This window comes from Leopardus geoffroyi, chromosome B1 (genome assembly GCF_018350155.1).
Source record: "Leopardus geoffroyi isolate Oge1 chromosome B1, O.geoffroyi_Oge1_pat1.0, whole genome shotgun sequence".
NCBI lineage: Eukaryota > Metazoa > Chordata > Mammalia > Carnivora > Felidae > Leopardus > Leopardus geoffroyi.
In genome coordinates this window covers 122,713,551-122,785,639 of record NC_059327.1, presented here as the reverse complement: position 1 = coordinate 122,785,639, position 72,089 = coordinate 122,713,551, and the positions used below count along the sequence as shown (strand labels likewise).

Below are 72,089 nucleotides of genomic sequence, written 5' to 3'. Positions count from 1 at the left end.
AGTAAAAGGCAGGGGGTATTTATTTGCACACTGAATGCAGAAATTACTGAACAGAAATAGAATAGGGAAATATATGCGCTTCAGCAACAGCTGGAACTAGCAACCCAAAACCACCAGTTCTCACACCACCCTTATTTATTCTAGGGTATGAACACAAGTGCGCGCGCGCGCGCACACACACACACACACACACACACACACACACACACCATCTTGAGAAAGGAGTATAAACTTGGCCAATGTGGAGAGGTTTTTCAAGAACAGAGCAGCAATTTTCAATCTTGGCTACACATCTGATTACCTGGTGACTACCTGAGGAGCTGTTAAAAACACCAGAATAATTATGAGTAAAAGGCAAAAACAATTTTTAAACACATACACACTCAGCCTTCAAAATATATTCAACATCACCCAAAACAAGAGAATATTAAAACTCTACCAAAATACAATTTCTCCACGTTCCACTGGCAAACGTAAAACTATGAACAACATACTGTTGGTTCAAGTCACGGGAAAACAGGCAGTCTCATACTGCAGGTGGCAATGCACACTGATGCAACTTCAAGAGACTAACAGAAACTACATAAATATTTATCTTTTAACTAAACAATCCTGTTTCAAGGAGTTTAACCTGGAGATACATGAAAATTTAACTGCACAAGATTATCCACTGCAGCATGGTTTGTAACTGCATACTTTGGAACACATAGTCATACATAGGAGCGTGGTTAAATAAACTATGAGACAGACAATGTAGCTTAAATAAGATCTCTATGAATAGATGTGAAATAATTTCCAGGATACACTGTCAGGTGAAATAAGCAAAGTACAAAAGATATCTGTAGTATCTTACCCTTTGCGTAAGAAATAAGAGGAAGTAAAATATACATGGATCTACTCCTTTGTGCAAAGAGAAATAAAGGACAGATAACCCAGAGATTCATGAATTCGGATACCTACAGGAGGCGAGTTGGACTGGGGTAGAAAGAACAAAATAAATTAGGGGGGAGAGGAAGAGGTCATTTTTCTGAGTATAGCTTCATAAATCATCCTGCCTTTTGGAATCACGTTTATGTTTTACACATTCAGGAAAGACAAAAGGGAAGAAGGTAAAGGGGAGAGGGGAGGAAGAAAATAAGGAGGGAAAAAAAAAAGGAAGGGAAGAAAAGGAGGGAAGGGAAAGAGAAAAAAAAGGAAAGGAAAAAGAAAGGGTAAGAAAGGAGAGAAACCAGAAATGATGGGGCAGGGGAACCTAAAATGGAATACAACAGAAACCAAAGAACAAAGTGACATTTCAAATAATAACATGGCCACAACGAAGGAAAGGTGGGTAGGAGGGAGAACTGAAGTTTGAACACAGTATTTGAACTAAATGTCCTACATCTAAAGATCAAATGAACTCTAAACATATCTTGAATTATTAGAGTTCTTTCTTGTAAAGACAAAGGCTAGCAATTATGCAACTATTTTCTATTCCAGGATTGAACAAGTAAGTAAATATTTTGGGGATGATAAACTGCTTTCTCACTGTACACAGACAAAGCTACATGTATGAAAAGAGAGGACACAAAAACTCCTGTGTTATATTGGGTTGGAATTAGAGGTATTGGATAAACTCAGGGATTTTACAAAAGATTATAGAAAGATATGTGTATACATCCCCAAAGGCAAGGGAATTAAAAGCAAAAATGAACTATTGGGACCTCATCAAGATAAAAAGCTTCTGCACAACAAAGGAAACAATCAACAAAACTAAAAGGCAACTAATGGAATGGGAAAAGATATTTGCAAGTGACATATCAGACAAAGGGCTAGTATCCAAAATCTATAAAGAGCTCACCAAACTCCACACCCAAAAAACAAATAACCCAGTGAAGAAATGGGCAGAAAACATGAATAGACACTTCTCTAAAGAAGACATCCAGATGGCCAACAGGCACATGAAAAGATGTTCAACGTCGCTCCTCATCAGGGAAATACAAATCAAAACCACACTCAGATATCACCTCGTGCCAGTCAGAGTGGCCAAAGTGAACAAGTCAGGAGACTATAGATGCTGGAGAGGATGTGGAGAAATGGGAACCCTCTTGCACTGTTGGTGGGAATGCAAACTGGTGCAGCCACTCTGGAAAACAGTGTGGACGTTCCTCAGAAAATTAAAAATAAACCTACCCTATGACCCAGCAGTAGCACTGCTAGGAATTTACCCAAGGGATACAGGAGTGCTGATGCATAGGGGCACTTGTACCCCAATGTTTATAGCAGCACTCTTAACAATAGCCAAATTGTGGAAAAAGCCTAAATGTCCATCAACTGATGAATGGATAAAGAAATTGTGGTTTATATACACAATGGAGTACTACGTGGCAATGAGAAAGAATGAAATATGGCCCTTTGTAGCAACGTGGATGGAACTGGAGAGTGTGATGCTAAGTGAAATAAGCCATACAGAGAAAGACAGATACCATATGGTTTCACTCTTATGTGGATCCTGAGAAACTTGACAGAAACCCATGGGGGAGGGGAAGGAAAAAAAAATGAGGTTAGAGTGGGAGAGAGCCAAAGCATAAGAGACTCTTGAAAACTGAGAACTGAGGGTTGATGGGGGGGTGGGAGGGAGGGAAGGGTAGGTGATGGGCATTGAGGAGGGCATCTTTTGGTATGAGCACTGGGGGTTGTATGGAAACCAATTTGACAATAAATTTCACATACTAAAAAAATAAAATAAAATAAAAAAATAAAATGCAAAAAAAAGAGAAAGATATGTGTATAAACACATACATACTTCTATTTCCTAGCTCTGTCAACCGTGAGAACTTTTAAGCAATGACACCTTGGTAGCAATGAGTATACCAACTGCTAGATCTTGGCTATAAATGACATTCTCCATTAAAGGGATCAGGGCTCCATGGAGAAATCACCAATTTCAGAACTGAAGCAGAGAAGGTACAAGATGAATCAAGATAAACCTGGGACATTCTTTGTACCCAAAAGTAAATTCCACTCAAAGAATAATATGAATGTGTCAAAATGACAAGGAGCCGGCTTGGAGGAGCACCCACTGGCCAAATCTGGGACAATATGAACACCAAACTAATGATGGTAAAAGATTATTATCAATTGAATAGAAACCATGAGTCTGCACTTAAATAATAAGGGAAAGCTCTAACAATGGGAAGCCAAGTAATAAATACAGAAGACTGATGGAAGTAGAAAAATCACCATTTGTCAGTCCTAACTGAAGGCAACAACATCACTGAGTACTAAAATTTTGTGGGCAAAATTTGTGGAGAAACAGGAAGTTCCCCTACAAGATACTATTGTTAACTACAAAGAGAAAATCAGTAAGTTTACAGTGGACAAAACCATAGATATCATCTTAATCAAGTGATCAAAATTAACATCAGTAATGGAACAAATTGTCATCATGTGTTCCTCGCAGGATGCCCTGAGAAAACCACATAACTTAGGTTATATATTTGCCAAAAGTTCATAGCCTGATTCTAATCATGAGGAAACATATTCAAACCAAAACTGAGAAATATACTACAAAGTAGCCGCCATGTTCTCTTCAAAAAGGTTAATGTCATTAAACCAAAGGGCTGAGGACCTGTTGCAGATTAAAGGAGACTAAAGGGATAGCACTACTGAATGCAACACAGAAACGGAACTTTTGATTTGTCATCAAGGAAATTATTGGGACAGATGATAATCGAATAAAATCTATAAATGTTACCACTGTATTAATGCTAATTTCCTGATTTTGATCACTGTATTATGCTTATGTAAGAGAATGTCTTGGCTTCTAGAAAATATGCAGCATATATTTTAAGAAACATACTGAAGTATCTAGGGAAAAAGAGGTTATCAGCTTATTCTCAAATGGTCCAGAAAAAAATTTAGAATAAAGTAAATGTTATAAAATGCTAACATTTGACAAATCTGGGTGAAGGGTATATAGAAATTCTTTGTATTGTTCCAATTTTTCTGTAACTTTGAAACTATACCAAAATTAAAAGTTAAAAAAATATTTTCTGGAGTTCACACATAGATAACTAATTATTGCCCAGGAATAAAACTACCTATTTAAGATTCTAACCTACAGTAAAACCACATGGACTTCAGGGAGTTAGAGGAGGGGTTCAGGGTTCAGTGCTATCTACTGCAATGGAGAAATATTAGCCATTTGTTTGTATGATAAAGCATACAATTAACAACAAAATGTTATCTGTTAACATCAAATAACTGCACTGAACTGTGTAAGGCAAAAACTGTTACAAACACAAAGGGAAAATGAACACATCTACAAATCTAAAACAAGATTTATTAGCTGAGAGATTTTTGTTCTGCTTTGTTGTTAGTATAAACTACCTTGGCATACAGTAACCATTGAATAAATGTATTTTCATTTACATTATATAAACTTACAGACTATATTCATCAAGGGTTACTATGTCTCACTTATTCTCCACTGTCTATTCAACACTTAGCAATGGCTAGTATATAATAGGTACTCAATATTTGTTGAATGGCTAAATACTAAGCCTGCTCATTAATACTTGTGGGAAACTGAGTAGTAAGAAACATCTTTAATAGATCAGAATTCCAATGGGAGAAACAATTAATGTGTATATTTCCTATACTTTTTTTTTAACTTCGCATATTAATACCATACTTGGATAAGATGAATATAGGCTCTTTTGCTATACAAAGGTAAGTATTCATGTTAATGCAGATCACATGGGTTTACTGTCACTGTGACCTTAAATAGGCAAGTAGTTTGCAATGTAATTATTGCTTTCCCCACCTCCTCCCCTCCCCCCCAAAAATCTACAGAATACCTATCTAAAACCAGCACTATCACTTCTTACAATGTGGTAACTATTTAACTGATTATGACTTTTGAGTGCCCATTTAGTTACCTAGGAATATATTTTGTATTTATGTTAAAGTCTAATTAAAAGAGCTCGAACTGGGGCGCCTGGGTGCCTTCAGTTGGTTAAGTGTCCAACTTCGGCTCAGGTCATGATCTCACGGTTCATGAGTTCAGGCCCCAAGTTGGGATCTGTGCTGACAGCTGAGAGCCTGGAGCCTGCTTCAGATTCTGTGTCTCCCTCTCTCTCTCTGCCCCTATCCCGCTCATGCTCTTTCTCTCTCAAAAATAAACATTAAAATAAAATTTTTAAAAATCAAACAACTCAATAGGAAAAAAAAAAAATCCCAGTAAGAAATGGGCAGAGAACCTAAACAGACATTTTTCCAAGGAAGACATATAGATAGCCAACAGACACACGAAAAGATGTTCAACATCATTATCAGGGAAATGTAAATCAAAACCAGAATGAGATGTCACCTCACATCAGCCAGAATGGCTAGTATCAACAGGACAAGAAATAACAAGTATTGGTGAGGATGTAGAGAAAGGATCTCTCATGTGCTGTGGGTGGGAATATAAATTGGCACAGCCACTATGGGAAACAGTATGCAGGTTCCTCAATAAATTAAAAACAGAAGTACCATATGATCCACCTATTCCATTTCTGGGTATATTTATCCAAAGAAATAAAAAACATTAATTCAAAAAGACACATGTACCCCATTATGTTCATTGCAGCATTATTTACAATAGTCAAGATATTTCAAGATATGAAAACAACCTAAGTGTCCATCAATGCATGAATGAATCAAGATGTGGTGTATATATACACAATGGAATACTACTCAGGCATAAAAAAAAAGTCATCTTGCCACCTGTGGCATGGATGAGCCTTAAACATATTATGCTAAGTGAAATAAGCCAGACAGAGAAAAACAAATAATGTATGATTTTGTTCATATGTAGAATGTGAAACAAATGAACAAACAAAACTCATAGGTATAGAGAACAGATTGATAGTTATCAGAAATGAAGAGGATTGGGGGGTGGGCAAAATAAGTGAAGGGAGCCAACTGTATGGTGACGGATGGTAACTAGACTGAATTCTGCTGACTGATCACTTTGTAGTGTATACAAATATCAAATTATGTCATACACTTCAAATTGTTATATACCCACTTTACTTCAATTAAAAAAAAAAAATGTTAAACTGGTGGCGCCTGGCTGGCTCAGTCGAAAAGAGTCTTGATCTCAGGGTTGTTAAGTCAAGCCCCACACACGGTGTAGAGATTACTTACACGAAATTTAAAAAAAAAAAAAGTTAAACTAACCAAGTGTAAACAATGAAGGCTTTACAGATACTTTTTCATGGCTGATATGGCCAAATGGTGTAAACTGCTTTATGATTTTATTTATTTTTTTTTAATTTTTTTTTCAACGTTTATTTATTTTTGGGACAGAGAGAGACAGAGCATGAACGGGGGAGGGGCAGAGAGAGAGGGAGACACAGAATCAGAAACAGGCTCCAGGCTCTGAGCCATCAGCCCAGAGCCCGACGCGGGGCTCGAACTCACGGACCGCGAGATCATGACCTGGCTGAAGTCGGACGCTTAACCGACTGCGCCACCCAGGCGCCCCTGCTTTATGATTTTAATAGGCTCACATTACCAGGGATATTTCCTATGGTATTTTTTCAAACTGCAGATTTTGCCTAACTAGATGAAGATCGAGACCAGCATAAAAAAACAAACAGACTAGCACAGAAAAATCTCAGAATGGATCCCTATGGTAAAGTTGAGTACAGCTTAGTGAAACTTTTGTTTTGGGATATACAAATACACACAAACTGAGTCACAATATAAAATGTATTTCTGATTGTGGGTTGTAGTAAGAAACATTTTGAAAAATGCTGTTTCATGCTTTCTGTAGAATCTAGATCCATCTCTGCAGATTTGGGACATTCCATTGTGGTACATGTCTTTACCAAGTTCAACTTTCACAAAAAGAATGACAATCTTATTCCAAACACGGCTCCTAAAGCATATGATCACACACATTAACTAGTTCTTCAGATAAATGTCCAGAAGTAAAACTCACTGGTATTTAAAACCTATTAAAAGATGACTTGAGAAACAGTATTCACCACAACTCCCTAACAGAACTTTCTGCAATAATAGAAATGTCCAAGCTACCCTTTTGGACAATACAGATATACAGCATTATGCCTTAAAGTGTGGCCCATGGATCGCAATAGTCTGAATCACGTGGGGATTTCTTAGAAATGCAGAATCATAGGTCTGACTCCAGGTATAATGAATCAGAATGACCTGCCAATTCATGTGTACAATGCAAACAATCTAAAGGACTAGCTATCAATGGGCACATTACCACTGAGCACTAGCATCCTAGTGGAAGTTTATGGGATACTTTGGTTATAGCAATTACAGGTAGAGTAATGCTGGCTTTACAGATAAGCAATACACAGAGCAGATCTACAAACCTAAGAGCTAGTATCTCAAACAACATTCAAATATCCTGCCAGACATTGACATTTAACCAATTTTTGCACAATTTTAATATACTCTGAATTTTCCAAAACTACATGTAAATTGAAAAAAGATAGTTTTAGTCCAGAACTGTCCTAAGCATTGTTCATTTCAGAGTAACTTAATAGCTTACATTTAGAATTGTTACATTCCCACTGATACTAGGTAGAAGTTCAATTATCAAACTTCATTATGTAGTTCCATTTGGGCTAAAATAATTTTTCTAAAAATTACTTCCCTCTAATTTCCCTAATTATTCTATTATTACTTCTTTTATTCTCTGGTTAGGGTATTTATTATTTTTTCTTTAAAAGGGGATAAGCAAGTTATATTACCCAGCAATTTCACTTCAGGATAAGAACGTACAAGGATACATTTTCTTTTACACATGGAGTGCTAGGTCTGACAGATTTACGAACCACTGACTTGGGGTGCCTGGGTGGCTCAGTCAGTTAAGTGTCAGACTCTTAATTTCAACTCAGATTATGATCTCACAGTTTCATGGGTTGGAGCCCTACATCGGGTCTACACTGGCAGTGAGGAGCCTGCTTCAGATGCTCTCCCCATCTGCCCCTTTCCTGCTTGCGCTCTCAAATAAAACTTAAAAAAAAAAAAAAAAATTAAGAACCACTGACTTAATGATTTACGCACCCAATACCATCTTCCTAAATCAAGAGCCCTTAATTTGGAGATACAAGGACACTCAGGCTAATTAATCCATGGAGTGGCTTCAGGTCAACAGGACTCCCAAATACTACATACGATTTGATATGTACGTATAGCTACTCTGGGATGGTAACACATAACTTTGCTCCATCAAAAACCGTTACATTAAGAACCATTACTTTCCACCCTGAGACTCTTATGTCTTGGGCTGGGTTATATAAACTTGGCTCTCAAATGTGGTTGAGGCCCCTACCCAATTACATTTATGGAACTACAATTTGCATCACTTCATCAGCTTACATTGACAAACAAATCCCATAAAAGAAGTACTATGGTATGTCAGTCGCTACATGATGTACACTACAGGTATTCTTTTATGAAGACCCACGGAAGAAGGTTACTATTTCCTTCCACATTCACAATGAACCAGGCACTGCACTAGACACTGATCACACAGTCTTACAACCGCCCTCTGATACAGGGATCACTTGTATCGCAGATGAGAAAATGGACTTCGAGAGCTCAACAAACTTGACTAGTTTTAGGTATCTAATAGATGGCAGAACTAGAATCTGAACTCAAGCTGTCAGACTCCAAAGCATGTGTGTGCTTTTCTGGAGCAGGTAGCTGTTTTTTTCCTTTAATCATTTTATGGAGTATGTACTGGCTCCTGTCTTCCTTTGGCATAGCCTGTTAAATTACTTACAGCACAAATTGTGGCCACAAATGGGAGTTGCCCAAGCATATTAGCATCTCCGAGTTACTTGCTTGTCCCTTCTATTTGGTCACTAGATTGACTTTATGGGATGAATGCATTTTACATTGCTAACTTTACTTTTGGCTTAATTTTTTCTTCCATTTCCCTCCTTTCTTCATTCTTCTACTTCCTGTAATAAAACAAGGAACAAACAAATGCACACACGTGCTGCTTTAGATAATACAGTAAGTATATTAGTAAGATAGTCCCACAGAGTGAGTACAAACTTTCTTAGATAATTCAAAACCACTTTGCAATCATTTTTACAATTAAAAACACCAACTATCACTTTGATAGTGAGTACATAAGCTCCAGCATTTTCCAGTTGGAGAAAACTCTGGTTACTTTGCTTTCAAAAGAGCAGTAAGTCTTAATATGCAGATAAAACATTAAGTGTTTGAAGCCATGGACAAAAAGTAGGGAGGTCAGTTGTGATGTCTTTTAGTATAAAAACCCAAAGGGACAATTAGGAGAAAACAGCAGTAGACTCAGAAATTGTGTGAGTGGAAGGTGAAAGAAAGTAAGTAACAACGCAAATCACATTTAATTGTGTTGATAATAAAGCTTTGATCAAGTGGGGATGGAGCTAGAGGTTTGCTAGAGGTGAAAAGGAAGTTGAAAGAGGGTAAGATATTTGGTTTCTGCCAGTAACATCATCACCACAAAACATTTAGGGTAAGCGTAAGGATCAAACTTAAAAAAAAAAAATCTTTTTCAATTAAGATTAGAAATCTCTAATTCAATTCAGTAAATACCTTAGGCTTCGCAGGCTACACAGTCTGCCACAACTAGCCAACTCCGCCATTGTAGCACAAAAACAGCCACAGACATACATCAACAAATGGATGAGGCTATGTTTTAATAAAACTTTATTTACAAAACAGAATGCAGACCAAATATAGCCTATGAGTTGTAGTTTGCTGACCCCAACATAAGAGGCCCAGTAGGCAGGGAGACACAGATCTGAAGCACAAGAGGAAGGTTATGCCTAGGGACAAATACTTGAAGTCACTGTCACAAATAAAGTGACAGAATGGATAACCTAAGAAGAAATGGAACGCATTAATATTTATAGACAGAAACTTTATAAAGAGCAGCACTTTAAAAAAAGCATGAGGAGGAGGTCAATAATTAGTGGTTTCCTGAAAGAAGAAAAAGCATGTGAAATGAAAACTCGTGATTCCCTTAAAGGTCATTCTGGCTCAATTACAAATTCCTTATGCTTGAAAAAGCGCAGGACACTGCAGTATTTAACCATAGTCATTATCTGAAAGGCAGTGCCAGAACACAGAAAAAGCCCCAAATGTGTATGTAATACACTTAATGCCTTGACATGAGACAACGCAGAGCAGGGTCAAGTTGGAACAATATCTTATGCCTCATGTATTTTATAGTGTATCCTGTACCAAAACAAAACACACAGGCATTTCACGGAAACCATTTACTTAAAACAGAGTCAAAGATTGAAAACAAATATAAAGGGGGGAAAAAAAGCCCTTAAAAACAAAACCAAATGCCAAGGGGAAAAGGTTATAAAAATATATAGATGTGTTTGGGAAATGCTCTCATTTTAAAAATTATGGAGTTAAATTCATTACACTGCTTAAAAATAAAACAGGGTCCAATATCAATGTATTTGATTCGAGCTCTTTCAACATTTACAGGTCTAAAATAGAATTACTAGCTTATTGCTTGTCTTTGGGAAAAACTACTTGTAATTATAACAATGTTGGCTCATTAGAAGAAAGTAATGCCATTAAAAACGAATCAGAAAGAGATCATGAGGACCAAAACTGAAAACTTGCAAAGAAGCACTACAGGACACAATTACAAAGCTGATGATAATTCATGTATGTAGTTTCAAACAGTCTGGTGTGGAAGAGGGAAAGAAGAGTAAGTGCCACTTAGCTAAAGAACAGAAAACGGTTTTCTTTACACACAGCAAAAAAACACAGTATACAAAGATAAGACAATTTACAGTGGGGACTATAAAGGCAAAAATTACAAGGAAGGAAAGCAGGCAGGCAGTCCTCCAATAAGGCATACATTCACACAATGGATCACTAGACAAAGAATAAAAACAATGTTCTATATGTGCAATTCAAGGTAAAAATGTCCAAAATTATTAAATGAGAAAATGCTACCAAAATGATCTGTGTCCAAAGAAAAGTTACACACATGTGCACACACATGTATCTGGTGTGCACACAGAAATTTAGACATTTACTAGAAATTTGAGAGGTACCTTGAAAAAAGAGTGGGTTTGAACAAGAAAGGAAATTTTCACCTTCTACCTTTCTGTAGTCAAAATACAATAAGCATGCGTTATGTTTGGTCAAATATGAAAGGAAAAAACACTTTAGGTATTTTGGGGAGGTGGCTAGAGGATCTATACAACCATGCCAATGTAGACACAATCACATTTAAAATGTTTCACAATACTCAGTATGTTAAATGAAAGCTGTAATTATTAAAAAGTAAAATCACATAACCAAAAAAGAACCAAATTTTTCTTGGACATTCATACAGATTTCAGTAATATAAAAATTAAGTCTTGCAAAAGCTGTTCTTTGCCTGCGAGGGTTTAGTCCTACTACCTAGTGTGATGTTCACTCATGGTTAAACCACCTCACCTTCTATGTACCTCCAGACTACTAATCCCTAGTAACAGAGACCCTAGGAGTTCTATTTCAATAACAAAAACTGTAGAACCTTATGGAGAGATCTGTTTATTTTTAAGACATGTCTGCTTTTAAGAGTTTGAAGCAGAGTCTAGTTCATTCTGTTTTCTGCTGTTAGGCCCCTCATCTAGAACACAACAAACGTATCGACTCAATACATATCTTGGGGGGGGGGGGTGGATAGGAAACGTAGGAACAGAACCTCTGTGCAAAACTATTAGGAATTACAAGTTCTGAATTAAAAGAAACAGGACAAGATTAAAATGGGAAAATTGGTTCCTCGTTCCTCTCAATTAAAAAGAAAAACCTAGTACCACATGTGATCACATGCCTGCAATTTCATTTCTTGCTTCTAGCAATGGAATAGCAACAGGAACACTGAAGTATAAACTACCCAAGGTAATTAGGAAGGCTGCCTAATGTCTACTTTGGAATTCATAGTAAGCAGGATACCACACAGTATTATTTAAAGATGCTACAGTTTAGAAATGAAATTTTGACACCAAGTCCAATAGTTGTGAGGAGATGAATAACAAACCTAGTTGTTTTAGGGAAGGATGGGCAAATGAGCTGGCCTTGGCTCCTGAGGAAAACCACCTAAGAGTAGTGTTTCTCAAATTATATGTGAAGGACCAGTTTTAACGCCTAAATTGCTGTCAAAAACATTTTTGTAAAACACATTTTCAAAAATTACTAGAAAAATGATAAACTTTAATGCAACAGCAATATCTGTATTGCTGTAGAAATTTCTATACATTCTCAATTTCTAACTGGTCCACAGAGACACTGGATTGCAATGACCCAGTGTTTTGTTTTTTAATGTCAATCTGATCTAAAATCTTGCATTTGTCTAGAATCTGACTCTTGAGTGAGAAAACTCAGTTGTTTTTTCCCCCTCCTAAATAATGAAGACACTCCGTAACAATTAGAGATAAAAAGTAGCACAGAGACTTGTCATTAACTTGTTTTAATTTTAAAATGTAAAACATCGCATTATCACACTGCCTTAGAAAATTATCCTTTTAAATGCAAACTATGGTATTTAAGAACCTTTACTCCTATCAACTTGAAAATTTTGCTTTATTTTACCATTTATTTTAGAAGATAACAGGATATAGACACTTAAAAGTTGTATATGAAAATATCCACTTAACTGATACAACTGAACAGTATCTGTGAACTCCTGTATCTTTTTCTCCACATTCTCAAAACTCCTCCAGATGATTAATTTAGTTGATTGCTAACAGAGTGAGCCTAGGGGGACTGTCTATTTTACGTTTTCATTACCAAAGGAAATAAAATGTAAGTAAAATGCCTGGCCTATAAAATGACTACAATCTGATGTGATTTACCATAGACTTTAAGATAGGCTCTACACTATTAAGAGTATGATGTGATTTACAGGGTCTCTGGAATGAAATCCACACTTTGCAATTTACAAGCGGTACAGTGACTTACATCCTCACTGCTTCTGTTTCATCTATAAAATAGGGATAACAGCACCTACATCAAATAATTACTGTGCAGGTTAAAGTGCATGTAAAGTGCTTAGAACACTGTCTGGCACAAAGTAAGTATTACATAAGTATTGTAATTACTTAATTCTTATACAGTATGTCTCAAATCCTTCTGTAGAATTGGATTAACAATTAAATTGGTTAAATATGTCACACCCTACAATTAATTACAATTCTTCTGTTAAAAGATTTTAATTCTCTATTATGAAAATATATTTATTTATAATATCCTGTTGGACAGGGAGAAAAAAGTTAGAAAAATCATATAGTCTAATCTTATATTTAGAAAAGACGCTAATGAAATTATGAAAAGTTGCAAGTCACTGTAATACTTATGTGGCATCTGCCAAAAGTGACTCAGTAATTTATCATCCTCCCCACCCACCGGGAAAAGACTTAAAATAAAACTGATTATGATTCTAAAATGGTAATGATAAGGATAATCAAATGCTTGTTATAAACCAGGTTTTTTAAAATTCAGAAATGTGTACATTTAATGCATTATTCCTCCTCCACTCCTGAAAGCTGATGCTTCTTCAAATGGACTGCATCTTAGAATTAAGGAACTAGAGCATTAATTTCTAATAGATATACTACTCCAATCCCACCCATTGCCAACACACCACCATCACTTATAAGCAAGCTCTTGAAGTGCTCACAACTACACATATCAACACAGACAATAAATCACTTAACCAAGCACCCAAGCTTAAGCAGCAGATATTAGCTAGAGTCTAGTGAGATTATAAACACAAGAGATTCAGTGTTTCTAGAATACTGAACAAGAGGTGTCTGTGGTATTGAGAGTACTCAGATGGTAGCCTGTGGCACCCTTTAAACTGAAGTTTTAAAATTCTTCAATGAAGTCAATACTATTAATTTCATGTATACTTTAAGGAATTTGTCAAACTTTTCAGTTCTTAAATGATTAATTCATAATGACTATTTGAACACAAATTTTCCTCTCATCTAATCATTTTCATTCTATCTAGAAGTTTAGCTTATTCTTTTGTGTACAATAGCCATTTCATTTTACTGCATCTGAAATACACAACTATATACAAAATTTTTCAAATGTGCTTTCAAATGCCTACAAAGAGTAGATCACGTTTCAAATTTACATAAAACCATACTACACCAATTTACCAATATAAATATAAGTCTTCGTACCTGTTTATTCCATTCTATTTAGACAGCAACACTAACAAAATTCTTAATGTATATGCCCCCACCACCTGTACTCTTTCCCTATGCTATCATTTTCACACTTACAAAAGAACATCTCAATTCAGCAACCAAGTTTTACAACTACCATTCCTACCAATCAAATGGTAATGCACCAAGATAACAATTCTCTTGTGTTTTAATACATTAAGAGTACATTATTTACCTATGACTGAAGGACTATGCCTTCCTTTATAAAAAAACAAAGATAGTCACATCAATTTAATTCCATATATATGATGCTACCTATTCAATTTATTAAAAATTATAATAAACATAATAAACTAGTGCTCCAAACTTATGCTGTTCACGTGGAAGACACTATAAGACACAATAGAGACTGCCTGGCAATAAGAAATACAAATTCCTTCTACAGAGATGGAGAAATAAAAGGACAAATCTAGTTGTCTAAAAGACAATTCACTGTACACATTTTATTTACAGTTTTGTACACTGTCTTAATATGAATGGGACCGCTTTTCTACTTGAGCCATTTTTTAACCAAAGCAAAACAACCTAAGTAATACAAAGTGTTAAAATACAGCATAAAGATACAAAAACATACTAATTCTAATTAGGAATGTAATTATGATGTTACATTTTTTTTTTATAATCCACAATTATGTTTAGGAAATCACACAAACATAGATCACTGATTTGAATGAAATGCATAAATTTGTAGCAAAGCTTTGTAGTTACAAAAAAACAAAAAAATTACCAAAGAATGCACAAAATTAATGTTTATTCCACCTTTGTGTCATATTCCTGGATCCTTCACCAATGTTACATGAGGAAAAAAACAAAAGCAAAACAAATGAAAAACTGAAATCAGAATCACTAATGTTATCAAGTAGGGAAACAAATAAATTAAAATCTAGCAGCCATCAGCAAGAGTACAGCAAAGACAATGCTGTAAAAAGAAACAAAGAAAATTGCTAGAAAACTGTATGCATCATACTCTTTCAAACCAGCAAAATATGCTCCTGCATACAATGGAACATAAACAGAATTTTTTCCTTTAAGGTATAGAAATGCAAGTTCTTTTTTGAATATTGTGGATGGGTAAAATGTGTTTATAATGGTAATTCTACTAAGCTATTACAGAGTGGGCCAGGAACACATTCATGGATTCTGGGGATGATGTGTACTGTAATTCTTTGATTGGGATAATGGACACTCTAGCCAAAAAAAAAAAAAAAAAAAAAAAAAGTGAACACAGAAGTACAAGACAAAGGCGAATGAGACTTCTCTTATATCTTAGCAACATTTAGATGGAAATCAAATTTAAATGCAGTCCACTCTGCTTTGGAAGAGGCTTTGGTTCAGCTCCCAAATCTCGATTGCTTGACGCAGTCTCCTATGAGAATACTCAGAAGGTGTCTTCTTAAACAACAAACCTATTTTTAGTGGTGGAGCCGCTCTTAGTAGCTGTGTCTGCATGGGACTGATAACCAATCACTATCTTTGGAGGAAGTCCTAACCTTTCTTTGTATACCCTCCTAGAAGAAGCAAAAGAAAAAAGGAGCTGTTAATTTTTATTCACACACACCAAATTCAGATTATTCTTTATATATAAAAAATATCTAAAGAGTGAAACAGGACACTGCATACACTTTTCCTTTCGACAAAATATACTCTTCATTTCCACAACAATCTTGGCTAATCACTTAAACAATATTTGAGATTCTATTATGTTATCAGGATGTTATCAGGCATTGTAATTATTAATAAATCAATAATAAGCAAAGTATGGGCAGTTCCTGGGTGTTTATAGTATTTGATTATTTATAAACAAATAATCCCACATACATAGGGTAGAGCTATATCACATGCATAATTTATATAAAATTAATGCCTACATAGGTCTACTTTAATTCTCTCTAAAATGCTACAATTATATTTTTCATATAACACATAATAAATATTGTATGATACTGCAAATTACATTTATCATACTTATTACTTTATGGCATTTTGAGGGTAATTTACATACATGATTTCTGCCTTATATACTAACTCTGCAACCTACTTTCCAAATAACATGTGACTCTATTTTCAGAATAAACTATGATGAGTGCCAAAAGTGAGTAAGTATAGGGGTTGTGATACTAACAAAGATGATCTAATCTTATCTTTGAAATTAGAGAAAGTTCCCCTTTAAAAGTCACGAGGTTAAAAGTAAAATGCTGAGAAAATGAAACACATCTGAAGGCTGGGGAACAAAAATAAGGCTGTGTGGCGACAGTCCTTAAGGAAGAAAATACGAGCAAAAAGGCTGACAAGGTAAAATTGGAGACAGATCATAGAGAGCATGACAGGTAAATTTAGGAATATAGATATTTATTCTAAAGAAAAAATAGCAAAACTTCAAAAATAAGCACCAAAATAAAATAAAAGGGATATATATTTTCATGGAGCTAAATTCTCCAATAGGATACTAGGGCAGTTTTATTCATACTCCACCTTCCAGAAGATTCTACCTTCCTTCAAATAAAGGTTCTAAAAATAATTTCATGATAACTAAAATTATAACTATTATCAGATGTATATTATGAAACAATGTATTCTTTTCCATTATACATAATAATTAAAAATGCCAGAAAGCCAGAGCACTGCACTGAACCATATAACTTCGAAGAATAAAAAAATAAAAAAAAATTTAAAAAAATCTTCCCAGGGCACCTGAGTGGCTCATGAGGTTAAGTGAAGGACTGACTTGATTTCGGCTCAGGTCATCATGATCTCGCAGCTCCTGAGTTTGAGCCCCCAGTCTCACTCTGCACACTGACCACGTGGAGCCTGCTTGGGATTCTCCCTCTCTCCCTGACCCTTCCCTGCTCGTGTTCTTGGTCTCACTCAAAATAAATAAATTAATAATCTTCCCTTGAAAAACTGAAGTCAAATGTTTTACAAAGATTTCAATAATTTTTAATACTGACACAAATACAAGATTTTCACAGGAAAGAAATTCATGCTCATTTTTTTGATTTCCAACATGAAATCCCCACAACTATTAAGTTTTGATGCTGACAGAAAGATTAAGAATATGATGACAAATTGGGGCACTGGGGGGCTCAGTCAGTTAAGCATCTGACTCTTGATTTCGGCTCAGGTCATGATCTCACAGTTCGTGGGATCGAGCCATGCGTGGGGCTCTGCGCTGACAGGACAGGGCAAAGCCTGCTTGAGATTCTCTTTCTCCCTCTCTCTCCCCTCCCCTGCTCATGCTTTCTCTCAAAATAAGTACAAAAAAAAAAAAAAAAAGAACGTGATGACAAATTAATAGTCAACTTCTTTTACCGAAAACCTCTGTAGAATGAAACCTGGAAAATCCCCACACTTTTTAAAAAAGAAAGGAATTATGTTCACAGGAGAATTCATAATATTTGAAAAAAAAAGAAATCACAAAGGGTAAACCGAACATTCTGTGACCTATGACCAATACATAATTTTAATACAAAATTTAAAGTCAAATTTTACTAATTTAAATGTAGTGAAAAGAAATTCCCAGTTAACACTGACAACATTTTGGGGGGAAAACAACAGGCAATTTTTGCAAGGAATAGTATTTACCAAAAAAAGTGTCAAAACATATACATGTGGGTTTTAAATATGGACAAAATTAAGATACTATCACTTAAATTTCACTGAAAATGTTATGTACAGTGATTACAAAACATGCACAGGATACACATATACCACTTGTCAATGCTCACTGAACTATTATGGGTGTTACATATTCATGTTATGTTATGATTTTAAAATAGAAAAAAGAAAATATTCTCATTTGATAAATGAACAAAATGCCACACACCAGAATTCAGGGTTCTGGTGATTATATACTCCATTGCTAGGAAAAAGAATTTTACAAAAATTAAAAAAAAAAATATGAACAAGACACTAAAAACCACTAGAGTAGTTCAAGATTATTAAAGTGTTTATGAAAACACAAGGGGGGCGCCTAGGTGGCGCAGTCGGTTAAGCGTCCGACTTCAGCCAGGTCACGATCTCGCGGTCCGTGAGTTCGAGCCCCACGTCGGGCTCTGGGCTGATGGCTCAGAGCCTGGAGCCTGTTTCCGATTCTGTGTCTCCCTCTCTCTCTGCCCCTCCCCTGTTCATGCTCTGTCTCTCTCTGTCCCAAAAATAAGTAAATGTTGAAAAAAAAAAAAAATTAAATATTAAAAAAAAAAAAGAAAACACAAGGAAAATAATGATCTACGGATCCAAGTATTTTTAAAGCTATAAATAACAGTACCTCTGCTTTTAGTTATCTTAATATTTTAAAGGAAGTGTACAAACAGCAAAACTTACCCTATATGTGTAACAGCCTCTCTGTTTTCACATTCAGTAGTCCATATTGCTATCTTATCACCTTTAGCTCTAACATTAACAACAGCTCCACATACATCATCACTGTAGTCATCAAAAGATTCTCCAATAAGGCACAGCAGCTTAAAAAAAAAATTAATCCCAAATTAAATAGATTATATACTGCTTATTAAACTACAAATGTCCCTTATGTATGTGTATATATACAAAACTAAGAAAGTTTCTAAATCAAGTTGACTTCTTGAATGTCTAAATTATATTTATGTTTATAGTTCTTTGTCCTGACTTTTTAAGAATTCACATGTTTCTTTATTTAATAACAAGAACACTAACAGTTGTTTTAACTTTTTCAGCAAATGGGACAATTGATATCAGGGGACATATAAAAGGCAAATTATCTTAATATTCATTTGCTCTGCTGCTGCTTATACTTGCCAGCAAACAATTATTAATAGAATGACTGAGGAGTTGTCATTATATTAAAAATAACCAAATAGTTACTCATGGTTAGATTAACTGCCTCTTGTTCTTGCGGTTTTTCAGAGCCATTTTCTAATTTTTTTTATTGTGGCGAATATATATAAAATTTACCATTTAATAAAGAATTTTTAAAAATTTACCATTTTAACCATTAAAAATTTTTTTTTCAGTATAAATGACACGTGACATTAAACCGCTTTAACCATTTTTAAGGGAACGGTTCAGTGGTGTAAGTATATTCACAACTATCACAACCATCCACCTCCAGAACTTCTGTCATCTTACAAAACTTTAATGTGGAATTCTAAAATGGTATTTACTGATAATCTCCCCCAAAAGCAAAATTAAGTCTCTCCATTTACCAAAAAAAAACTCCTATTCATTCAAATATTCACTAACTGCTTAATTTAGTAAGTGTTAACTATAAGCAAGACACTGTGCCGAATGCTGAAAATACAAAAGAGACTATCATCCTTATTCCTGACAGCTTGGGGTTTAGGACTTCTCACTATACAAAATGTCAATTATTTCTTATTTAATTTACATCTTATAAGGCCAAATTTCCAGATTATATCATAACATAGAAGATGAATAATACCAAGCTACAATTTCACTGTTTGCTTCACTGATATAAAAAATTTAGTATATAAAGTAATACTCTAACAGGGTTGTAAAAACTTACATCATACAAAATGTGAGGCTCTATAATTTTGAAGTTAATGAAATGACCAGGATGAGCTTACTGTGGAAGGTGAGAGTCAACTGCCAATCACTTTCTATCTGATCTGTAATGTGGTACACGGTTTCACTGTACCAGTATGTAAAATATACAGTATTCACATGATAGAACAAAATTAATTGCCGGCTTAGATTTTATAGGGTGGGCATTCTTATCTTTTCAATTAGGTAATCAATGTAAAATGCAATGCAAAGTAAGTTTTAATATGCCAAAACTACTTTATAATTTTAAAACCTTACTGTCTCTAGCCAAAAGCGATCCAGATCACTTCGTCTCTGCTGTTTGTTCAATGTAATTAACCATCGTCCTCCTCGTTTGTTTTTCTCATCTTCCCACATAGGCTCAATACCATCCTAAAAGGTTAGTAGATAACAATATCAGACAAAATTGTTACTTTAACTGAAGAGATCACTAGAAAGAGCAAGCAACAACTCTGTCAACTTTTTACTTTATTCTCTATAAAACTTATTGATGTAGTGGGGGGAAAAGCATACAAGAATTAAAGCCAGAAGCATGGGATTGGAGAATTAGAGACTTAGATACTTCTAGCTATCAAACCTTGGATTTCATTTAATTTGGAGGTTCTTAAACACTGAGTAGCAGATAACTTTGAAAAATTACATACATTTCTATGCCTAAAAAATGTATGTAAAAATTATGCAATTTCAGAGTTAATGAATGCCCCTCCTACCCCCCTACCACTTGACAGAACCCACTTATAAATATCCCAAGGATCAATGCACCCCAAGTTAAGAATTCTTGACAAACTCTGGACTTACTTTGGTCTACTCAAATATATAAAGAGACTAGACTGGATATCAAAGCTCTCTGCAAAAATCAACGACAGTGTGTACCCAGAGTCAGACTCTCAATTTCAATTATTTATAGCAATAAGCCAAAATTGGTTAATGCTAAAGTCTACTAAAACTAATTTAATTATTCTCCAAACCTCAGAGCATTAACTATTCCTAAGTTTCTGACAAGAGTTCTTAATGAATAACTGAATGGTCCAGTCTTAAAATATATGAAATCACCGATTAAACATACCTTAAAAAGTGAGTAGTCACAGCCAGGCATTAAATTACTAGACAACTGGATGTGGTTGTACAGACTAGGTAAAACAAAAGGACAATTATAAACATAAAATATGTAATGCAGAGTTTAGGTGCTCACATATACATTTAGAGAATATGATAAAAATCAAAAGATAAAAGTTTATGTTTACTTGTTTTTCTACTGAGTCAATTTCTGAACTGGACCAAAGAGATACCTTAATAATGGTCAGTTCAAGAATCAGCATTTGATGATTTTCAAGGCAATATATTTTTTTTTTTTTCAACGTTTATTTATTTTCGGGACAGAGAGAGACAGAGCATGAACAGGGAGGGGCAGAGAGAGAGGGAGACACAGAATCGGAAACAGGCTCCAGGCTCTGAGCCATCAGCCCAGAGCCTGACACGGGGCTCGAACTCCTGGACCGCGAGATCGTGACCTGGCTGAAGTCGGACGCTTAACCGAATGCGCCACCCAGACGCCCCTCAAGGCAATATTTTTAATGATTTTATTTTGACAAAAGTATATTTTGATGTATTAGTTAACTCAATGTATACATATGTATGTATGAGAATCTGAGACTAGGTGGGATGGGGTGGCTTTAAGTACGTGAAAGAATTTATGGCGCTATTAACAAGTAGTTTTAAACACATAAGAGGATGGATGCCTGGGTGGCTCAGTCGGTGAAGCGTCCAACCTCGGCTCAGGTCATGATCTCACAGTTTATGAGTTCGAGCCCTGTGTCCGGCTCTGTGCTGACAGCTCAGATTCTCTGTCTCCTTCTCTCTCTGCCCCTCCCCCAGTTGTGTTCTGTCTCTCTCTCTCAAAAATAAATGTAAAAAAAAATTTTTTTCAGCACATAAGACAAACCAAGAGAAAGCAAGATACACTTCCCAACTGCATGACTGAAATAAAATAACACTAATATCCATGAAGGTATCCAAGAGTAGAACAGACCAATAGGTCTCAAATATCGCAATCATTACTAGTCAGTCAGCATAGCAATCATTTGGGAAGCTTTCAAAACAAAACAACAGTTCCAGTACCTACTCCTTGTGATTTTAATCCCTTAAACATAGGGTAGAGGGGCACCTGAGTGGCTCAGTCGCTTAAGCCTGACTCTTGGTTTCAACTCAGGTTATGATTTCACGGATCATGAGCTCAAGCCCCGCATCTGACTCTGCACTGACAGCACAGAGCCTGCTTGGGATTCTCTCTCTCCTTCTCTCTCTGCCCCTTCCCTATTGGCACTCTCTCTCAAAATAAATAAATAAATGTACTCTCTCTCTCTCTCTCTCAAAATATCAATGTAACAGAGTAACACTTGAGATGACTTAGATACTCACTAGCCTGAAGGTAGAAGGCTAAATCATTTGATCTTCTAAAGTTTCTTATAGCAAAATTGTTATAAAATTGGCAGCAGAGTAAGAATGCTTTGCCTGTCTCCAATATCAGATGCAGAAATATGATCTTTATTACATCTGCAGACCATGGACAATGCTGTTATCTTTAGTCAGATTCTCTTGATGCTATTTTAAACAAGTCTAGAAATACTTCAAGTAGTCTTAAGAAAGATTCTGGCATCCTTTGAATCATATTCCACAGGGTAATATATAAATTCAATTTGGTGGAAGGTAGCATAAGGCTGAATAAGGTTTGTCGAGTTACTCTACTTAACGGTCACTCTTCCCAAACTACATTATCACTGGCAGCTCCCTCTAGGCAACAACAGAGGCCTGGATACTAACAGTAACTATAAAATTAGGACCACTACTTTATAAAACTAATGGACAGGGTGGAGTAGCTGTCTTCAATGGCATTCAAGGTAGATATGACCAATGCTTCTTTATGTGCCTCCTTTCTCCTTCACGATGCTCTAAGGTCTCTTAGCAAGTTTACAGTAATGAAAATTTGTAATGACACAATCTAAACAGAATCAGAACACTATAGACAAAACTGCATAAATCCCAAAGGGCTCAACAGTTGTTTACCACTACATCTGCCAGAAAAAAATGAGAAATTAAGAAGTGCTTAGATATTCACAGAAAGCTAAAGGATTCCTTCATATGTCTAAATTACACTATAAAAGTCCACTATGCAATGACATTGCTTACACATAACTAAAGTGTGCAGCCATATTCTAAATTAGAGGCCCACTTAGAAACCTAATTATGTACAATGGTGAAAGCTAACCAAACTAAATAAACGCAGCTCTGATTCCGTGGGGGAAATGGTTCAAGACTCTTGCTCTTCCTCCTCCATAGGAGACTTGGTTTAGAAGACTCAAATACAATTAAGGGAAAAAAAATCATCTGATGTTTTGATGAAGGGCAAAATAACCCTAGTTTAACTAGACAACCAGATCTATGAATAACTGGGGATTTAAATATAGTTTCATTACTAAAAAAAAAAAGTCAATGATTGCAATATGAAGTGACCACTCTTAAAGTGCCTACTTGCCTACTTCACAATTTTACAGTTTTCTCTAATTATTCTATGCTTTTTTTCCTCAGTGATTCAAACGTATACTATATGTTTATTATGGGCAAAGCACTGGAAAGATACAGAAGAATATTGTTTCTGTCCTGGAGGAAGTATACATATATGAATCTTCTGACAATCTGTTCTTAGTGTGGGCAAAATATACTCAGGCATATGGTTATGTTAATACAGAAGAGCTGCTCATTGATTCAATACAGATACATGATCTAAAAATATACCAGATGTACAAATTAGAATTTTTAGGTAACTGCTAGTTAATTTACAGCTCTTAAAAATCTTTTTAAACAAGTTTCATCTTTGAAATGGAAATTACTTTCCAAATAAAATTACATACCAAATTAACTTTGTTTTAAAGAATCAATATTATAAAACGTCTTGAAAAGACTTTACAATTTTATACTGAGTCAAGCAAAGGTTTGACCCCCAAATCTGAACTTTTTGCTAAATCTGAAACAAAATCTCAAAGGTATTTCAACTATTCTTCTTGAAGTTGATCAACTAACATCAAAGACACTTGGACAAACCTGAATTTTGAGGACTTCAGTTTTTTAAATCTCAGAATCCTTACTACAGGAAATCCCAGATGTTATACCAAAAAGAATTTGCACAAATGGGAACCTAACAAAGCTCTGGAGTATAGGACAGATGTATCTAGGCAACCAAGAAAAGGACATGTTCCAACAAATTGTCAAAGTTCTAGAAGCAATAAAGGACTTTCAAGAGAAGAATCTTTTGGGACAAGGAATAAAGAATATACACAGGGCTAAAGGATGATGAGACTGAAGCTTTCTAAATGATGAGAAATAAACAGTTGTGAAGAGATGGAAAAACAAAAAGGTAGGTCTACAGATGAATATTAACTATTCACCGTCCCTTCATTTTATGAGTGATTTAAAATGAAAAATTACACAATTCATAAAATAAACATTCTAAAATGGTTACTTACGCCCAAAAGTCTTCAACAGTATCAAACTTAGAGATCAGCCGAAGGTTTGCTTGCCAGGTTTTGCTTTTATCATTTTTAAAAAACCAGAGTGCCCATCTACAAGTAAAAAGTCAGTGTTAAAAAAAAATGGTAGTTTTATTACACTCACATTCCTAGCAGCATTCTTCACAATAGCCAAAGGGCGGAAGCAACCCAAGTGTTCACTAACAGATGAACAGATAAACAAAATGTGGTATAAACAAACATACAGTAGAATACTTATCAGACTTAAAAAGGAAATTCTGAGAATGAACCTTGAGGACATTAAGTGAAATAAGTCAATCAAAAAAGACAAAACATGATTCTACTTGAATTAGGTACCTAAAGTAATGAAACTCACAGAGGCAGAAAGTAGAATGGCAGGGGCTAGAAGGAAAGGGAATGCACAATTGTTTAATGAGTACAGAGTTTTAGTTATGTAAGATGAAAACGGTTAAGATGGTAACTTTTATGGTATGTGTATTCTAACACAATTAAAAATTTGTTTTAAGAATAATTTTAAATGGTAGATTACACTGGCAAAAAATGAGTTTTCTTTCATTTTTAAAGTATGTATTTTATACCTACTTCATAACAGATTCTCTGCTATACTTTACAGACCCATTGAGGCTCATCCCGCAGAGTAATTCACAGAAATGTAGTAGAGAGACAATTACAGTGTGCTAAGTGCTATAACCAAGATATCAAGCAGTTACTCAAGAAAAAAGAGTGGAAGTACTTAACCAGAAAGGAAAGTAGGGACAAGAAAGCTGGATCTTTAGAGAAATGAAAAGGTATTAGCCAAGAGGGGATAATGGGACTTCTAAAAAAGAGGGGAAACTATTAATAAATTCTGTTTACTCAAACACACCAATAGGAAAATAACAAAATAAAGAGATTCATTGAGTAATGCTACCATAGATATATTCTGAAATAATGTATACTAGTTTCTCCATATCTGTATATACCTGTTAAAAGTTTTATTCTAATACCTGGAAGATAAACTCCTGTCACATCAAAGTTATAATTAAATATCCCAAGATAACATCTTTAGTACAATTATATTGTCTGAATTACTATACCTAAGGTAACTCAAAAGGAGAATTTTATTTTCTCATTGACAAAAATGTTACCAAAAGATAGGTTTCCAAACAGATACATATATATATATTTCATAACTCCATGATTAATGTTTGGATAATCTGACATAAGAATGAGATGCATTTCAACATCCACTTGATAATTTGAATTTGCCAACCCACTATATCAAGGAGGATAAAAAAGAAAAAAGGCATAAAAATTATTAAACATAAATGTAAGGTCAAGTACTATAATTTGGTCTTCCAAAATTAATTCAATCTTTCCTCAAAAAATTAAAAATTGAACTACCATATCATCTAGCAATTCTACTTCTGGGTATTTATCGGAATAAAATGAAAACACTAACTCAAAACAAATATAAGCACTCTCATGTTCATGCAGCATTACTTACAAAGTCAAGATGTGCAAACAACGTCAGCGTCGATCAAAGAATGAATGCATAAAATAAGTGTATGTACGCCATGGATATTTATTCACCCACCCCCCCCCCCCCCAAAAAAAGGAAGAAATCTTGTCATTTGCAACACTGAATGGACCTTGAGGGCATTATGCTAACTAAGTGAAACAAAGAAATAAGACAAATACCATATGATCTCATTTATATGTGGAATCTTAAAAAACAAAAAAACCAACCTCATAGACACAGAGACCAGACTGGTTGCTAGAAGTAGGGGTAGGGTGAAAAAGGGTGAACGCAGTCAAAAGGTAACAAACTTCCAGTTATAAAATAAATAACTCCTAACTATGTAACATACAACATGGTGACTACAGTTAATAACAATGTATTATGTGTATGAAAGTTGCTAAGAAACAATAAAAGTTCTCATCACAAGGAAAAAAACTTTGTAACTCTATCACGGCAGATGTTAAGTACACTTTCTATAGTGATCATTTCACAATATGCATAAATACGGAGTTATGTGCTACACCTGAAACTAATATAATAGGTCAATTATATCTCAATTAAACATGATACCAAAACTGTCTTTTTGTCTTTTTTACTGCACTCAGCCATTAAACATGCAAAAATTTATCCTAATAATTAGATGACTAGGCAAAAATGTTGTACAAGAATGTTAATAATTAGATGACTAGGCAAAAATGTTGTACAAGAATGTTAATACTGGAAAATTTGGAAACATCTTACGTGCCTTCAACAAGGGATCATTTAAATCACAGTTATCAAAATGTGGTTTGCAAGACACTTAGGGGACCCCCAGACCCTTATCAGAAGATGTGATAAGTAAAAACTATTTTCATAATAATGCTAAGGCATTCTTTTACTTTTCACTGTGTTAACATCTATACTAATGGTACAAAAGCAATGGTGCAGTGAATCTGCTGGTGTCTTACAAAGTTTCATACGGTGGGACCGAACTGTATTAGTAGTCACTATACCCTTTATTATCACCACCTCTCACAGTAACAACAACGTTTTAGCTAAGAATACAATTGATGAAGCAGTAATTATTGGTTTCATTAAATTTCAATCTGTATACAGTCTTTTTCATACTCTGCAAAGAAATCAAAAACGACAAACACTTCTGCACACCAAAGAACTATGCTTAAAAAACTGAACTGTGAAATGAATTAGCCACTTTTTTCATGGCACACCACTTTAACCATGACTGACAGATAAACCATGGTTATTTCTTGAAAATGAAGTAGTGAGCCTGATGCTTTACTGTGGGCTTTCAGGAGAAAAATCAGAATTTTGGAAATCCTGCATGTGCCCCTGTTGAGCTTGACAAACTTACTAAAGTTTAGTGAGTTTACTAGTGATATAAATATTACTGTTTTGATACTATATAATGAAAAGTATCAATATCCAGAAGATCTGTATAACTCACTCTTTTCCAAATGACCAGTGATGTTGCAAAATCATGCATGAGTAAAAGATCCATTCCAAATGCAAGACAAGCCAATAGATTTTTTTAACATAACAGAGTAGGAAAAGTTCTTGGAGGGGCACCTGGGTGGCTCAGTCAGTTAAGCGTCCAACTTTGGCTCAAGTCATGATCTTAGCGCTCAAGAGTTCAAGCCCGTGTTGGGCTCTGTGCGGACAGCTCAGACCCTAGAGCCTGCTTCAGATTGTCTCCCTCTCTCTCTGCACCTCCCTGACTCATGCTCTGTCTCTCTCTCAAAAACAAATAAAATACTGGAAAAAAAAAAAAAGAAAGAAAGAAAGAAAGAAGGAAAGAAAGAAAGAAAGAAAGAAAGAAAGAAAGAAAGAAAGAAAGAAAGAAAGGTTCTTGGATATGGTTTCAGATTTTACATTGCAGGTGACCTAAAAGAAACCTAGTATCAAAGAAGAATGGCTATCATTAGCTTAAAAGGCTATTAAAAACCCTCTTCCATTTTCCAACCATGAATTTGTGTGACTTCACATTTTCTCATACTTAATATAAAACAAGTTATCTCCTCCATAGACTGAATGCAGAAGCAGCTATAAAAATACAACTAAGTTCTATTAAGTCAGGCACTTGAAGAGATTTATAAAAATGCAAAGATGCTATACTTCCCATTATATTTTTTTAAATATTTTTTCATATAAAATATTTATGTTGGGGTGCCTGAGTAGCTCAGTCGGTTAAGCATCCGACTTCAGCTCAGATCACGATCTCACAGTTCATGAGTTTGAGCCCAGCACAGGGCTCTGCAATGACAGTGTGAAGACTGCTTGAGATTTTCTCTCTTCCTCTGTCTCTGCCCCTTTCTCCCTCCCTTTCTCCCTCCCTCCCTCCCTCCCTCCCTCCCTTCCTCTCTCTCTCTCTCTCTCTCTCAAAATAAATAAATAAAATATAAATACTTATGTTAACATACAATGGATTTTCTAAACGAGTATTTAATTTTACATATTCTCGGCTTTTTCTAACATAATAAATGGAAATAGATAAAAATCTATATAACCAAAGCCCTGTGAAGTCTTCAATAATTTAAAAAAAAAAATTTTTAATGTTTATTTTTGAAAGAGAGACAGAGCGCAAGCAGGGGAGGGGCAGAGAGAGAGAGAGGGAGAGACAAAACCAAAGCAGGCTCCAAGCTCTGAGCTGTTAGCACAGAGCCCGACAAGGAGCTCAAACCCGTGAACTGTGAGATCATGACCTGAGCCCAAGTCTGGCGCTTAACCTACTGAGCCCCCCCAGGAGCCCTTTCAATAACTTTTAAGAGTATAAAAAGGTCATGAGACCAAAAAGTTTGAGAACTGCTGACTTAAATAACATATACATACATAAAAGAGACTACCATGCAGTTATTTAATAGAATAATTATGTGGGTAGGGGTGCCTGGGTGGCTCAGTTGGTTGACTGACTCTTGGTTTCAGTGCAGGTCATGATCTTTCTCGGCTGTGGTAACAGCCCTGCGTGTTCAGCATGGAGCCTGCTTGGGATTCTCTCTCTCTCTCTCTCTCTCTCTCTCTCTCTCTCACTCTACCCCTCCCCCACTTGCGTGCACATTCTCTCTCAAAACAAATAAATAAACTTTCAAAAAAAGGGGGGGATAATTATGTGGGTAAAGTTATCCCTAAGACGTCGGACATGAAACCCAGAGCCATGGAGGAAAGGTGATACTGGACTACATAAATATCAAAAACCTGTGGGGCACCTGAGTTAAGCATCATCCAACTCTTGATTTTGGCTCATAGTCATGAAATCATGAGATCAAGTCTCCCACCTGTCAACGCTCCCCCCAGCACTGGGCATGGAGGCCTGTTTGAGATTTTCTCTCCCTCTGCCCCTCCCTCCCCCACCAAAAAAAAAAGACCTGTAAAAAACATAATTCCACAGACAATGCTCTAAGACAAATGATTTGGTAATTCATTTTCAACCTAATGCCCCACCTGGATGAGTTAGCATCCCTATTATAGTGCTTGGAATTAAACTTTAAAAGATACCACCCCTCCACCTCAACAGACAAAAGAAGTGAGCAGACTGTCCACAGATAAAAACAAAAATGATCAATAAATATGAAACTGCTTTGGAACTTCAATAAAAGAAATGCAAACAAAATGACAAAACATTGGTTTTATAAATCAGAATAGGACCAGTTCATCTGGTCCTGAAAAGACTGATGGCACCAATTGGCAAAGATATAGAAACCAGGAACTCTCAAACTGCTAAGAGCCTAAACTGATAAAAGGAGGATAATTTGGCAATTATCTACAAAAGTTAGTCTTTAACCTAAGAAATCTGAAACGTCTATAAATATATTCACACAAGTGCACAAAAACATATAGGAATGTGTGCACTACAACACTGTAAATAGAAAACAAAATCTATATACTCATTAATATAAGCTTAATATGACTATATATTCATTTACTATAAGGCAGTAGTTTAAAATAATAAGCCCAAATCTGCACAAACAAAAAAGGTCACCTGTATAAAAAAAAAAAAGATATGTACATTGAAAAGCTCTGGAGGGGCGCCTGGGTGGCTCAGTCGGTTGAGCATCTGACTTTGGGCTCAGGTCATGATCTCGCGCTCCATGAGGTCGAGCCCCGCATCAGGCTCTGTGCTGACAGCTCAGAGCCTGGAGCCTGCTTCCGATTCTGTGTCTCCCTCTCTCTCTGTCCCTGTCCCTCCCCTGCTTGTGCTCTGTCTCCCTGTCTCTCAAAAGTAAATAAACATTAAAAATTTTAAAACAAGAAAAAAGAAAAGCTCTGGAAAACTACAAACCAAATTTAGCACTGACTACTCCACAGAGTGAAGAAATGTAAAATGGAGAAGAGAATATCTGAGGAAAATCAGAGAACATTTACTTTATATACTTGTACTCTGATGATTTGCTTTCTTATAATTATTATAGATTAAGTAAATAATGAGGAAACTACCAAAATGTGAACATAAAGCATCCTGGAATATTTTTCTAAATGATGCTATTTTACACAAGAAGTGCAATCATAGAGAAACTGAAATCCTCACAGGCCATTTTAGGATTAATTAGTTTGTCTACTGATGACACTTTAAAAAAAAATTTTTTTTTAATGTTTATTTATTTTTGAGAGAGAGAGAGAGAGAGAGAGAAAGAGAGCGAGCATGAGCAGGGGAGGGGCAGAAGAAAGGGAGACACAGAATCCAAAGCAGGCTCCAGGCTCTGAGCTGTCAGCACACAGCCCGACGCAGGGCTCAAACTTGCAAACCATGATATCAGGACCTGAGCCGAAGCTGGATGCTCAACTGACTGAGCCACCCAGGCACCCCTACTGATGACACTTTAAAAGAAAAAAATTTTTTTATGTTTACTTACTTTTTGAGAGAGTGGGGGGAGGGGGGGGGGACAGAGAGAGAGGGAGGCACAGAATCTGAAGCAGGTTCCAGGCTCTGAGCCCAATGTGGGGCTGGAACCCCAAAACCAAAACCATGAGAGCATGACCTGAGCTGAAGTCAGTTGCTTAACCAACTGAGCCACCCAGGGGCCCCCGTATGACACCTTTCAGGACTCCTCAGATTTTATTCAAACTGTGAGGGATTATGTCTTGATTACTCTCCCAATGACAACACTAAAAACTGGGCTTAGCACAGACAGAAGGCATACAGAGTGGCTTTTTATAAGATAATACTAAAAAGATGAAAAAATACCTTAAGGGGTTTGGTGCTGTTAGGTTGAATTATATGAAATTGCTGCTAATCAATAGTTCAACTTTGGTATAATGCTTTCTTGAGGATAGATTATACCTCTATGGACTATCTGATCTTCGATAACTCACTCACTAGCTGACAATCTTCACTGTCCAGAGCATTAATTTCTTCCTCGCTACAGGATATGCTGAACTACAGGTCTCCTATGAAAAAACTACATAAAACACATTTGGACTTTTATTTCAGTGAGTCTACCAAGATAATGAGAAACGATAAGAGATACTGCAGATTCAGTTACAGACCACCATAATAAAGCAAATATTGCAATAATGTCAATTGAAGTTTCTGGTTTCCCACTGCGCATAAAAGTTATGTTTATACTATACTGTAGTATAGTAAGGATACAATAGGATTATGTATTTAAAAATGTGTATGTTTCAATTTAAAAATATTTTATTGCTGGGGGTGCCTGGATGGCTCAGTCAGTTAAGCATCTGACTCTTGATTTTGGCTCAGGTCATGATCTCACAGTTCATGAGTCTGAGCCCTGCTTGAGGACTTCTCTCTCAAAATAAATAAACTTAAAATGCTAACCATTATCCAAGCTTTTAGTGAGTCACCTTTTTGCTCATGGAAGGTCTTGCCTTGATGTTGCTGGCTGCTGCCTGACCAGTGGGTGGTTACTGAAGGATGGGGTGGCTGTGGTAATTTCTTAAAGTAAGACAACAATGAAAATTTGCTGTCAACACTGATTGATTCTTCCTTGGACAAACAATTTCTCCATAGCATGCAATGCTGTTTGGTATTTTACCCACAGAGCTTCTTTCAAAATTGGAGTCAATCCTCTCAAACTCTGCTGCTGCTTTATCCAACTAAGTTTATGTAATATTCTAAATCTTCTGTTGTCATTTCAACAATCTGCACAGCATCTTCACCAGGAGTAGGTACCATCTCAAGAAACTATTTTCTGTGCTTATCCATAATAAGCAACTCCTTACCCATTCAGTTTTAGATTATAGCAAGTCAGTCACACCTTCAGGCTCCAATTCTAATTCTAGTTCTCTTGCTATTTCTACCACATTTGTAGTTACTTCTTCCACCAAAGTCTTGAACCCTTCAAAGTCATCCAGGAGGACTGGAATCAACTTCTTCCAAATGCTTGTTCATGTTGACATTTTGAGCTCTACCCAAGAATCACCATGTTCTTAATGGCATCTCAGAATGGTGAATCCTTTCCAGGGGCACCTGAGTGGCCCAGTTGATTAAGCGTCTGACTTTGATTTGGGTTCAGGTCATGATCTCACAGTCTGAGTTGGAGCCCCTCATCTGGCTCTCTGCAGAGCCTGCTTTAGATCCTCTGTCCCCCTCTCTCCCTGCCTTTCCTCTACCCACGCACTCTCTCCCTCTCTCAAAAATAAACATTAAAAAAAAAAAAAAAAAAAACAAAAAAACAGTGAACCCTTTCCAGAAGGTTTTCAATGTACTTTGCCCAGATCATCCAGAGGAATGACTATCTATGGCAGCTATAGTCTTACAAAATGTATTTCTTAAATAGTAAGACTTGGAAGTCAAAATTACTCCTAAGCTGCAAAATGGATGTTGTATTAGCAGGCATGAAAATAACATGAACCTTGTACATCCCAACCAGAACTCTTGGGTGACCAGAATCATTTTCAATGAGTAGTATTTTGAAAGGAATCTTGTTGCTCTGAACAAGTTTCAACACTGGGCTTAAAATATTCAGTAAACCATGTTGTAAACAGAAGTGCTGTTATCCACTTTATTGCTCCATTTATAAAGCACAGGAGAGTAGATATAGCATTATTCTCTAGGGCCCTAGGATTTTCAGGATGGTAAATGAGCACTGGCTTCAACCTAAAGCCACCAGTTGTATTAGACTCTAACAGGAAAGTCAGCCTGTCTTTTGAAGCTTTAAAGCCAGGCACTGACTTCTCCTCTCTAGCTATGGAAGTCCATCTAGATGGACTAAATCTTCTTCCACTAAAAGGCTGTTTCATCTACACTGAAAATCTATTGTTTAGCGAAGCCAGCTTCATAATGATCTTAGCTAAATCTTCTGGATACTTGCTGCAGCATCTACATCAGCACTTGTTGCTTCATGTTGCCCTTTTATGTTATGGAGATGGCTTCTTTCCTTAAGCCTCACAAACCAAACCTGTGTTAGCTTTAACCTTTTCTTCTGCAGCTGCCTCACCTTTTTCAGCCATCACAGAATTGAAGAGAATTAGGCCCTTGCTCTGGATCAGGTTTTGGCTTAGGGGAATGTTAAGGTTGGTTTGATCTTCTATCCAGATCACTCAAACTTTCTCCATTTCAACAGTAAGTCTGTTTCACTTTCTTATCATTCATGTGCTTGCTGGAGTAGCACTAATTTCCTTCAAGAACTTTTCCTTTGCATTCACAACTTGGCTGTTGAACAACAGGTTTAGTTTTTGGCCTCTCTTGGCTTTCAACATGCCTTCCTCACTCAGCTTAATCATTTCTAGCTCTTGAATTAAAGTGAGATGTGTGGGACTCTTCCTTTCACCTGAGCACTTAGAGGCCACTATAGGGTTACTCATTGACCTAATTTCAATATTGTGCCTCGGGGAATAGGGAGAACAGAGGAGAGGGAGAGAGATGGGGGAACAACTGGTCAGGAAAGCAGTCAGAACACAGACAACATTTATTAAGTTTGCCATTTTATATGGGCACAGTTCATGGTGCCCCAACACAACTGTAATAGTAACAAATCAAAGATCACTGATTACAGATCACCATAACAAACACAGTGAAAAAGTTTGAGATATTGTGAGAATTGCCAAAATGTGAGAGACACAAAATGAGCAAATGCTGTTGGAAAAATAGCACCAACAGACTTGTTCAATGCAGAGTTGCCACAAACCTTCAATTTGAAAAAAAAATGCAGTATCTGCAAAATCCGATAAAACAAAGTATGCTGTGAAACATACATAGGCTTATAGGATCTTTAAAAGTCTTGGGGTAGGAGAATGAAAGGAACTTGAACACTTATATATCCCCAGAAATTAATTCCAATTTACTTTCCTCCAGATTCTTACAATGTTTCTGCATTGCCTTTTTCTTCTCACCATCAGCTCTCAGTACATTCATTTTAATTTTCATCATATAAACCATAAAAATACAAGCATACTGGGAAGTGGTGGGGTGGTGTTAATGAGCTATAGTCAACTGTAACTATGAAACTCAATTCATCTTTTTTTTTTTTTTTTTTTTAAGTAGGCTCTGCACCCAACATGGGGCTTAAACTCACAACCCCTGAGATCAAGAATCACATGCTCTACCAACTGAGCCACCCAGGTGCCCCAAAGCTTAACTCATCTTAACCTCTCCTCTTTTCTTCTAACTTGGCTTAAATACAAACTAACCGGAGTGCCTGGGTAGTTAAGTGTCCGACTCTTGATCTCAGCTCAGGTCTTGATCTCAGGGTTGTGAGTTCAAACTCCACATTGGGCTCCACAATGGTTGTGGAGCCTACTTTAAAAAAAAAAAAAACACCCACCAGACTCCACATCCCTTAGAGCTTTTTCTCCTTCACACCCCAACTTTTATCTTCTCTATAACACATTTGTATACTTTCTATTCACTATGCAAACTACTCCAATCTTTTTCCATCATCTACATTCTACTAAATTTCCTCCTACATTAGCAAAGAATTTGCCATTCAATCCAATGGCCATTCTGAAATGTTTATTACTCAATCCAATGGGTATGTGACCTTTTTGTGGCACATACGCTATTGACCACATACCTGTCCTTAAAACAAACCATTTTCTTTGCTTCTCTGACCACCACTCTATTCTAGTTTATACAGTTTATATGTCTAAACCCTTCATAGGCATTCTCCCTCCAAAAAATCCCTTACATGCTGGTATCCCAAGCCTCTGTCTTGAGTCAAGTTCACTTTAAAGAGAATTCATGTACTACTTAGTTTCACTCACCACCAATTACTGGTGAACTTCAAACCCAATGTCTCAACCAGTTCTTTCTGAGCTCAAGACTCACACATAAAACTGCTTACTAGAAACAGGTTATCCAAATGAAAATGGAATCCTCGGAATCCTCAACCTAATATATTTAAAACTAGTCTCACCCAGTCATTCACCATTTACCTTACTGCCTAAGTTAGAAAAACCTGTATGTCAGAAGGCTTACCTGTTCTGTAAAGGATGTTTAATATAGTGTTCTGGGTTAGCAACCTCCTGATTAGATTCTGTTTTCTCCTCTTCTGAAGGCGGGGGATTAGGAGTAGGGGTGGTTTCCTAATGGAAAATAATAAAACATTATTTTAAATGTCTTAACTATGATAACAATACTCTAAATCAACTTGAAATAATATTGACAATATCCCCTTTCTAAGGAGAAAGAATTACAGCAGAAGCATTTCATAAAATAGACCACAGACCAAGCTCTAAGAAAAGCACCAGACTCTCCCATTCTAGCCATCTCTGCACTAAGAGCAAAGGGTTTCTCAAGTTTAAAAATACAGTAACAATATTATACACAGTTATCTTTCACTTACGCATTTTAGTATCAGAAAGATTGTTAGACACCATGCAACAAAATTAAGGAAATCAGCTGTCTTTCTTAACGTACCATTAAAGTACTATGTACGATTTGGAGAATGGGGGGAATACAACTAATGTTGGAAAGTATAACAGCTTTATAAAGTGACCAAGTCAATACTATATAGGTCTTTCCTTCATGTCATACTGTTATATAGTAACCTAAAAGTTCTGCAACTTCTGTCATTTTCAACTAGCCCTAGGCAAAAAAGCTCGACACTGGCTTGAACTAAATCTTCTTCTTGGTTAGACATAATTAATATTGTCATCTAAAAATGTCAGGGAAAAAAGGAGCTTGTGGATGATCTGTGTTCACAGCTCATGTAGCTCTTCACCCTGTTATAAATTATGGTCAACAAAACACAATGCCAAGGAAAGGCACCAGAAGCTAAAAGAAAAGCTGATTTTGTTCAAAAAGGGCACCCCAACAAGAGTCTAGGGGTCAAATTTAAACCAGCAAAACCCTCGAGATATTATGTTCACATTAACAAGATTATGTAAATCAGTTATGTAGGATCTAAAAGATCTAGCAGGTAGGTGGTAAATATTCAACTGACAAAACACATTTTTCTTAATAACATGACATGTCCAGGAATTAATTTCTACTGGCCTAAGAAATTGCTCACAGCAGGAGCTAGGTCTTGATTTTGCTCATAAGTATAATGCCAATGAGCAAAGTGCTATACTCAATAGGAATTTATTGGCGTGATCACTTAAGTAATAAATTTAAATGTTTACAAAGCAATTAAGACCCTAAAATTTACATAGTCAATGCTTTAAAAATCACCATTTTTTACTGCATTTTTCCATCACAGTCAATTTACATCTTCGTATAATTACCAAAAACTATTCCTTATCCCACTAGCTTAAAATTAATGACAGTCTCCAGATAGGCAGTCTCCATGGATAAACAGGGAACAGTTAGGGACTAACAAGGCAGGTGGGCTTTGGGGGACAAAGTACTAGAGAAAAATGGGCTGCAGAGGTGTAAGCCTCAAAAAATATATGTAAAAAGCCCTCACAGGTCCTTGGCTAGTTTAAACTGTGACATTCAGAGTACAGGAACAGCTGAGCCAAGACTTCAGAGGCCAATAACATAAGACTGGGTTCAGACCAAGCCAGACTGGGTGGGTGAAATCCTCAGCTTTCTGATGAAATCCTAGAAAGGCCATGCCCTAGGAATCAGGGTGAAACACATCTAACAAAACCTAAAACCAACCTTTGACAATATCAAGGTAATCTACCTATAAATTAAGTGCCTCCAAGAACCAAACTCTACACTCTTCAGGAGAGAACATAATCCTGTGTCTCTATGAATGTTATTTACAATACCCTACCAATCAAACATTACTAGACATGTAAAGAATTTCTTAAGTCACTAATCATCAAGAGATTAACCTGTCCACAGAAAGACATCCAAGCATGATCCAAATAATGAAATTAATAACTATGATTACTATGGGAAAATAGCAAAGTCTTAATAATCAAGATTGTTACAGTAAAATAGAAGAAAAGATAGGGAGAAAGATGAAAAAAACAGAGTATTTGAAAATGAAACTGAGAGTGCCTAGGTGGCTTAGTCAGTTAAGCATCTGACTCGGTTTAGGCTCAGGTCATGATCTCATGGTTCCTGATTTTGAGTTCTACACTGGGCTCTGTGCTGTCAGTGTGGAACCTGCTTAGAATTCTCTTTCCCTCTCTCTCTGTTCCTCCTAGCCTTGTGTGTGCTCTCTCTCTCAAAATAAATAAACTTAAAAAAAGGGAACAAATCTATTTTAAAGGAACCAAATGGAGATTATGGAACTGCCAAGTACAATGTCTGAAATTAAGAGCTCTCTTAATTTGATTAACAAGAAATTCAACTCAGCAGAATGTAAGACTGGTGAAATCAAAGATAAGTCAACAGAAGATATTCAAATAGAGAGAGGGGGAAAATAGATGCTAAGAAACACTGGTATCAATGACAGCCTAACTATGAAGAGAGCCCAAATGCCCATCAACCGATGGATAAAGATGATGTGGTAAATACACACACACACACACACACACACACACACACACACACACAAATGGAATATTACTCAGCTGTTAAAAAAAAATGAAATCTTGCCATTTGCAACAACGTGGATGGAGCTAGTGTATTATACCAAGAGAAATAAGTGAAAGAAAGACAAACACCATATGATTTCATTCATATGTGAAATTTAAGAAATACAACAGGTGAACATATGTATGGGAGGAGGGAGAAAAAAAAGAGGGAAACAAACCATAAGAGACTCTTGACGATAGAGAACTGAGGAGTTGGAAGGAGGTAGATGGAGGATGGGCTAGATGGGGGATGGGTACTAAGGAGGGCATTTGTTACGATGAGCACTGGGAGTTGTATGTAAGTGATGAATCCCTGAATACTACTGCTGAAACCAATATTACACTGTACGTTAACTAAAACTTAAATAAAAATTTGAAGAAAAAAAACACTGTCGAAGAGGTTTAAAAAGTTCAAAGACAAGATGAGAAAATGGGACAGAAGCAATACACAAATAATGACCAAAATATATAGTATCTCATCCGAAACTCAAGTCACAGACTCAAAAACCTGAAGGAATTCCAAGCAGTAAAACACAAACAAAATTGTATCTGGGCACATCAGATTCAAACTACTGAAAACTAAATATAAAGAAGCCGTATTAAAAGCAGTTAGGAAATCGGTGTTGGGGGCGGATGGGTGGTTCAGTTGGTTAAGCACCTGACTTCGGCTCAGGTCATGATCTCACAGTTCGTGAGTTCGAAAGTCCTACATTAGGCTCTGTGTTGACAGCTCAGAGCCTGGAGCCTGCTTCGAATTGTGTGTGTGTGTGTGTGTGTGTGTGTGTGTGTGTGTGTCTGCCCCTCCCCTACTCATGCTCCTTCTCTCTCTCTCTCAAAAATAAATACTAAAAAAAATTTTTTTAATAAAAATAAAAGCAGTTAGGAGGGAAACACACACACACACACACACACACACACACACACCTAACTTTCCAACAGCAACTATGGAAGCCATAAGACAACAGAGTATCTCCATGTTGAAAGAAAAACTGTCAACCTAGAATTCAATGCCTAGAAAAAATATCCTTCACAACCCACCCCACCCCACCACCACCCCACATACACACAGGTCCAACGTAAGGGGAACACCAAAGGAAAAGTCTTCAGGCTAGAGGAAGAATAAGATCCCACTAGGAACATGAAAATGCAAAAAAGGAATGAAAAGCCCTGCAAAAGGTAAATCAGTGGGTAAATATGTAAGAAACTACAAATAGTTTAAAGGAACAATAATAACGATGTCTTAGGGAGCTGAAAATATTAGTGATTGGTCCTAGCAAAGGACAGAGTATATATATGGATTTGTGAGGTTGGGTATGCAGTATATTCTTCCTCCAAAAGTTCAGTAAATTCTCTTATCTAAAAGACAAGTAAAATTTACTCATAAGTTCCAAATCCTCAATACAAACCATACTTTCAGAACATTTTTTTAAACAGTTTATGTCAACAGCACACTAAAAAATAATTAATTACAGTATGAGTAATTACAAGTTTCATGAGGTCCAAAATGTCACCTAACTCAGTATTTTCCTTTCTTTTTGGTTACTCAACTCTTTTCACAATTAGGGGAATGATGAAAGACTCAGATGGTATAAAAAGTCTCTGGACACATAGGAATTGAAAGCAGTTAATAACAGGAAAAAGTATATTCAGTTCCTAGAATTTAAAAAAAGTTTCTTTTAAAATTTAAAAGTCCTACCTTAATTGATGTTTTAGTCTTTATACTAAGAATATATAATTTTAGATTTTTCTTATAACCAAAATACTCAACTTTAAAAAATGTGTCTGTGGATATATGAATAAGTATAATTTAAAATCTTTCAGTATTCACTTTTAATATAGAAATATGCTAGGTGTTAAGACAAATACTCTAAAAAAATATTAACCATAGACATTCATCTTTTCAGTAGTTAAAACCTCTTTTTCATAACGTAAGCAGTATTGATGTTTCTTTTATTTAGCCTTTTAAGTTACTATGTGCAGTTTAATAGTCTTCTGTTTAAAATTTTAACTTAAGGATTTCTCAAACTCTTCTAATAAAGCAAAAATGGTTTTAATAGCCAATTATTTTCAAGATGGAATACAAAATACTCTATGAAAATATCCATATGGCACAAACCAAATCTAATAAGATTTAGAAACCACTTCATGATAGAAATTACCTATGAAAACATTAACATTATACAGGGCACATTTTCAAAAAAAAAGAAAAAAAGGCATATTTTCTTGGCATACATTTTCTCATTTAGGTCATATTTTGTTATGACCATCTACTTTTCTTAGCAGTCCATTCTTTTTTTTTTTAATGTTTATTTTGAGAGAAAGAGAGGAACAGGCACACACAAGCAGGAGAGGGGCTGAGAGAGCAGGAAAGAGAGAATCCCAGAGGGCTCCGTGATGCCAGCGCACAGCCAGACACGGGGCTCAGTCTCAGGAACTGTGAGATCATGACCTGAACCAAATTCAAGAGTTAGAGGCTTAACTGACTGAGCCACCCAAGAGCCCCTCACCAATCCATTCTTAATCAGCAGAAATTTAAACCAAAAAGCTTACTATCAAACAGTCACCTTCTAAGTTTCTTGCAGTTATGTTGTAAATTATTGCAAAGGAAAAAAAAAAAAACAAAACTTGGGCTATTGAGGCATGCCTCATTAAAATCATTTCCTGCTAATTTCTTTCAACTTATTATTTTGTTGTTATAAAACCTCTTAAGTTTGATTCACATAATCGGAATTTTTTTTAACTGAGATAAAACATTAGAAAAATAATATCAATGTAGGCTATTTAAAACTTTCAGGCTAATTCAGTGGGGGTAGTCCATTCTATGGGGAAAGTCCAATTTCTAAACAACTTCTTGAATCTATGGCAACATATACAAGGAGAAACGATGTCCAGAATGATGGCCATACTATATTAAACTCTCTGATCAAAAAATGATTTATAATTACCACCATATGCCAAACCAGAACAAAGAAATACAATTTATTTTTCTAAGGGACTGAAACAAAAAAACCACACTTTCAGTTCCACTCTTAAGCATAAGCCTGTAACAAATTTCCAAATTATCCATTATTTGTCCTAATTTGCTAAGTACTTCTAATATAAACTGAATTTGAAAATAAAATTATCTTAAAATTTTATCTCCTCTTAAAACTATTTGTAAAGTTATTAACTACGAAGGTTTCTGAGACTTAAGATTACCATGAAATAGGTACAGGAGGGCTATGTGGTATTTGTTAACAGCAATTTCACAAAATTCTCTCTGAAAACTCCATAGCAGGGGTTTTCATGGTATGTTTAACAACTGATTCAATCAGTTATTTTTAAATGTGGAAGATCATCAAATCAGCAAGGAACCAAAATTATTGTATGATTGTAGAAGAACTAAAAAACATTATTTTATAACCTGTCATTTTTATTGTTGCTTCACATATAGAGCAAATAATAAAATAGTTTCAAATTTACATTCAATTTAAAAACAAAATTCTTCACCGCAAAGTTCCACAACATTCCTGTATCTACTCTCTCAGCTTGATAGTCTCCTCTGTAAGCAAATTTCATTAGAAATTACATCTTAAATACCCATGCTTAACCAGTATTTCTAAATTTTAAAATTATGCAAAAACACAAAAGGCTAATTTAACAGATTATAGCTACTCTCAAAGTAATCAAATACATTCTTTCCAAGCTGTTATTTAAATTCCAATTAACATACAGTGTAGCAGTAGTTTCAGGTATAGAATTTAGTGATTCAACACTTAACATACAACACTGGGTGCTCATCACAGCCCAATGCCCTCCTTAAACCCTTCCCTCCACAGACCTCCCCTCCAGTAATGATCAGTTTGTTCTCTATAGTTTAGAGCCTGTTTCTTGGTCTGCCTCTTTTTTTAAACCCCTATTTTGTTTCTTAAATTCCACATATGAGTAAATCATGTTTTTCTCTGATTTGACTTACTCAGCTTAGCATAATACTCTCTAGCTCCATCCATGCCATTGCAAACGGCAAGATTTCTTTCATTTTTTATGGCTAATTATCCAGTGTGTATACACACACCCACACACCCACACACACACACACCACATCTTCATCCACTCACCAATGGACGCTTGGTTGTTTCCATAATTTGGCTATTGTTGATACTGCTGCTATTAACATTGGGGTGCATGTATCCCTTCAAATTAGTATTTCTGTATCCTTTGGGTAAATACCTAGTACTACAATTGCTGGATTGTAGGGTAGTTCTATTTTTTTTTGTAAAGAAATTTTTTTAATGTTTTATTTATTATTGAGAGAGAGAGTATGAGCTGGGGAGGGGCAGAGAGAGAGGGAGGCACAGAATCCAAAGCAGGCTCCAGGCTCTGAGCTGTCAGCACAGCCCATTGCAGGGCTCGAACTCATCAACTGTGAGATCATGACCTGAGCTGACTGAGCCACCCAGGAGCCCCAAGGTAGTTCTATTTTTAACTTTCTGAGGAACTTCCATACAGTTTTCCAGAGCGGCTGCACCAGTTTGTATTCCCATCAACAGTGTAAGAGGGTTCCCCTTACTCCACATCCTCGCCAACACCTGTTGTTTCCTGTGTTGTTAATTTTGTTCCAAGTAATCAAATACATTTTTAACTTAAAAGACAAACTATACTTGAAAAACTACTGTATAAGACATTTCAGGTGGTGAGAATGGAGAGCCATTCTCAAAGCCATGAGAGCCACAAAGTCATGAGATAGTGCAGTGCGTAACTAGAAGATGGTAAAGAACCAGAGACTTAAAGAGTTCATGAAACCAAAGACACACTAGAACAGTGGGCTGAAGGGAGATTGTGAAAGGCCTCAAAGGTCAGGCTAAAAGTGTACCTTTCATCTTGTGAGCAATGGAAGCCATTCACTGACAGATCAAAATGATTAAATACTGATGACAAGTAAGGGAATAGAAAAGACAACGAGTTTAAGTGCAAAATATTAAAACTGGTTTTGGATTTGCTGAGTTAATGAGATTCAAATTAAACAAGCTGTCTTATAATTCAGTGGTCCCAGGCTCAATAGGTGTCATAGCAAGAGAAGAAAGTCGGGGGGGGGGGGGGGGAGTAGAGCAAGGGTGGGACAAGTCTAACAATTAGCCGCAAAGAAATCTCCAGCAACTTTTGAATGTTGCTACATCATGGTAGAATGTAGTAACATTCTGTAAAAACCAGCACATGTATCAAACACAATATTAACTTTGTGGGTCAATCCTAATATTATAAAGCTAGATACTCCGTAGATATAGTATTATCTCTCTAATCTGACTAAAGTTTAGATTCTTCCTTCTAGCCATGTTCAATTCTACACTGCTTTAATTCCAAAACCATGGTGTGCTTTTTCATGGTTATGAACATTCAAGATTTTTCATTAACTCAACCCAAACACACAAACTATCTCTCCTTAGAAATAACAATGAGCCTTACCCTCAGGACACCCAATTAGTGTCTTCCATTACTTCAATGAACTAATATTACTACTAAGAACTTCCAGAGTCTCCCAACCCCCCACACCTTTGGGGCATCCCCTAAACCTTAATTTGAAGTAAGCAAAAATCAGTAGTTCCATTGGCACTAATAAGTTAGGTTTTAAAACAAAGTGTGGTCCACAGACTTCTGCTGGTTATAGTCTACAATGAGGTTAGGTATAGAAATAGAACGTAGGGGCGCCTGGGTGGCTCAGTCGGTTAAGTATCAGACTCTTGGTTTTGGCTCAGGTATGATCTCACACTTTGTGAGATCCAGGCCCACATGGGGCTCTGTGCTGACAGTGTGGAGCCTGCTTGGAATTTTCTTTCTGCCCCTCCTACCGCCTCCAGCACGTGCATGTGTGCGCTCTCTCAAAATAAATAAATAATATGGAACATAAACACTTAGAATACTTCATAGAAATCTGACAGTATTTTTGTACCTGGTCACACTAAAAATAGCAAATTCAGGCTTACATTTTTGTGCATTTTTTTTCACTTTTATCCTATTTCCATGATTTACAAAAACATTACATTAAAACTGTTTAAAAACAAAATCAAAAACAAACTCATGTTCTGCTAGAGTATGAGAAGCACTGGTTTAGGTCACATACTCTTGAGCCATGTTACCTAGATTAGAATCCCAGCTCTGCCATTCACAGTTGTATAATTGCAGGCAAATCCAACAGAACAACAAATAATGGATAATGATATTATTGGTAACCTATTTTCAGTAGCACTTTCTCATATTCTCCCTTCCTTGCTTCACTACTTTTCTTAGCAGAATTAGAAAAGACCAGTTGCAGAATTAACAGAAATATAAATGCTATTCTGGCAAAGATAACTGCAATTATCTCTACAAATTACTCCACATTTCAGTAAACTGAAGGTACTACATACATTAAAGATATGAAATAATGAGAAGAGTAAGCAAATAAGAACAGAAAAGGATGGTGTTTTATGACTTTTAAAGTGGTAACGGGGCGCCTGGGTGGCCCAGTCGGTTGGGCAGCCGACTTTAGCTCAAGTCACGATCTCGCAGTCCGTGAGTTCGAGCCCCGCGTCAGGCTCTGGGCTGATGGCTCAGAGCCTGGAGCCTGCTTCCGATTCTGTGTCTCCCTCTCTCTCCGCCCCTCCCCCGTTCATGCTCTGTCTCTCTCTGTCTCAAAAATAAATAAACGTTAAAGTGGTAACACCCATCCTCACACTTCATCATAGGTAGCACTTACAAAGCAGTTACTATCAAATAATGTGCTACATATTTTTATATACGTTATTTCAACATTTACATAAACTCAGTCAATATATTTAATCTTCACAATACTGTGAAACTACTGTTCTCTCTGCTTTTCAAATTTAAGTGCTGAGAAGTTACTATGGCCTAGTTGTACTCTACATTGAATTTAAGACTGTCAGGGTTCATGGATAGGAATACTGTATGTCCTGGTTTTACCTGTTTGTTGTTTCAGCTATTAGAACCTTCGTTCACTCTCAAAAGTGCCCCAGAGTTGGAGAATAAATTACATATGGTACTAAGGTACTCCTTCCAGGCAGCATACCCCTGTGCTGTATATACTATACTATATATAGTATATACTATATATATACTATACACTATATACTACACACACACACACACACACACACACTATACTTTGTGCCACAGCCTCAGGCTCAACACCTTCACTATCTTGCAAGCACATGCCACTGCCAATAAGCTAGAAAAAAAAAAGGCATAAATGGTGCACCTCACACTCCCAACACACACAAAATCCCACTAGGCTAAAAAGCAAGAAAATGCCAATGATTAATCACAGTGGTTTATATTGTTATACAAGACAGCATACGAATTGCCTATGTGGTCAAATACCTCAGAAATACAGGCAAGTATAAATAAAATCCTCTTTATGGATATAAATAACTGGAAGGAGAAAATCATTTCCTACAAGTATGATATGTAAACAGACTTCAAGATACTCTACTCTTCCTTCTCGTCTCCAAACATTCAGTTCCTAGGTCTCTTGCAAACAATACAACTCCCCGAGCACTCTCCCATAAGTAAATTACTATAATTAATTAACAAATACACAAGAACAAGTGGTTTTACCGCTTGCCTTGTAAGGTATATAACTTGGTGTAAACACTGAAAAGTATCACAAATAGTTTAAATCAATTGTTTTGGTTGTTAAAGTGATACCAGCTAATCCAGCATCCCACATCACAAAAATGGAGGCTGTGGATTTTGCAGATCTTCTTCCTTGTCATAATAAAGGATCAAAATAGTGATCTTTGTGCTCTAAAATAAAAAGCTGAAGCAGAAAACCAACATATGCAGATTTAGCAAAATACAAACCTTTTAAGTTTAAAGCACTGCTCAAATGGGAGAAAATTTTTCCATGTAAAGGACTGTGAAAGCCCATATATCAATTCCAATTCAAAAGACATTACTTATTTTAATATTCTTCTCAATTGATGTAAAATGACATCTACACAACAAAAAATACTTGAAGCAGAGGTATAGACGGGAAGAGCTGTAATGATTTGTACAAATTGTGTCATATCTAAAAGTGCTGCAAAATTTAATAGGTGTTCAATCTATTTGAGTAACAATAACCTAGTTACCTCACTAAAATTAATGACTAGCACTAAACTTTTCAGTGAACAGAGTTGATTAAGTTTGCTGCTCTACAGCTTAAAAAAAAAAAAAGGCTATCTCTGAATAGACAGCAAGGTATACTTAACCACATCTTACGCATATTAAAAAAAAAAAAAAATCCCTACAAGCCACACTTGAATTTCTGATCTTCTGGAATACAATTTCAAAACTTGGATGCATTATGTCTTTTTTTTTTTTTTAAACGTTTATTTTTGAGACAGAGAGAGACAGAGCATGAATGGGGGAGGGTCAGAGAGAGAGGGAGACACAGAATCGGAAACAGGCTCCAGGCTCTGAGCTGTCAGCACAGAGCCCGACGCGGGGCTCGAACTCACGAAGCGAGATTATGACCTGAGCCGAAGTCGGACGCTTAACCGACTGAGCCACCCAGGCGCCCGGGATGCATATGTCTTTAACTCTTCACTAGAAAGAGTTGTAGGCACCTTGTTTCATTTAAGATAACCTGACACCCAAATTACTCTGCACATCTTATGTTGCTTAGGACAAGATCTCAAACTCAGAAACGAAAGCGTGATGATAGAGACATAAACAAACATGTGTGATCTAGAATGACAACAGGCTAATGATAAAATTTAAATGTCAGTGCTATTTAAACCAAAGGCTACCAGAGACTCCTACTTTACAATAACTAAGGAAATTTATAGAAGTTAAACATTACACAAAATTAAAAAGTACTTCAAATAACATTAAAATGATGTTAGGACAAGCATTTTCACTGCACAAAATTACAGTGGTTCCAGTAGCATGATAATTTCTATTTCAATTATTCTTTAAAGCTTAAAATTACAATGTGAAAGGCAAACATTTTAAAGAATTTAACTGCTGCTTCTTTTTAAGTTTATTGCTTTTAAAACTATAACAAAACGTAATGACACTGAATGTTAGTTTAAAAATCAATCTTGGGGCACCTGTGTGTCTCATCAGTTAAGTGCACAACTCTGGTTTTAGTTCAGGTCATGATCTCATGGTTCCTGGGTTCAAGCCCCATATCAGGCTCCACACTGACAGCACGAAGCCTGCTTGGGATTTCCTCTCTCTCAAAATAAATAAATAAACTTTGGGGTGCCTGGGTGGCTCAGTCAGTTGAGCACTGATTTTGGCTCAGGTCATGATCTCACGGTTCATAAGTCTGAGCCTCACCTATCAGCTCAGAGTCTGCTTGGAACCTCTATCCTGCCCCCCCCCTCAAAAATAAACATTAAAAAAATAACAATAAACTTTAAAAAATCAATCTTTACATGGCACAGTTAAACCAGCAGCTGAATTCTTTCTAAATTCTACATGTTTTTTAAAAATTCTATTAATGTTAGGGGCGCCTGGGTGGCTCAGTTGGTCAAAATGAATAAATAAACTTAAAAAAAATTCTATAATGTTAAAAGTTAAAGATTAATATTACATTACATATACATATATACGTATATACGTATATATACATATATATGTAATATAATATAATTATAGCTTTTTTTTTTAAGGTAAGCTCTACTGCCAATAGGGAGCTCGAACTCATAACCCTGAGATCAACACGCACATGCTCTACCAACTGAGCCATCCAGGCACACCAACTATAATTTTAGTAAGAAAACTAGACTTAATATTTAAATTATCTTCCAAAAGAAATCAACTTATATTTCTTTCAAAAAATTAGAAAACTATAGGGACAGTTTTCAAATGTCCCCAGGTTTATAGAGTATATCCTTCCACTTACTGAGCTTGTGAACTATCAAGCTTTCAAATACAAAAAGAGCTATATTCTTTATACGTCTAAAAGATTTCTTCAAAGTATCAGAACACTAACAGTTTTATATATTCTTATGTTAGCAAATAAAAAGTAGAGACAACATAAAACAAAAGATACAACCAAAAGGTAACAGATACATCATGGTGTTTACAACGTAGGCACTAAAAGTGATGCTGAGAAAATGATTTTAAAATGCTAACGTAAATGTGGGAAAAGGTAGATTACAGAAGCGTATAAACAAGGAGCACTTTACTTTACTGGTGGAGGGGACACACTTTTTAATTTAAGAAGTCCTAAATAAACTGTGGTACATCCAGACAATGCAATATTGGTTCTGCACACACAAAAAATGGGCTATCAAAAACTGTGAAAAGACATGGAGGAACCATAAATGTACATTACTAAGTGAAAGAAGCCAATCTGAAAAGGTATGATTCCAACTATAGGACATTCTGGAAAAGGCAAAAAAACTATGGAGGCAGTAAAAAGATTAGTGGTTGCCAGGTATTAGGAGGGAGGGTTGAAAAAGCAAAGAACAGAGTATTTTAGTCAGTGAAACTACTTCTGTGTGACACTATAATGATAAATACATGTCATTATGTATTTATCTAAACCCAACAGTTGTATAACACCAAGAGTGAACCCTAATGTAAACTAAAGACTTGAGGGGACATTGATGTGTCCACACAGGTCATCTGGTGTAACAAATGTGCTGCTCTGGTGTGGGATGTTGACAGTGGGGGAGGCTGTGCATATGGAAGCAGGAGATACACCAGAACTCTCCGTACCTTCTTCTCAATTTTGTGGTGAACCTAAAAACTGCTCTAAAAATACTTTATTTAAAAGGAAAAGAAAAGGGGCTCCTGGATGGCTCGGTTGAGTGTCCAACATCAGCTCAGGTCATGATCTCGCAGTTTGTGGGTTCAAACCCAGCATTGGGGTTGCTGCTGTACGTGCAAAGCCCCCTTGGAATCCTCAGGCTACCCCTCTCTCTGCCCCTCTCATGTGTGCACTCTCTCAAAAGTAAATCAACATTTTTTTTAAAAAAAAAGGAAGAAAGAGGTACAAAGAGATGTAGTGAGAAAAGAATCCACAAACAAGTAAACCAAAATAATACCAAAGAAACCCTAGTTGCCATTACAGATGACTTTTATTCCCCCCCCCCCCCCAGATCTAAATGTTCCAAATTTACTACAACAAAATATATACTTGAGTCTACTTCTGGACTGTTCAGTCTATTCCAGTGATCTGTCACTATTCAGTAATCCATCTATAGGATTTGAATTTTGTTCCTTCTCAAAATCTCACTAAAATGATGACATTTTTTTCTAAGTCCACAACTATAGAAAGTGCAAGGAAAAAAAGAAAAGAACTGGAACACAGAATGGACAAGTGATTACTTATCAACATACACAGCTAGATCCTTAAGTCTCAAAAGCTGGCAGCACCTTTAGAACTAGGAGTTAAGTAGGAAGATGAAGTAAATTAAAGAAAATTTGGTGAAAGCTATTTGAAAAATAACTAGATCCCTCAATTCCCTCCCTCTACCTTACTAGGACTGCTGCCATGAGTTCAAAAACAAAAAAGAAAATTAAGCAACTTGGAGGAAGCAGGCAGAGAAAAGAAAATGTCTTTAAAAATACATACCTATTATATCCTCAAAAGGTTAAAATGTTGCATCACAATTACAGGAAGCTATAAAAGTGAACATTCAGAAAACCAGAAAGAACATCTAGAAATTAAAATTATGACACAGAAAATGTTGGAAAATAAACTTCCCAGAAAATACAAAGAGAAAATGAAAGCAGGATTTAAACTGGAAAAAAAAAAAGTCAGAGAACCAGGCTAGGAGATCCAATATCTGAATGAATAACTGTTTCAAAGAGAAACTGGGAAGAGAAGAATCACAAATAAATTTGAAGTGATGGACAGGAGTTGCCACATTAAAAAAGTACAATGCGTACCTAGCACAATGGATGAAAACACTCATACTAATAAAGCATGTCATTGTGAAATGGGGACAAAAAAAAAAAGTAGGGGAAATGGTCACACACACACACACACACACGTACAAAACAAAAGAAAAAAGAAAAAAAGTAGTCATCAGAATAATTTCTGACTTAACAGTCACAACAGATGACCTGGAATGACTAAAATTCTGAAGAAAAGAATTCTACATACACCCAAACTACAGACATGATATTGCTTAGTATGCAAGGTCTCAAAAATCTTTCTCATGTATCTTTTCTCAAAAAATTAGTGGAGATTTGATCTACCAAAATGAAATAAGAATCCAAATAAGACAACAAGGAACATAGCAAATGGAGAGGCACACCAAGGAAGTCAGATGAGAGGAGTCACGAGCATAGTCAAAGACAGGTGTGCACCAGATATAGAGAGCAACATCCAGATTGGAGCAATGCAATTCAGGCTACATTCTTCATTTGATGGCTATAATGATAAAAATGCTTATTATTCTACCCTTAAAAAAAAACAACAAACAAAACACCGATTGCCATGGTTTGTCTGGCCCAGACTTTTATCTATACTTAACTCACCTTAACCATGTGTTAACAAAGCTCCTTTTCCCTCCTTTGTGCACTGCTCCTTAGAACAGCTACAAATTTCACACCAGGAGTTCACCTTTAATCTACTTTTAAAACAACATACAACCACTCTCCTAACTGAGAGTTCTCTGCCTGGCCCACTGGTTTCCCCAAGAGAGGCTTTCGTAGAGATTCCAGGAAGCTGAAGCCATCATAAAGACATGATGATGCTTTAGGTGATGAGTATATAGGTCTTCAGTTTATTACTCTAAAACTTATACGGATGTGTATCTTTTGTTTTCTACAAATAAACCGTTCACAAATAGAAACGGAGGGTAGCTCTAAAAAAATATATATATAGCCCAACTATAGTCACAAACTGTTTTATCTAACCAGTTTTGTTTTTTTTTAATGTTCATTTATTTTTGAGACAGAAAGGCAAAGCAAGAGCGGCGGGGAGGGGCAGAGAGGGAGGGAGACACAGAATCCAAAGCAGGCTCCAAGCTCTGAGCTGTCAGCACAGACACAGGGCTTGAACCCACAAACCGTTGAGATCATGACCTGAGCAGAAGTCAAACACTCTACTGATTGAGCCATCCAGGCACCCCTAACCAGTAGAGTTTTTAAAATTTCAATTTATTGCCAAAACATTTACCTTGCAACTATACTACCTCATGCATGGAAATGATACAGATAAAAGGCTATTCACCACGGACTGTTGGAAATTTCACAAATTGCTGGAAACAACCCAAATATTGATCAATAAAGAAATAACTATGTTTAAGACCAAATTGTGCAATACACACCATCAGAAAAAAAAAGTTAAAGCTTTATGTACTGATATACAACACTCTAAAACACCAGTTATTAAGTGAAAAACATAATGTGCCAGAATAGCGTATATAGTTGACTACTGTTATTTAAAAAATATATATATACATCCTGTTTACTTACACACACACACACACACACACACACACACACACACACAAATCTCTATGGAAAGTCAGGAAATGACAATGCTGGCTGCCTCTAGAGGTGATTCACCTGGATGGGATCAACTAGAGAAAACAGACTTCATCATATACTCTTTTGTACAAAATGTGAATTTTGAACATAAAGTACTGTCTACTCACACACATTTTTTTAAACAGCAAAAAAAGGCTACGGGACAATTTTAATTATCTATACAAGAGCAAATAATTGCCTTTAAAAGTTTAAATACAGACAGAAGTTTCCCTAGGATAAAATTAAATAATTTCTTTAACCAAACTAGTCATATCCAGTTGAACCTTACAAAGTTAAGCCAATTACAATATGCATACGTGTATGTATACATCAGGTGTAAATACACTAAAGCTATACTGTCCAATTTGGTAGCCACTAGCTATATATGAAATTAAATTTCAAGTAATTAAAATTACATTTAAAGTTGAATGAAGTTTAAAATTCACTTCCTTGGTTTAGGGGTGTCTGGGTGGCTCAGTAGGTCAAGCGTCTAACTCTTGCTTTTGGCTCAGGTCATGATCTCACAGTTCATGGAATCTAGCCCACATCGGGCTCTATGCTGACAGTGCATAGCCTGCTTGGGATGCTCTTCCCCACCCTCTCTCTGCACCTCCCCTGGCTCATGCTATCTCTCTCTCTCTCTCTCTCAATAAACATTTAAAAAATAACATAACATAAAATTCACTTCCTTGGTTGAATTAGTCACATTTCAAGTGCTCAATAGGCATGTGGGGCTAGTGGCTACCATACTGAACAGCTCAGAGAGAGAACATTTCCACCATCATGGAAAGTTCTCTTGGACAGCCCATATCTAGAAGAATCCTCAAAAAATAAAAACTGATTGGGGCCTGTGGGGGGCTCAGTCAGTTAAGTGTCTGACTTCAGCTCAGGTCTTGATCTCATGGTTTGTGAGTTTGAGCCCTACGTCGGGCTCTGTGCTGATAGCTCAGAGCCTGGAGCCTGCTTCGGATTCCGTGTCTGTGCGTGTCTCTCTTTCTCTGCCCCTCCCCCACTTGTGCTCAGTCTCTCTCTCTCTCTCTCTCTCTCTCAAAAATAAATAAAATGTAAAAAAAAAAAAAAAAAATTAAGTTAAAAAAATAAATAAAATAAAAACCGACCAACAGTGTGAATGCTTTGGGAAGGGAAACTAGGTGGCTGGAGAATATAGGTAGAAGATAGGTTTTCTGCAATAAAAAAGACAGGACTTGGCCTGTGCCAGGCATAATCCTTAATGTTTCATTTTAACTCACTTAATCCTTACTGTAATTCAATATAATCAGTTTCCCTTATAATTCTACATATTTTCTTTAAGGCATTTAAAAACATTATTCTGACAATGAGGTCATAGGCTTCACTGCTAAAGGGACCCATCTGAATTTTGGACCATGAGCATGTATTACTAATTCAAGAAAAAAGTTATAAAAAAATAAAACTAAATGCAATTATCTATAAACCAACATCCAAAAGAGATTTTACAATCCTAAATGTTATTTAAAAATACAATGTACCAATTCAAATGAAAAACAAAACAAAACCACATTACTCCATGCCATAACCCATGAATCATCTGGTACATCGTTTCAAAAACAGGATTTTATATTTGTGCATAAGGATGATCTATGCAGCTATTTTATGCTTAAGGTAGGAGTTTTACTGAAGGTAAAGAGTTGGGACTTTCTAGTCTTGGTTGAATTTGTTTCTTTTTTTGAACAGGAAAATAATACAGCTTGGGGCCAGGACCTGGGTTTGAGTTCAAGTTCCCTCACTTAGGAACTATGTGACCTTGTCAGAAAAACAAACAAATATTACTTGAAATATGAATTTCCCACCTATTATTTATCCCAAAATATTGAGAGCATTAGGAAAAAAACTACAAGAAAAAGATGTACATTTCATCTTTCCATTAAAATATCAAATTTTCTTCCCTTAGTTAATAGTTGGAAGTTATCGGACTTTGTGGCTGCATAAGGTGCTGCCCTAAGATGACCATGTAAAACCTCACAAAAATTCTTCATAGCAATACTAACATTAATTCACATAAATATAAAAATCTTATTGACTGTCACTATAATAAGAGCACAGAAAGATTATACTTAATTTCTGTATAGCACTTTACAGTAACCAGTTTAAAATAGCTAAAAAATGCAAATATATGTTTTAGCTCTAACAATTACTGCAGGGGCACCTGGGTGGCTCAATTGATGTAGTGTCCGTCTGTCCGACTCTGGATTTTGGCTCAGGTCCTGATCTCAAGGTTGTGAGATAAAGTCCCCAATCCACATTCAGTGTGGAGCCGTTTGAGATTCTCTCCCCTCCCCCCCCATACCTCCCCTGCTCTCTTTTTTTTTTTTTTTTTTTTTTAAATTTTTTTCAACGTTTATTTATTTTTGGGGGGACAGAGAGAGACAGAGCATGAACGGGGGAGGGGCAGAGAGAGAGGGAGACACAGAATCAGAAGCAGGCTCCAGGCTCTGAGCCATCAGCCCAGAGCCCGACGTGGGGCTCGAACTCACGGACCGCGAGATCGTGACCTGGCTGAAGTCGGACGCTTAACCGACTGCGCCACCCAGGCGCCCCGCCCCTGCTCTCTTTAAAAAAAAAAATTAAAATAGGGGCACCTGGGTGGCTCAGTAGGTTAAGCATCGGACTTGGGCTTGGGTCATGATCTCTCAGTCCGTGAGTTTGAGCCCCACATCGGGCTCTGCGCTCATAGCTCAGAGCCTGAAGCCTGCTTCGGATTCTGTCTCCCTCTCTTTGTCCCTTCCCCTATTCAAAAATGAATAAACATTTAAAAAAAGAACTTTTTTGGGGCGCCTGGGTGGCTCAGTCGGTAAGCGGCCGACTTCGGCTCAGGTCATGATCTTGCGGTCCGTGAGTTCGAGCCCCGCGTTGGGCTCTGTGCTGACAGCTCAGAGCCTGGAGCCGGTTTCAGATTCTGTGTCTCCCTCTCTCTGACCCTCCCCCGTTCATGCTCTGTCTCTCTCTGTCTCAAAAATAAATAAACGTTAAAAAAAAAAAATTAAAAAACTTTTTAATAAAATGAAGTCTTTAACAATTACTGCAAAGCCATGAGTTTCAGAGAAATCTTATGGTCTTCCTACTACCTTCCTCAAACAATTTAGCTTTTAAGACTAGCAACATACACTCAAAGTTTTTCAAAACAACTGCTTAACTCTTGGCCAGACCATTCACCAAAATTATTAACAGTACAAAAGTAATTAAGAGTAAATTCCATATTCACAAATTTTTAAAAACTTACTAATACTGTTTTTACTAGCAAAATATTTTAACTGGCAAATCATTTAAATTGACAAGGTCCAGAAATCAAATGAAAAGGGGGAGGAGGGAAATGTCCATTTGCTTTCTTCAGAAATCTATCCAAAATGTTCTGGACCAGTTACTAAAATATAACCTTATGTATAACTACTTGTTTAGTCCTTGCATTCAGAAACCACAGTGCTATTTCCTTATGATTCTGTACTTCGGTCATCAGTTACCAAACCTGCACAAAAGGGCCTAAAATATCCGCACATCTTCTTTTACAGCTGCAGCAAAATATCTAGTAAGTTTCTCAAATTAATTATCCCAGGTCAAATAAGGAAAATACATAACACGGAGAGACAGTGTCATGGTTAAGAATGCATACTCTGGAATCCGGCTGCTTTAGTTTGAACTCCACCCCACCATTTATTAGCTGTGTGATCTTCACCAAGTTAGTCACACAAAGTTACCTAATCTCTTTGTGCCTTGGTTTCCTCATCTGAATTAAGAATAATATCTACCTCATAGGGTTGCTGTAGGATTAAATGAATTAATATATGCAAAGCACATAGTGTGGTGCCTGATATATATTAGTGCTGTATGTTAGCTATTATTAAGAAATAAAAATCTGCCTACATTAAAAATCACACAAATAGATTGTGTTTATAGGTCATTTTTATGGTCAGTTGCTTAGAACTCTAAATCTGTATCCCTGGAAATTCAACGTTAGCCACATTTGTCCTAATTCCACAGAAATTTACTGAACAATGTGACTAAACTACAGCTTCCCACTGTTTCTATGGAATAATGTATCAAACATTCCAACTGGGAAAAAAAACATTTTCCAACCACATTCCCACGTACCTGAAAGTCAAAAGTGATCCTTTCTTTTTTCTCCAGACAAACAGAACTTTTGAAGGAACACTAGTGATTTTTACGATAGAGATAGGAGTAGGAAGAGTATCTGAGGGTTGTAGATCATAAGCTTTGCATTTCTTGCTATTGGCCAAGGATTGCTAATCAAAAGGGAGCTATGTGAATTTCTTAGCACAGAAAGAAAAAGGTGAGTATATACACTATGCATGGATACACTTGCATGCAACACATTCATGGAATATTAACTTTATCCAGTTCTTCATAACTGACATTATGAACTTGACATAACTTCATAACTTCTGAATACTGCATTTGAAAATCAAAATCATTGGAAGATATCTTCGTATTCCCATTCTTTCAACTAGACTTAGAAATCCCAGTCAAGGTCACACAGATATTAAAATTAGACTATAACCCATGCTCATTTCCATTTCTCCAGAAAGCCTCTATTACAAAGATGGAAAAACTCACAGGTACCAGAAGGGCTAGGAAATTTCCAATAGTAGTAGCAGAGAACGAAAAGTAGAAATTACCATTGCTAGAATAACCACTTCACAAGGTCCTTATTACATCCAGGTTCTTGTACATTCTTTACCTTAGTTAAACTACATATTTTTAAATTTTGCTAGAATTTGCTGTCCAAATTGGATTAGGCTTACCTAATTCATTTAACATTGTATTCTCTGCAACTTCAGTGTATAGACTATGTCTGCCTTCTAAATTGGATTTCTCTAAGTCAAATAATTATGCACAGTATTTATTCAAAGTATAAAATAAAGTGAAATTTGAAATATAAACAGAACCAAATTTATTTGGTTCATGAATGAACTTTGATACATGTAGTGGGTTTTTTGATTAAGGCAAAAATATGTATGGGGGGGTACCTGGGCAGCTCAGTTGGTTAAGTGACCAACTTTGGCTCAGGTCATAATTCATGAGCCCAAGCCCCACATGGGGCTCTGTCTGCACTGAGGGCCTGGAACCTGCTTCTGTCTCTTCTCTTGGCCCCTCCCTCACAATCAAGCACTCTCAAAAATGACCATTTTTAAAAAGCATATTAATTTGCAAGGTCTGCTTGTCAATCAGTCTCTGATTAACCAAAAACACTGAATTATATACAACATATTTGTCGATACATGTGTAAGCCTTATTTACTTTTAATAAACTCTTCGCAGTACAATACATGTTTCTGAAGGATAAAAATGGAAACATTGGATTAGCTGTTCAAGTTAATTCCACTAATGAAATTAATGTAGTTTTAAAAATCTAAAAAATGTAAAAACCATGTAAAACTATATACCCTTTTAACTAAAACAAAAACAAAACAAAATAACCTCTTACCTTAAAAAGAACTACAAGTCAAAAAACAGCCCAATAATTAAGAATGCAGAATGAAGATAAAGCTACAAAGAAACATGACCCACTGGAAGCAAAATGGCCCGGGGAAATTGCTTGCCATGTTCATGACTAATATTGAGTCTAATTTTGACCTAGTCACAATTCAAGTGCCAACAGAATAACAGGAATGCACTATTGATCCCAATGTTCAAAATTTTGCCATATTACCTGTAAAGAGGTAAAATGCTTCCATTAATTTGCCCTATCAAGCTTCTCAACAAATTTAATATTTGTAAGCTACATCTTAATGTAAAAGATCTCTTACACACACTTGATTAAAATCAAGTAATAGCAAACTGAAAATGACTGATATTTTGTGTTAATTTCCACAGATAAAAACTCCCCAAATGCCTATGAAAGGTGGGACAACCAAGAAAAGCCCATAGCTCTTTAAGTGCTTATGATTATGCCCAAATGAAAAGCAATAAGGAAACTCACAAGCTAGTTAAAGTAGCAGTGAACAAATACGGTTTCTGGAGGCTTCAGCAGGAATACCTCAATCGTAATCGATACTAATAGGCTGCTTTAAAAAAAAAAACAAAAACCACCCACTATTCAAAATTGTCAAAGAATTCTAAGAGACTAACCTGTGAAAAGGGTGCATTAGAAGTACTAAAAATTTGGGGTGCCTGGGTAGCTCAGTCGGTTAAGCAACAGACTTCAACTCAGGTCATGATCTCGCGGTTTGTGGGTTCAAGCTCTGCGTTGGTCTCTGTTCTGACAGCTCAGAGCCTGGAGCCTACTTCAGATTCTGTGTCTCCCTCTCTCTGCCCCTCCCCCCCCCATGGTCTCTTTCTCAAAAATAAACATTAAAAATTTTTTTTAACAAAAAATAAAGTACTAAAAATTTGCCATTCTCACTAAAAATGAATATATCGGTCTACTTTACAAACATCCTCAAACTACTACTGGCTTTCCTCACTTTTCACACACTTTAGGTTTTTAGGTTCCCTACTCCCCAAATTTAAATGCAGTATCTAAATTTCCCTGGGTCAGCACCAGAATGAATACTATACTGTTATCATTGACCACATCATTGGGAATTAAGTTTCTTAAGAGTTTACACTGAACAAGGTATAGAATCACATTTTGTATAACTCTGTATCCTAAAGAACATTTGGTATAACCTCCTAAACATAACAGAGGCTATAAATATTTACTGACTCAAAATAGTCCTTCAACACTCTGTAGTTCTGTTCTGTGCTGTTGAAACAAAACTGCATAGCTCTGCAAAATCCAAAAGACTGAAATGTTACTGATAAACTTCATAGAATACATTATTTAACAGCTCAGATATGTTAGCCTTGTTCCTATTATCAGCTGTAATGTTTTTTAATGATGCTATTACCGTGGGTAGGAAAGCAGATCCAGTAAAGAGGGAATATGGAAACTTGTTAAAAGGGAGTATTTTCATATTCATCCTATACCTTTATTTGGAACATGAATGTTCCAAAGTCAGTTAACTGTATCAGAAAATTAAGAGACAGTTTTGCAGCCAACCTAATTTTCAGAAACATAAATGAAAACTGGTACCAATAAAAAACAAGTAACCAGGGGCGCCTGGGTGGCGCAGTCGGTTAAGCGTCCGACTTCAGCCAGGTCACGATCTCGCTGTCTGTGAGTTCGAGCCCCGCATCAGGCTCTGGGCTGATGGCTCAGAGCCTGGAGCCTGTTTCCGATTCTAGGTCTCCCTCTCTCTCTGCCCCTCCCCCGTTCATGCTCTGTCTCTCTCTGTCCCAAAAATAAATAAACGTTGAAAAAAAAAATTTAAAAAAAAAAAAGTAACCAAACAGAACTGCCTTAAATTCTGGCAACAAGCTAAGGATAGTTTACATCAATGTAATGAAAAATAAGTCTTTTTGTATTCTATAAGCCTTTCCATGGCTAATTTTTGACCTAGCTATGAAAGTCTGTAAAAAGTCAAAGCAAACTGGGAAGTCATTATCAAAAATCACAAACTACCATTAAAGATACACACAAATATCTGGCAACCAAGGTCTAGAATTGGTTCGAGCGTCACAGGTCTTCTAGTTGTTAAAATACTCCATATTATGCCTCTAAAACAATTTCACTTAGATGTGACATTCCTAAAACAGCAACCCAGGCCTGTAAATGAGCCAGTGCCGGCAAACCAAACTACGACAAAGATATCCTCTCTCCTTTGGGCGGTAACTACCGAAGTACTGGGATCGGCTTGCTTCAACTAAGTTTAAGATGGTGCCTAAACTGAAAGGAAAGCAAGTAGAACGGGTAAAAAAAAAAAAAAAAAAATGTATGGAAAACCAATTTTTAAAGTTAAGTTCCTATTTCCAATAAACTGTGCCTTAGAAATCTTTCAGACGACAAAGGCTCGTAAGGACAGACGGATCAAGACCCATCCGCATTCTTGGAGACGTGCGCAGAGCGAAAAGGATGAATGAATGGAAGACAGGCGCGTGTGAAACGCAGCAGGTCCGGCCGGCAACTAGACCAGCAGCAGCGATCAGTAGGCCTCGCTCCTCCCCCTTCCCTCCTCCATGACAGCCCAGTATCAAGCATGGAGGGGAGAGGACAATGTGATCCCCGTTTCTCACCACCACCACCCTTCATCCTACTCTGAGAGCTTTACCGCGCTACACGAGGTTCTCCTTCCCGCCCCAAACCTTTCTCGCCTCCCCAGCCGCCAACCCCGGCAACTCTTGAGCGCGCTGGAGTAACATGCGCTTGCCCCTCTCGGCTCCCCTCGGCGAGGTCGAAGCTTCTCCGCGCGTGCGGCTGCACCACTCCCGCCCAACCCACCCTTCGGCAACGCGCGCCCACCGGCTCCCTGGCCCACCGGTCTAAGGAAGACCCGCGCGCGTCTGGCACCCGAACCCCCAGGCTGGAGCTCGGGAGGGAAAGAAGGAGGGAAATTCTACTCCGGGGCTCCCTCCTCCATCTCATTCCAGGCCGTCTTGCCGCCCACCCTCCCTGCGGATCCCGGCGCCCGCTCGGAGCCAGTCCTGCACCCTTCTAACCCGAAGACACAAGCCCCACACACCTAGCCCAGGGCCCCGATCACCCTCCACCCTTGTAGACCACCCCGCGGCTTCACAGGAGGCGCCGTGCCGCCCCTCCCCCACGTCTCTCCCCCAGCTCTTGGGCCCCCACCAGAACGTGTGCGCTACACGCCGCCGCGGCCAGCCGCCGGGGCGCCCCCAGTTGCCCGCGGAGAGGTCAGACCCAAGAAGAGGGGGAGGGGGCAGCAAGAGGCAGCGTGCGCGCCGGGAACGCCGTCCCGCGGGGTCCCCTAGTCCGAAGGGAGACGGAGCGCGGGGACCGGTGGGGGTGGGGGCCAAAGGCAATACTCACCGGTTCCACAGTCGCCATCTTAGATCGATCTGATCGCACAACCGCTCCTGAAGGGGGGGTGAGAAGAAAAAAATGAGATTCAAACCGGATTGGCCGGCTACTGTTCACGTGACCGACGTGTCCGTTTGGCCCTGGCGGCGCCTGCGCAAGACTGCGGCTGCGTGGGTAACAAGAGGCTTCTGGGAAGTGGAGTCTCTCTCGCTCACTCACTCTCCCTCTCTTTTTTTTAAGGGAAAAGAAGTTTAAAAAAAAAAAAAAAAAAAAAGGACTTGTCACGTGGTTGGTGAGCTGGGTGCGCGGTTCTCGGCTGTGGACCCTAGCGAGTCGGTGCGTGGTTTTTAGTCCTGTGCTCTTCCGCCTGGATAGGTGCTGTAGCGTTTACTGCCAGACATTGCTGCCGTGCCCTTTGTTGCCCTGTCCTCCCATTTTCCCCGGAAAGTTGGGAACTGCAGGCTCAGCGCGCACAATGAGGTTTCATCTGCTTAGTTGAGGTCCTAGGACAAGTTGTCTGTTTATTTAAGTTTTGTTTGACTTCCCACCATTTTCTCTTGCTTTCCGAAAGAGGCGGCGATGGAGAGGCGTAGTTTAAAGCAATCCACCCTCCCCCGTCCCCCGGCTCTGCTAACGCTGGTGGTCACTCATTGCCATCACTGCGAAAGGGGGTGGCAGAACCGTCCACAGTTCCCAGTTGCCACAGGTTGGGGGAGGGGGAGTGCACCCGACAGTTTTTCCTGTCCTAAATCCTGAGATTAAGAGCACAGGGCTAAATCTTGAGTAGAAGTAAAAATTATTTGAAAGTTCTGTCTTCTCAGTTCCACTATTCTGCTTTAACGTGAACGGAAATAGCCTAAGTCCAGGTGCCAGCCAGGGAAGCCACTCCGGGCCCCGCTGACTAAGCCCTGGACTGACCGTCAGAAGTTAGGTCGGTCAACTATGACTCGACGTTGACTCATTCTCCTTAGGCAAGTGATTCAGTGCCTGGCATTTTCATTTATGAACCACAGATGATAATACACTTACCTCACAAGGGTGTGCTGTGGTAATGATTGTAACCAGCTTTGAAAATGCATCCGACTCTGTAAGCACTTAATAAGCAACCTCGTGCCTCTCCCCTAATGTTTTTTAAAACAATATTTAAAATTTTTCTTTTGTTTACTTTGTCGTATTATCGTGTACAACAATGACATTTTAAAGTTTCAAGACAACTTTTTTCTTTATTACTGTAGCTACCTACAACAGAAGCTTTAATGTTCAGGAAAATATCACTATATTCACAACAATCATTGGCAATTAGAAATTTATCCCCACATTGGCATCCTACATTTCCTTTCCCTCTGTGACACTACGCTATTTCTTAAGACAGTGTTATTCTGCAGTCTTGATGTTAATAAAATAGAGATAAATCTAGTAGAGCACTACTATAAAGTTCTAGTTAGGAAGACATATCATTACTATATTCCATACTTCTTAAGAATGTTAATACTAAAATATCAGTATAAGTAGGCTGCCTGTGCCTGCCCGCTTATTGTGTTGCTGATGTCCAGACCTGTGTCATACCTATTATTGAGTACATAATGGTTGCTTGAGTTGACTAACACATAATTGAGACTGTATAAGAACTCAAAACCATTGCCTGTTCATATGTTTTGGTTTCCCTGGATGTCAGAGGTGATTAATGAAAGCTTTTTTCCAGTCAGCTTAGTTGTAGTAGGCTTAAAAGTAGATGGAATTCTAAAACAAACAAAACAAAACAAAAACAGGGTAAATGAATTTCTACTTACAAAGATGATCTACTGTTAAACTATCCAAAGTAATTACAGTTGATCTCAGTGTATCTTCTTGTAGTGTCTGGTTATCTTCTTTGAGAAGATAACATAGATGTATTTTCACAGTGCTGCTAGAAAACAGCAAAGAATTAAGGAAATTTCAGTCCCCATATGGGACTGAAATCCAGTGATGTTCTTAAAACTTTTTTTAATGATAGCTTCTGTTTTATTAACTTTTCTCTTGATTAAAAAACTACCCACTTTTGTCAGTCAACCTAATACTTCTATAATACTTGTATATGCTTCTATTCTTTGTAGCTTAATTTCTCTCCTTTTTGTATACACTTTGTTGCATGTGTTTTTATGGCACATTGATGGGTCTCCACCTAATACATCTCCATTAGATTCTGATTTGGTGGCTAAGTTTTTATCCATGTGTTTATGTGGTTTTGTTTTTTCCAGCTTGAAATATGCAGAGAAGAAATGTTATACTTTATTTTTCTGTTAAACTACAGAAAATTCCATTTGTCATCTTACTGCCATATTCATGCTTATTCTTAAGGAAAAGGGCAATAAAAAGATATATGAAATGGGATATGGTATTGAAATATATTCTACTTCATTTAGTTAGTTAATATATAACTAATGGTTCAGTATAGTATCATGGTAATTATTATTTGTAAGCCTGGGATGATTGGTTATCATTTAGCATGTATAGTCATGATCTTTTCCCTACATAATATATTTCTCAAGCTGGCATATTACTACTAGCCTTTATAGATTTAACTCATGGTAAAAGATTTTAAATAATTTGATAGAACACGTAGGTTGTTTTTATCTTTTATCTACCTCTTTGTCATTGTAATTTTCCGTTTCTAGATAACCAGAGTCATTGTTTTGCTGGGCATTGTTCAACTATGGTTCAAACCGATCACATCTGTTAGAATCAATCCCTCAAAAATATTATTGCTGCACTCTCTAGGATTTTTTTCTAAAAGCCTTGGAATTTTAGATAATCTGTTCTTATTAGGTGCCTTTTACTCTTTCTTAGTCTCTGATCAATATTAAGCAACCGTTTTTCTTAAAATGAGTAGATCTTCAGAAGATGAAAGAAGATATGAAATTGCATAATAAATGATCCTTAATATTACAGGGTTGGCTATTTATTAGCTTTAGATATAATCTAAAGCAACCTTTAATTAACATTAACAGTGAAGTTTTTTGTTTTTTTTTTTTTTAACCTTATTCACCCTCTTTAAACTTGATCGTGCCTTAAGTTCTATTTTTTTTGTTACTGTCACTTTCTACAGGTAAGTTCCTTTAGGAAAGACCTAGGTGGGATGCCTGGGTGGTTCAGTTGGTTAATCGTCTGACTCTTGATTTCAACTCAGGTCACGATCTCGCAATTCCTGTATTTGGGCTCAGGGCATGATCTCCCAGTTCCTGGGTTTAGGCTCTGCATCATTAGCATGGGGATTCTCTCTCTCCCTCTGCACGCCCCCTGTCTCTCTCCCTCCCTCTCTCTGTCTCTCAAGATAAATAAACTTTAAAAAATAAAAAAAAGTTTATTTTTTTTTAAAAAGGAAAGACCTAGGTGATGGCTTGGGACAGGATAAGTAATCTTTTAATTATCGCATTTATTAGTTTATTGTCCCAATTCCACCACTTACTGTATGACAGTATGCAGATTATTTAGTCTCTTTGTGCCTCATTTTTTAAGTGGGCTCCACGCCCAATGTGGGGCTTGAACTCATGACCTGAGATTGAGAGTTGCATGCTCTACCAACTGAATTAGCCAGGATCCCCATCTTTGTGCCTTATTTTTGTCATGAGTTAAATGTGCAGAATAATAGTACTTATCTGTTTGATCAGTGTGAGAAATAATCAAATTAACCCATGTAACATGCTTAGAATAGTTCTTAGAACATGGTAAGAATTCAATGTTAACTACAATTTTATAGTTACATAAATTTCTTATTTCTACTTTTTAGTTTAGTGTAATATGCTTAAGAATTATTTTATGCAGAAAAACAACCACAGCCCATTATCTTTAAGGATACTCCGAGTTTTCAAAGTCAAGTAACATTTACTGATTTCCTATTGCATACCAAGTATTTTTCATATCAATTATTTCATTTGACCTTTACAACAATTAGGTGAATTAAACGTTATCAACCCCATTTTAGAGATAAAGAAACAAATGCAGTAAAGTTAGGGGACATATACAAGTCCACACAGTCAGTGGTGAGCCGGCATTCAAACCTAATTCTCTTGACTCAAGATTCTTTCCTCCATACCATAGCTGCTCTCCTCTGGTAGGTTCTTCCAAATGCTTGCTCCTCTTCAAAGGACTTCTGATACTAAATTCGTTTACAGAACTGACAAACCACTCAAGAAGTACTAAGTCAGTCATGGGAAATGTGTAATCACTGGCAGATATTTAAAGCACATGGGAAGCCCAGGCACTTCCTTCCTGGACTGTAAAATCTGCGTGGCCTGCTAAGTCATAGAAATATAAATAGTTCAGTACCCGTATAAAGAAGCGTGACTAAGAGCCAAAAGGATGCAGCTAACAAGCATCACAACAAGCACTCATTCATCTAATGAATTGAGCCCATCACCTAGTTCCTTCCCTCATTTCACTCAGGTCTATGTTTTAAAGCCATTTCCTGACAAAACACTTCCTTGACCACCCTAAGTTAGCATACTCATTACTCTTTATCTCCTTACCTTTCTTTCTTTTTCTTCAGACTACGTCATTACCCTAGCTCTAAACCCAGTATCATATTAAACGTTATTTAATTAATTGCAGGTTGTCTCCACTGGTAAAAGAGTAGCTTCTTGTGATTTGTAGGTAGATTGCTAACAAATATTTGGGAAAATTCAAATCTAATTTTTAAAACTACATAAAATTCTGGCCTGAAAACTAATAATGTAATAGAAAATTATGATATGCCAAGCACCACATTATGCAGTTTACTTGCCATGATAATAACCTCATATTATCTTCAAAACAATGTTCTGAGATAGATAAACTAAGGTTAAGTAACTTTTCCAAGAACACAGTTTGGTCTCCAGGACTCTTAACACTGTGTAATATTGACTAGATTGTGATTGGACCACCTAGTAAGTAAAATCATTTTCTGAAACAATGAGAAAGAAATCTGCAAAGAGTATATGAAAAATTCATGTAAGCAGTATGTTGGACAAAAATAAGGTAGTTCCCAAATGAACTTACTTTACCTTTTAAAACAAACTGGGAAAAAAATTAAACATATGGGATAAGATCCATAGTATTTAGAAATAACCTACAGGATTATAAACACTCAAAATTCAGAGATTTAAGTGAAACTCCCAGGGAGGCATGACTGAATTTTCATTGTGAATAAATGCCTGCACTGAATTTGTCTAAAGACAGAAATGTATTAATGGGTGGCAGATGGCCTGCTTGCCATCTGTAAAAGAGAAATCTAAAATGACTATATTTGGTGATCTGTCCCTAGCATTGTTCTGTGGACTGGTGCTCTGGTGCAAAAACATGGATCTCTGGTCCATTGTTCCTCATTGGAAATGGTTTCTTGAGGACACCAACCATACAACAAATTCACCTTGCTTTGATTCCAGGTTCACAGTCATACGAAACATATGTTCCCATATTGATTTGTATGTATGCAGGACTGATATGGAAACATGATCCATAATAGCTATATCACTCAGAGTCCATTTAAAAAAAATGTTTATTTTTGAGAGAGAGAGAGAGTCGGGGAAGGGGGAAGAGAAAGAGAGAGAGAGAGAGAGAGAGAGAATCCCAAGTAGGCTCCATGTTGTCAGCACAGAGCCCAACTCAGGGCTTGAACTTCCGAACCAAACTCATGAACTGTGAGATCGTGACCTGAGCTGAAATAAGAGTTGGAATCTTAACTGACTGAGCCACCCAGGTGCTCCAGCTCAGAGTCCAGTTTTTAAAAGATATTTTTAAAGTAAGCTCTAAATCCAACATGAGACTTGAACTCATGACCCCAAGATCAAGAATCACTTGCTGTACCAACGGGGCCAGCCAGGCATCCCACAGTCCTTTTTTTTTTTTTAAATAGTACTAAGTTTTTTAGTTTTTTATACTTATGCTCTCTGAGCTTAGCAAATGGAAAACTACCCCTGTGGGCTGGATTTTCTCTGTGTCTTTGGACTGTAATGATTCTCTGAGGAAATGTCAATCTGTAGGAATTGTATGGATGGCTAATTACCCTTCTTCAGGACTTGCCATGTGCCTCTCTATTCCAACTGCATCTTTAGACAGCTACGAATTAGGAATTTTTGATTTACCTACATCTAAACTCTTCAATTTCAAAGTTTGAGAGATACCAGTCCTCAGTTAGGATGTTGCTTAAAAACATGAGATGTACTAAAAATTCTGATATGATCCTGTGTGTTTCAAGTAGCTAATGGAAAACCATGATTATTGTTTTATTAATATAAATTATAATATAATGCTAATAATACTCAGGGAGCCATTAGTCTCTGGAAAAAAATGAGAAATTACTATTAAGGACATGCTATTTGGGAAGAACTTTTACCAGCTCTATGGATGCATTTAGTACAAATTAACCAACAGCATTCAGAGCTCTTAAATGGAAAATTAGGAAACAAGAGTCTGTACTTTATCATATCAGTACCTGAGATTATCAGGTTTTAAGAAGGGGGGAAGGATTTAATCCAGATATGCATGTTAGCAGACTGGATATATTTACCTTGTAAAAACTGACTTCTGGGAAATGACAAAATACCATTTCTGAGCAGACTTATGAAATAAACTGTTAATTTAATTGCCAGACAATTTATGGAAATGGCACCTTAAAAAATAATCTGACTTTGTTTAAAAATTCTTTCTTATATCTTTATATGCTTATATGCTTCCTCCTACCCACCCCTGATAACTAGAGAGAATTTATTCAGATGAAAGTTAAATGTGGTAACTATTTCATTTTATAATAAAGTAAGATGGCAAGATGGGTAAACACCGTCTTAATATCCTAACAGAGCTTAATTTTTACATTCTGAAAGAGATTTTTGGAAATATATAGGAAAATGTCAATAGCCATTATTAAAATTAAAAAGCCAAGGTGGGCGGGGTTCACCTGGGTGGCTTAGTCGGTTGAGCATCCGACGTTGGCTCAGGTTATGATCTCACAGTTTGTGAGTTTAAGCCCCGCACTGGGCTCTGTGCTAGCAGCTCAGAGCCTGGAGCCTGCTTTGGATTCTGTCTGTCTCTCTCTCTCTCTCTCTCTCTCTCTCTCTCTCTCTGCCCCTCCCCCACTTGTGCTTTGTCTCTCTCAAAAATAAATAAAAAATGTAAATAAATAAAAAGTCAAGGGGAAATTATTGTGTTTTGTTAATTACAAAAAGAAATGGCTAAATGTAATACTTGAAAGGCAGAGCAATCAACAGTACTTGACTGAAAATATTTGAGTGAAAGTTTTAAAATATTTTAGCTTATTACTTTTGTTTATTTTTTTATCTTAAGAAGCAATGTTACATTCTAAGTCAACTATACCACAATAAATCTCTTTGTTTTGTTTTTTAAGCTCAAAAGAGAATGTTTAATATAGAAAATTCATGCTATTTTCTGAACCTGCCTAGGGGCTAAAGGTATTTAAAGTGTTGACAAAGAAACTTGGAATTATGCTGCTGTTTTGGGAGATTAAATCAGATACCTGATAGAAGATAACATTATTTAAAAGGCTGGTGCTTAGCTCATTTAAAAAAAAAAAAAAAATCACACCCACACCAAAGCTGAATTTGTTTTATTATTATTTGTTTGTTTTTTAATTTAGAACTGGACTTTAAATTCACTTTGGGATTGGAACAACAGCTTAAATTACTTTGAATCTAAAAACTAAACTTCTGTTTTTCAAAATAGTTAAGGAACCCTGGAGCAGAAGTGGAACTTTTTAAAAATTATTTTGTTTTTCTTATTTATTATTGTTTTTCCCCTTGGTGATTTTTGAAATGCATTTAATCTTACATAGTGGTTTCATTTTAAGTACAATATAACAAACAATATAAAAGAAAAAAAATTTAAGAAAATCTCTTCTACTACTCCAGTATATCCAACATGCCAACATTTTATGCTTTGACAATTACAGGGCACATACAATTTTGAACTGGGCATTTTTTCACATGATATTTTATTGCAAACATTGCAAATTGAACATTGGTTACAGACTGGAGAACATTTTTAAACATTTTATTTTGAAAAATTATCAAATTTACAGAATCGTTGCAACAGTAAACTCCCACACATCTTTCTAACTTCACCAGTAATTAATATGTTGCTCTGTTTCTCAATCTTTCATTATTCCTGAGCCATTCAAGAGCAAGTTGCAGACATAATGACCTCTAAATAGTTCAGCATACCCCTCCTAAGTATAAAGACATGTTCTTACAGAGCCATATAATTAATGTAATCAAGATATATAATATTGATTCAATACTTTTATCTAAAACATATAATCAATATTGAATTTTGCCAGTTGTTCCAATAATTACTTTCATAGAACTGGGTTTTGTTTTTGTTTTTGTTTTTTTTCCCAGTCCAGGATCATGCATCAGGTGAGTTGTGATGTCCTTTCAGTTTTCTTTAATTTGGAACAATGTCTCAGTTTTTCTTTGCCTTTTGAGATATTGATACTCTGAGGAATAAAGGACAGTAGTTTTGAACAATATCCCTTAACTTGGTTTATTGGATTGTTTTCTTACCACAGTTTGACACTCAGTGCTGATAAGGTTATTGTTATGTGGATACAACATTTTTGGGTTTGTGCATTTCTGGCAGATATACTGCATAAGTAATACTGTGTCATCCCTAGTGCATCACAACACTGGTAACATTAGTGGCTTCAGAATATTCCACTGAGTAGGTATATTACAATTCTCTTGCCCAATTCCCCACAGTTATATTTCAGGTTATTTCCACTTTCCTCCTATTATGAATAATACTATTATGAATAATACATACATTCATGAGAATTTTTTTTCATATTTTAGATGATTCTTTCAGGATGAATTTTCAGCAATGGAATTAAACAATTTATATAAGATAAACAAAATGTTCACTCTTTATACATATTGGAATTCACATTGCTCTCCAAAAGTGTTAGGTTGACATGACAGGTCACACAAACTCATCAGCAATGAGTGCTAAAAAGAATTAAGAGAATATATTGTTAATAATTTTTATCACTGGTTTCTACCCTACCTTTTATTTTAGAAACTCTTTAAATTTTTTTTAATGTTTATTTTATTTTTTGAGAGATAGAGAGTACGAGTGGGGGAGGGGTACAGAGAGGGAGAAAATCTTTAAATCTACAAAATGTTGAAACAGTGTAATAAACAACTGTAAGTTCTTCATCTAGATGATCTTTGAATCAATAGGATTGACAAGAATATTTGTGATAATTGAAGAGTGTGTGGGGGTGCCTGGGTGGCACAGTCGGTTAAGCGTCCGACTCTTGATCTCAACTCAGGTCATGGTCTGGTGGTTTGTGAGTTCAAGCCCCACATTGGGCTGTGCACTGATGGTGTGGACCCTGCTTGAGATTCTGACTCCCCTTCTCTCTGCCCTTCCTCTGCTTGTGCTCTCTCTGTCTCTCTGTCTCTCTCTCTGTCTATGTCAAAATAAATAAACCAAAAAAAAAAAAAAAAAAAAAGACCTAATTTCTTAAAAAAAAAAAAAGCGTATAGCAGCCAATGGGGCCTGTCCCTCAGAATTATGGAAACCGTTAATGAGACATGAAGTGTCTAGGTGTAAAACTGATGGGCAGGCAACAAGGGCACTATATGATTTGTACAGTCAAAAAATTATGATAGATAAAAGGAAAGCCGAAGGCAGTTGTATCGATAAAACATCACAATTTTTTAATCCAATTATGATTAACATACAGTATTATATTAGCTTCAGTTGTACAATATGATTTAACAATTCTGTACATTTCTCACTGCTTACCAAGATAAATATACTCATCTCAATCTTTTGCCCAATTCCTGGGCCTGTGCCAGTTTTCAGACCCCAAATCCATTGACTGAAGAAGGTGGATGCCCAAGAGAAAGGAACCATGGCCAGTAATGGGGAAATGATTTTCCCAGTCCTTCCTCAAATGGATCTATGGCCACTTGGGTCACTGTACACCTTGGAAAAGGTAATACCTAAATATTTCTAATGTTGTTAGACTCATGTCTGACTTTACATTGATATCCAGAGCCCTGAAAAATCATCTTGGCTCCTTTCTTAGAATCAGAGCATATGGAATTCAAGTAATAAGTGGAATCCTGGTTAGGGTCTAGCTCGCAATAAATCCACTGTATCAAGAAAGCCACCTGGTGGTTATTTTACCATTCCCTGAATGTGTAACTGGAATAGTCATACTTGGTAGTTGGAATTTTGGCCCTTGGGAGAAAAGATTTCATAATGGTAAAGGCCAAGTGAAGACCTCTGAAACTGCTCCTCTTTCCCCACTGACTCCAGTTAAGATAATAAACCAAAAGCAGTATATTTCTGGGAACAATGGTAATACCACTCCTAAAATTCAAAAAGATGCACGGATGGTGACCCCCCCCCACTATATCTTGATTTAATCTGCAAGTCTTGCTCATATAAAAGCTAGATAGTTCCCCCCAAAATCACATTAGACCTTTGAAACTCAACTAAGTGGAAGCCCCAATTGCTGCTGCTGTACCAAACATAATATCTTTGCTATAGCAGATTAATATGGCCACGGCACATCATATATATCCATTAATTTGGTGAAATTCCTTTTCCATCCTTATCCAAAATGTGGATTAGAAAGACTGCATTTACATGGACAGGACATATATGTTTATAATTTTACCCTCAGGCTATGTTATTATACAGTATATTATATGCTTCTGACATAATGTAGTTCCATGAAGCTTGAATGGACATCCTGCAGAACCTCACATTTACCTGCCGTATCAGTGACATCATTCTAATCAAACTGCATGAGCAAATGGGTTAGCACATTGGAGATTTTGATAGGACATATATGCACCAGATGGTAGAAGATAAACTCTACTAAGATTCAGGAGCCTGGGGCGCCTGGGTGGCTCGGTCGGATAAGCATCCGACTTCGGCTCAGGTCATGATCTCGCGGTCTGTGAGTTCAAGCCCCGCGTCGGGCTCTGTGCTGACAGCTCAGAGCCTGGAGCCTGTTTCAGATTCTGTGTCTCTCTCTCTCTCTCTGCCCCTCCCCTGTTCATGCCCTGTCTCTCTCTGTCTCAAAAATAAATAAACGTTAAAAAAAAAATTTAAAAAAAAAAAAAAAGATTCAGGAGCCTGACACATCAATATAATTTTTAGGGGTCTAATGGTCAGTGGCACGTCAGGATATCTCATCCAAACTAAAGGACTAATTATTGCATCTCACACTACCTCCAATGAAAAAGGAAGCGTAACATCAGATACATGCTTCTTCAGATTCTGAAAGCAACATATTCTACTCCTGGGATGAAGCGATAAAGGCTGCTAGCTTTAAGTAGCGCCCAGAGGAGAAAGAGTTCTAGAGCAGGACTAGATTATGGTGCGAACAGTCCCACCCTTTGGGCCACTGAACCAGAAGAACTATGATGTTAGAGGTATCAATGGTGGTAAAAGATGCCATGTGGAATTTTTGGCAAGCTGCAGTAGGATAATCACAATGTAAGCTTCTGGGGTTTCAGAGAAAGGCCACGACTTTTGCAGCAGAGAATTTTACTCCTTTTGAAAAACAATTTCTGGCACGATTAATCCCTGATACAAGGGGAGTACTTGCCCATGGGACATCAAGTGACCATCTGGTTGCAACTACCCATGATGAGCTGAGTTCTGTCAGATCTATTCCACCAAGTCACAAGGTTAGGTAGCCTAGCAATGATTCATAATGAGATGAAAGTTGTACACCTGGAATCTAACATACATAGAACCAGAGGGCCCAAGTAGTTTGCATTAGCACATCTCCTTCACCTTACACTGTGGCTATATGGAGAATTACTCAAGATCACCTGATGGAGGAGGAAAGTTCAAATTTGAGTCATGGCTGGGTCCACTCAATAAGTGGGTACAAGCTGAAAATAGAAGTTCACTGCAGCCCCACATGGGTGTGGCCTTAGAAAACACTGGTGAATGCCAAAAATAGTAAGACACCTAGGAATAAACCTAACCAAACAGGTGAAAGACCTGCACTCTGGAAACTATAAAACACTGATGGAAGAAATTGAGGATGACACAAAGAAATGAAAAGAC

General features: G+C 36.8%; 1 protein-coding gene across 5 annotated transcripts; it reads right to left on the bottom strand.

Moving 5' to 3' along the window:
• Positions 1-12,477: 12,477 nt before the first annotated feature.
• EIF4E (eukaryotic translation initiation factor 4E) lies at positions 12,478-61,827 on the bottom strand. Of its 5 annotated transcripts, none has more exons than XM_045472180.1 (8): positions 61,811-61,827; positions 60,030-60,076; positions 35,212-35,318; positions 24,317-24,412; positions 20,863-20,926; positions 20,055-20,168; positions 18,579-18,718; positions 12,478-15,766 (listed from the first exon to the last, which is right to left on the bottom strand). In XM_045472180.1, the coding sequence occupies exons 2-8, from the start codon at positions 60,045-60,047 to the stop codon at positions 15,652-15,654; spliced, it is 654 nt and encodes a 217-aa protein (XP_045328136.1). In that variant the 5' UTR covers positions 60,048-60,076; positions 61,811-61,827; the 3' UTR covers positions 12,478-15,651. The 5 variants fall into 5 exon arrangements, with proteins under 5 accessions (XP_045328136.1, XP_045328132.1, XP_045328122.1 ...); XM_045472176.1 differs by lacking the exon at positions 61,811-61,827 and adding an exon at positions 61,050-61,067; XM_045472166.1 differs by lacking the exon at positions 61,811-61,827 and having other exon boundaries at positions 60,030-60,651.
• Positions 61,828-72,089: the final 10,262 nt, after the last annotated feature.

Excerpts from the sequence above, each read along its gene's own strand:
- EIF4E (XM_045472158.1), bottom strand. The coding sequence starts at position 59,398 with ATGTTACTCCAGCGCGCTCAAGAGTTGCCGGGGTTGGCGGCTGGGGAG. Across the intron at positions 24,413-35,211 it reads AAACATCCTTTACAGAACAG|ATGGGCACTCTGGTTTTTTA; the intron begins GTAAGCCTTCTG and ends TTTTACTTGTAG. Across the intron at positions 18,719-20,054 it reads ATCGCTTTTGGCTAGAGACA|CTGCTGTGCCTTATTGGAGA; the intron begins GTAAGGTTTTAA and ends TTTTTTTTTAAG.